At 43.5% G+C, this 72,089-nt stretch overlaps 1 protein-coding gene across 1 annotated transcript; it reads left to right on the top strand.

The window, feature by feature from the left end:
* Positions 1 to 29,580: 29,580 nt before the first annotated feature.
* Positions 29,581 to 52,028, top strand: LOC126199468 (uncharacterized). Its single transcript, XM_049936389.1, has 3 exons — positions 29,581 to 29,949; positions 30,277 to 31,066; positions 51,868 to 52,028. Exons 1-3 carry the CDS (start codon positions 29,581 to 29,583, stop codon positions 52,026 to 52,028), a joined length of 1,320 nt encoding a protein of 439 aa, XP_049792346.1.
* Positions 52,029 to 72,089: the final 20,061 nt, after the last annotated feature.

Raw genomic sequence — 72,089 nt, forward strand, 5'->3', positions numbered from 1 at the left:
TTCCCTTAAAAAATACTCTCCATTACAAGTAATACATTTGTCCCACCGGTGCTTCCGCTTTTCGAAACATTTTTTGTGGTCATCTTTAGAAATGGCTGACAGCACCTCCATCGTTTTTATCTTGACTTCTTCAATGTCGTCATATCGGTGTCCTTTCATGCCCCTTTTCAATCGTGGAAAAATGTCGCACGGAGTTAGGTGAAGCGAGTAAGACGCGTGGGGCAGCGGAAGCGTGCCATTTTAACCCAAAAACTCAATGTTCCTTTTGATTGTCAGTCAGAACCCGAGGAACGAACCTTGTAGCAACCCTTTTAGTTCCCAAATCTGGCGTTAGAAATCGCTTAACTGAGATCCAAGATAGCCCACTAACCTCTGACAGTTCATCAGTTGCCTGTAGACGGTCTATGAGCACAAGCTCTCGAATTTTTTTCAATATTTTCGTCGATTCTGTCAGTTGATCGACGTCCAGAACGAGGTTTCTCATCAATCGACATGTCACCATTTTTAAATTGAGCAAAACCACTCATACATTTTAGATTTTCAAAAAAAAAAAAAAAAGTTCTAATGTGTGTGAAATCTTATGGGACTTAACTGCTACGGTCATCAGTCCCTAAGCTTCCACACTACTTAACCTAAAGTATCCTAAAGACAAACACACACACCGATGCCTGAGGGAGGACTCGAACCTCCCGCCGGGACCAACCGTACAGTCCATGACTGCAGCGTCACAGACCGCTCGGCTAATCACGCGCGGCTTTTAGATTTTCCCATAGTGTCATCATGGTAAGATGTTTTCACCATCAAAACAGTCTCAGCAGCATTTTTACCGAGCAGAAAACAAAATTTCTCAGCTGCACGTTGTTTACTTAATCTTGCCATCGTAATGCCCCTGAGCACTATGGGACTTAACTTCTGAGGTCATCAGTCCCCTAGAACTTAGAACTACTTAAACCTAACTAACCTAAGGACATCACACACATCCATGCCCGAGACAGGATTCGAACTTGCGACCGTAGCGGTCTGGCGGTTCCAGACTGTAGCGCCTAGAACCGCTCGGCCACCTCGGCCGGCCTTGCCATCGTAAAAAACGAAACTAGAGCAAAACAGCGATAGCAAAAACAGCCACTTCAGTTGAACAGGAAATGCCAGGACGACAACACAGGTGGCACTGAACTGGCAATGAGTTCCACTAATGCGGCAGAAATGCGTACTACACAACCTTCGCCCACGACAATGTAATTCCGTTTTCTTTTTTCTTTTGGTACCCCCTCACATTATCAACACTGTGTAGCATCACCTACTTGTTGCTAAAGCGTAAGGGACCAGCCGCGCAGCCCTTCCCTCTTCCCAGTGACACACGAATCCACCAATGTCCGCCATTCACTCTCAAGCGAAGAAAAACCGGTCAGATGTCAGAAGACGCAGCAACAATCTTTGACAGAATTACAATTTCATCGGCAAACCTCAAAGTTTTTATTTCTTTTCCATGAAACTTAGTTCCTACTCCAAATTTTTCTTTGGTTTGCTTCACTGCTTGCTCAATGTGCAGATTTGTATCCAAGGTCCAGTCACCGGCGCCAGTTACCGTCGCTGCATCGAATAGTAGCCAGAAGTTTATCGACTGCGGCCAACGCAGCCTCCACCTGTTTGCTGACAACACCGAATTTCCCTTATGTTCGTTCACAACAAGCACAGTCCTTATCCATATTATTATCCTTATATATAAAATTCTCGTGTCACGGTGTTAGTTGCCATACTCCTTCGAAACAGCTAGATCGATTCTGATGAAATTTTACATGTATATTCGGTAGGTCTGAGAACAGGTCGTAATTTATTTTTCATACCCCTAAGTGGTAAGAGTGGTCCGCTCCAGATATTTTTTCTTATTTTTTGGATAGAAATTATTATTTTTATTTTTTATGATGTGGCATTAAAAACACACACACAACCCTAAATTTTCACCACTATTTTTAATAGCGATTTTAGTAATTTAATAATTTTCAACCTCGGTCGATAAGTAATCAATTATCACCTGATCAGTTATCACCGCCAGCTGTCTATCGGTGATAGTCTTTCACTATTCGATAGATAGGTAATTGAAGAAAACGTACCAAAACCAACGACTCGAATATCCCTCTATGAATCGACGTAACTAGACCGAGAAGTTTAACTAGGTAGCACGCGTCATTCGCCAAACCGACATTTAGGCCTATGCTCTCCTTTGTTCCTCTAAAAGAATTTAATCGTACAATATTTTTACGGACAAAAAAAATCGATGCGTGTGCGCTTGGCCTTATTCATAACGCTGGCGAACACGTTTCGACACGAAATTGCCGCTATGTTTGTATGCTCATGGACAAGCCGTGTATCGGCTGCAATTGTTAAATCTGCGCGATCTACCGTAGAAACACTAGAACTAATAGTGGCCGATGCTGCCGGACTTCCCCCTAATCCTTTTCGCACTCCCTGCACAGTTTTCGGCCATTATTATTGTTTGGGTCACGAGCTCCCGCCAGCAACGGCTATTGTGTTACACGTATACATCATGTTACACGTATATATTATTCTTATAGACTAGAGATAATTTATGTAGCAGAACAACGTTTGCCGGGTCAGCTATAACATAAAGATTTTCACAGGCGGAATGAAGTTCGACGGGTATAGCTAGTAATGTGATAAAATAGCGAATAGGATCTCAAAAGTATAGATAAAGCAGTGGGAAGGCACAAACAGACCATGCAAACGAGAAAATTACCCGTCTTTGGTGCTACTGAGATTGGAATGTAGGCAAAGTATAAAGGACGAGGATAAATCAAAACTAAAATCTGCGCAGCTACAACCTAAGAGCGAAAGATGCGCTAGCTCTTAAAACAGAAATAAATTACTCTATTGAGAGTGGGTGTATCAAAATTCAGTTTTTACTCGATACTCTGCTTACACGGACGCTACTGCAGGTAATAAAGACTCCAACACCAAGGCACCAATATTAACTACACCCGTTGTGCTGACACAATATTTAAATGAAGTCACGTGGTTCGGGTCCTCGTACGCCGTCTCTGTCAGGAAGTGTCAGGAACGGTGCATCGCTTAACCCCTATACGGTGCCAGCATTTTTTTTCTGCTTCTCATCGATTCCTTCATCTCTGGGAATGTGAGAAATGCCAAATCGTACCGTGGTTCTAAGTACACGTTTAATCTGATATCTGCCCATAATCGGACAGCTAAGCCACTTCAGAGAAGGAAGGCGAGAACATACCTACTACAACAGGTCGAAGCATAATAATGCAATGAGTTGCGCACACCGGGATCCTGGTTATCGACAGCTTTTACTATCTCTAGGTAAAAGAAAGTAGTGTTAACTAACTACTGCCCTCATTACATCCACTCAGGCTGATAGTTGAATTGTTATAACAGTTCCGCCATTGAAAATTCACAGCATTGTCAATAAATTTTGGCTGTGGATCATTTGCTGAATGTAATGTTGGTACGAAGCATAATCAAAGGTAATGCCAGCTCGTTCTGCAATTATCTGTAATTTGAAAGACGAAGATGACTTTTCGCTACATCTAAGAAACAAAAAAGGCGGGATTAATTGACAGTCACTGTTAAAAAGGAAAGAAAACCTTAGGGCGCCTTGTAGTAACCCCCAACAAATAAATATTCCTGTACAAAGTATGTATTTTTGTGTTATGATTTGACATTAATAATTTTACATAAAATATTGCAGCATGCAACACAAGGGTGTTTGTTGCACTGTAAATTTATGTGTTGCTAACAGAACACCGGAAGTCACATATTATGATTGTGGAAGTAGCCTTCCTATTGTTATTACATTACTACGTAAAGTTTTACTGTATGTAGAAGCAAGATCACAAGCACTCTGTAAATGATTTCCTCATTTGTTGTTCTTTTGTCACTTGTGAGATTTGTAACCTGTAAGTCATGAAGTTGGCTGACTGTACCTTTTAATTCATAAATTGTTCACGGGAATTTTTATTAGAGTTTATTGACATTCGCAGGGCAGAGAACTCGTTATCGAAAATGTAGAGCAATGAGCATAAATTTCTAATGACTGTCCTCCAGTATAAAACATTCTCGGACTTCTCGACGTGTCAGTTCAGGGTTGAACATCGAGCTTTCAACTATTATCTCCATCGTCTTCGGCAGGAACAACGATCAGAGAATACAAGGTATGGAAATTACTTTTTTCTCAGTTGTGTCTGTTTAAGCGGAAGCAAGCGCTATGGCTACATGGCAACGTTGGCGATCGAGAGAGATAAGAACTTCCCCATCTATCTTTTCAAGGCCAAGTCGGGCGTGCCTCACATGTGCATAGGCATTCAAAGGGAACAATAAACTAAAGTAAAATTAAACATTTAAGTAATGTTATAATACTTTATCAGATGCTGCAAAACCATAACAGTGCCACATAACTTAAGTTTCAGGATGATCCGCCGATTACTTTCTACAAAAATCTACTTTTTACGAAATGAAAGGTTCAGCTTTATATAAAAACATGCTGTAGATGTTTCTGAGGATTTACCTCCTTAAAGTTTCAAGTTGTTAAGTGAAAACTGAATTTCATAGAAAAATTGTTAAAATCATGATCGATTAACTATCCTTTAGAAATAAGTTAGACTGATGAAACTACAGAATTATGTGTGGTGTCACCGCCAGACACCACACTTGCTAGGTGGTAGCCTTTAAATCGGCCGCGGTCCGTTAGCATACGTCGGACCCGCGTGTCGCCACTATCAGTGATCGCAGACCGAGCGCCGCCACACGGCAGGTCTAGAGAGACTTCCTAGCACTCGCCCCAGTTGTACAGCCGACTTTGCTAGCGATGGTTCACTGGCAAATTACGCTCTCATTTGCCGAGACGATAGTTAGCATAGTCTTCAGCTACGTCATTTGCTACGACCTAGCAAGGCGCCATTACCAGTTACTATTGACGCTGTAAAACATGTACCGTCAAGAGCGATGTTCACCAATTATGGATTAAAGTTAAGTATTCCAGCAGCTACGTACGTTTTTTGCTAGTCTCATTTCCTTGACCTGTTCCAGACCTCACGCCAGCCTGCGTGATCTAAAACGCGTGCCTTTCGGCTTCCTCTCATAGTGGGTTGGCTGTCTTGCCAATCCACAACATTATGTTTCTACACTTGGGCCTAAATACTGGAAGTTGGAATTCAAGACTTATCTTACTAAAAGTCTTATAGTACATATATAGAGTACATTACTGCTCACAGAAAATTTGGGTTAGTTGTTAGTCTTCAACTAACAACGATATGAGAGATTTTGAAGTCAAAATGGGTGCCGTGTGAGCACTACTCTAGAGACTAAAGACTATTACAACACAGTATAGTAAGGAGCGGGAAATCAGAAATTTTTGTTAAATCTCATTCGCATTGCCCCAGACAGTATCAAATGAGCCAGAGACAGGTTGAAGCAGAAAGCATACAGGTATGTCACAAATGGGTTAGGCCTTCGACACATCACAACACTTTCTGCATAATGAGAAATACGCATTCAGCAGAAAGAAGACTGTGATGCAACATCAAGGGAAAATACTCAAGCATATTCGTTAGCCCGTAAGACACAGTGCAAACAACTGGCCATAAATTAAGAAAAATGTTGACTCCCCACGAAATACAGGGAGCCAACACTTTTCTTAATTTATAGTCAATTTTGAGCTTGATGTCTTGCAATATATGTTAATGACGTAAGTCAGTCACTTCCAACTGAAATAAACCTGGATTTCAATTAAATAAACAACAATGCACTCAAATGACGGTGTGTTCATTCAAAAATTATTGTATGATCGTTGCTCAGAAACATCAGGAAAGGAAATAGTTATCATGCATCTCGACATACAGAAGAAATACACTAAACGCTAAACGTCATTGTTTATCATCATTATGGAGAACATAATACAAACGTTTAAAAAGTGAGATTTACAGGAAGTACAAAATTGCTAAGCAGGAATGGCTAGAGGGCAAATGTAAGGCACGTTTCGCTAGGGGAAAGGTAGATACCACGGATATGAAAATTAAAGAGGCCTTTTGGGGGGGGGGGGGGGAAGCAGCTGTATGAACACAAAGAGCTCAGTTCATATACCACTCCTAAGCAAAGAAGGGAAAGCTGAAAGGTGGAAGGAGTATGTAGACGGTCTATAAAAGGGAGGTAAACTTGAAGGCAGTATTATAGAAAGACGAGTGGACGTAGAAGAAGACGAGTAGGGGTGTATGATACTGCGAGAAGTATTTGACAGAATTCTGAAAGATCTTAGTCGAAACAGGGCCCTGGGAGTAGACGATATTTTGTCAAAACTACTGATAGCCTTGGGAGAGCCAGCCATAACCAAACTCGGTGTGTAAGATGTATGAGACACGCAATAGACCCTTAGACTTCAAGAAGAATGTAGTAATTCTAAGAATTCAAAGAAAGCAGTGGCCTACAGATGTGAAACTTACCGAACTATCAGTTTAATAAGTGGTGGTGGTGGTTGTTGGGATGTTTAAGGGGGACTAAACAGCGAAGGTCATCAGTCCCCCGTTTAATAAGTCATGGCTGCAAAATACTAACACGAGTATTTACGGAATAATGGAAAAACTGGTAGAAGCTGACCTAGGGGAATATCTGGTGGGATTCCGGAGGAATGTAGGAGCACGTTAGGCAATACTGACCCTAAGGCATATCTTAGAAGCAGCTTAAGGAAAGGTAAACCTACATTTACAGCATTTGTAGATCTAGAGAAAGCTTTTGAAAATGTTGAGCGGAACCCCTCTTTGAAATTCTGAAGGTGGCAGCAGTAAAATAGAGAGAGTAAAAGGCTGTTTACAACTTATACAGAGAAGAAACGGCAGTTATAATAGCCGAGGGGCATGAAATGGAGACAGTGGTAAGAAAGGGAGCTAGACGGGGTTGTAGCCTATCCCTGATGTTATTCAGTACGTACACTGAACAAGCAGAAAAAGAAACAAAAGAAAAATCTGGAGTAGGAATTAAAGATCAAGGAGAAGAAGGTAAAAATTTTAGGCTAGCAGATCACACTGTAATTCTATCAGAGGCAGCTATGGACTTGAAAGAGCAACTGAACGGAATGGACAGTGTCTTGAAAGGAAGATATACGATGAACATCAACAAAGCAAAACCAGGATACTGGAATGTAGTTGAATTAAATCAGGTGATGCTAAGGGAATCAGATTAGTAAATGAGACACTTAAAGTAATAAATGAGTTTTGGTTTTTGGGCAAGAAAATGACTGATGATGATAGAAGTAGAGAGGATGCAAGATGTAGGCTGGTAAAGGCAAGAAAATCATTTCTGAAGAAGAGAAATTTGTTAACATCGAATATGGATTTAAGTGTTAGGAAGTGTTTTTTGAAGGTATTTGTCTGCATTGTGGCTACATACGGAAGTGAGACATGAATAGATAAAAATAGAATAGAAGCATTTGAAATTTGATGCCACAGAAGATTGGATGGGTCGATCATGTAACTAATGAGGAAGTACTAAAGAGAACTGGGGTGACAAGAAATTTGTAGCACAACTTTGAAAGATGGCGGTGCCTTCCGGGCAGACCGCTGCCGCGGTAATACCCATTAGGCGCTCCCCCTTTCTTTTTGTTTCTGTGATTATTACACAATTTCATTCGCCTTAGGGGCATCTAAATTTGCCCTCATTGAAAGTAATCTGATAGACTATTAGGGTTACGGTGGACCACTGACTGATCTCACATTACTTGCGTGATTTGAGTAGCAGTAGCAGAAGTAAACATGGCTATAGAGGCAGATTTTAGGACACTGGAGGTTACCATTTCATTAGGGGAAGCTTTAGAAGTTTCCCCGAGTAGCAAGCGAGTTCGCGGAGCCTTCTCATTGCTGGCATGGCTTTGTAGTCGCCGAAACTGGCCGTACGCTTTGCAGGGTAGTGGTTTTTTGGGCCGCCATTCTGGTGGCCGGTCTTGTTCCACTGGCGGCCAAGCTAGAGGGTGGGACACCGTGGCCAAATGCGAAATGACACTTCATTAGAAACTGGCCGCGCTGCGCATCCTGGCGCCAGCCGAACCACTTTATAAACGAGTGGATGAGGTGTGGGAGCCTGGTCTCCTTGTCCCGTGTTCAGGTCCAGGTAAAGTGGCGTTGGGCTGGCTCCCGGCTCAGGTGTTTGTTACAAGAATGGTGGACCTTGTGAGATGGGACGGCTTTCTCCGAATGCCGTATTTCTTAGATGCCGCCGCACCTCGCCAAAAAAACAGCGCCCACTAAATCGTTTTATGGACGAGAGGGAGCTTGTTTTCACAAGGAAGCTTCCCTCATCTTGTAAAATGCGCCAGGAGTTTGGCTGCAGGACCTCCAGGCACTGTGTGCTGCTGGTTTGCTGTTTTTTTTTTGGGGGGGGGGGTGACAAAATGTGTACTGCACTGCAGTGACTGGTTGAGGAAGATCGGGTCTCCTTCCTGGAAAACATGATTGGCACAGTAACCACTGCTGAGCTATGATAGGACTTGCTTGTCGACCATCGTGGAGTACAGTCACTGGAGCTCTTCCGTTTCTACGGAGAGAGCAGTTAGTTGTAAAGACATCCGGACACCCAGGCGAAACTTTATATTTTCGCGGACGTGAGACAATCACCGGCAGATGTAGATTCATCTCCCGCAGTACAACGCTTCGGCAGCGCCAGCACACAGACAACAGTTGCCCATCTTTCACCGGCTATATCGGTAATGTGCAGCTTCGGCAAATTTAGCAGCTTATCAATCGTTTTCACTGTCATATCTTTTTTATGGCACCCGTTTACTCGCGGTAGTCAATCCCAGTGTCCATTGCATGCTTAATTATAATTTGACACGAGAGACCGACCAGTGGGATGATACGGAAGAAAGTGCTTGACTAGATTGGCATTCTTTCACTTACAGTAGCCAGTCTCATCTACACATAAATTCCAGTTAGGTTCCGCAAGTCTATTGCCAACCAACTTGAGTTTGTGTTACTGAAATATTATACAGTTGAAGTTTCTGTTTATTCGTATGTTCTCTCTTGACCTTGATATTAGTTATAAACCTCTTTGTGATACCGTAGGTCCCATTTATTAATTTTTCAACGACACCCATTCTCATTCCCTACGATGTCATTTATTTTGTTGTGGGTTAGAAGTAATTAAATTAATTTTTTGTCAAGTTAGCCAACTCAGGGGTGATCTACACAGGTGCCACAATTTACGAAAGACAGATTTCCTTGCGCTATTGCTAAACGTGGCACCTCTTGGATGTGGTGGTAACGACTCTTTAGTCGTTTGGCAGATGGAGAACTGCCGCCACCATGGGATAGATTGCAACTTGACAAAAAGATGGGATCGGTTGATAGGACACTTTCTTAGACATCAAGGGATCACCGATTTATTATAGAAGGGACGTGTTGGGATACAAATTGTAGAGGGAGACAAAGAGATGATTACAGTAAGCAGATTCAGAAAGACGGACGTTGCAGTAGTTATTCGGAGATAAAGATTCTTGCTCAGGATAGAGTAGCACGGAGAGCAGCATCAAACCTGTCTTCTGACCGAAGATCACAAATATGGAGAGTCTGTAGCCACTGAACCCCGTATGTTTTGAATTACAGACGTCGCTGCAACACTTCAGAGGAAAGACCAACTCGCGGCTGACACAACGGCTCTACTTCTGTTGACTACGAGCAGAACTAAGTTGGAAGGAACCTACGTCGTGAACGAAAATACGGTGGTGATCTGTGAACCTCCCCATGCGTAGAAAAACAAGTGTCTTTAAACCACTTGTGCTATTGATCAATGGTTTGATCTGTAGTAAGTAGAGCCGGCCGGTGTGGCCGAGCGGTTCTAGGCGCTTCAGTCTGGAACCGCGCGGCCGCTACGGTCGCAGGTTCGAATCCTGCCTCGGGCATGGATGTGTGTGATGTACTTAGGTTGGTTAGGTTTAAGTAGCTCTAAGTTCTAGGGGACTGATGACCTCAGATGTTAAGTCCCATAGTGCTCAGAGCCATTTGAACCATTTTGTAGTAAGTAGAGAGCCGCGCTCGCGACTAAACCAAGCCGCAGAGTCGTAACTGAACTGCACTTACCGAAACTGATAACGCAAAACGCCCTGTGTTACTGTGATGATATCGAACCGTCGCACGTTGGGTAGTGGATGAAGAAGTTTGCTAGCTGCAGCAAGGAGGCCTCTATCGCCAAGCAAATAAACCAGCAATTTACAGCTGGCGCTAAGGTAAACCTTTCGTTTCGAAGGCTAAATTAAAATGTGCCTCAGGTTTCTGTCGCTATTTATACCGAAACCGTATTCTCGTGAAATATGATGAATTTTTTTGAAATGCCTTGTGTCTGGCTAACCTTTCACTATTTCTGTCGTTCGTCCGACGTGAACACCGCTTTAGGCAGTTTTAACGGTGATGTTCGTGCAGCTGTGAAGCCACTGTAATCTGTGCAGCGAGAGAAGAGATGTGACAGTTGAATCAGCCTTGACGCGAATGAATCGCCCGTCCACGACGGCCAGTGAGGTCATGAAACATTGTTTACGTTACCGCGGCAATGCCCCAGTGTTGCTGTAGTGGTAGGCGACTCCTGCTTTCAGTCAGTAGTGCCAGGTTTCTCGTCGTGTATGTGAAAGTGGCTTCCTGTCGTGCAGAGAAAAGGACTTTTGGAAAACGAGCTACAGTATGCGAGTTTATACACGATTGCGTGTTTATTATGAAAGGGAAAGGGACAATGGTGGGCCCTTGATACCAGTAAGTAAAGTGATTGACAGGGTGGCAGAAACATTGAACTTCTCTACAGCGATAATGAAGGAAGTCACAAATGATAAAGAGGCTGCCAGTTCAGCTGAGAATCCTGTTATTGTGATGTCTGGAGAGTCAAGGAAGAAATCGTGTCGTTTGAATTAAAAGGACGACTTGGACGACAGTGCTATGAGGGGACATATATACATGGTGGTCCATTGTTAGTGACCGGGCCAAATATCTCACGAAATAAGCATCAAACGAAAAAACTACAAAGAACGAAACTCGTCTAGCTTGAAGGGGGAAACCAGATGGCGCTATGTTCAGCCGCTAGATGGCGCTGCAATAGGTCAAACGGATATCAACTGCGTTTTTTAAAATAGGAACCCACACTTTTTATTACATATTCGTGTATTAAGTAAGGAAATATGAATGTTTTAGTTGGACCACTTTTTTCGCTTTGTGATAGATGGCGCTGTAATAGTCACAAACGTATAAGTACGTGGTATTACGTAATATTCCGACAGTGCGGACGGTATTTGCTTCGTGATACATTACCACTGTTAAAATGGACCGTTTACGAATTGCGGAAAAGGTCGATATCGTGTTGATATATGGCTATTGTGATCAAAATGCCCAACGGGCGTGTGCTATGTATGCTGCTTGGTATCCCGGACGACATCATCCAAGTGTCCGGACCGATCTCCGGATAGTTACGTTATTTAAGGAAACAGGAAGTGTTCAGCCACATTTGAAACGTCAACCACGACCTGCAACAATTGACGATGCCCAAGTAGGTGTTTTAGCTGCTGTCGCGGCTAATCCGAACATCAGTAGTAGACAAATTGCGCGAGAATCGGGAATCTCAAAAACGTTGGTGTTGAGAATGCTATATCGACATCGGTTGCACCAGTACCATATTTCAATGCACCAAGAATTGCATGGCGACGACTTTGAACGTCGTGTACATTTCTGCCACTGGGCACAAGAGAAATTAAGGGGCGATGACAGATTTTTTGCAAATGTTCCATTTAGCGACGAAGCGTCATACACCAACAGCGGTAACGTAAACCGGCGTAACATGCATTATTGGGCAGCCGAAAATCCACGATGGCTGCAAGAAGTGCAACATCAGCGACCTTGCTGGGTTAATTATGATGCGGCATTATGGGAGGAAGGATAATTGGCCCCAATTTTGTCGATGGCAATCTAAATGGTGGAGTGTTCGCTGATTTCATACGTAATGTTCTACCGATGTTACTACAAGATGTTTCACTGCATGACACAATGGTGATGTACTTCCAACATGATGGATGTCCGGCACATAGCTCGCGTGCGGTTCAAGCGGTATTGAATAGCATATTTCATGACAGGTGGATTGGTCGTCGAAGCACCATGCCATGGCCCGCACGTTCACCGGATCCGACGTCCCCTGATTTCTTTCTGTGGAGAAAGTTGAAGGATATTTGCTATCTTGATCCACCGACAACGCCTCATAACATGCGACAGCGCATTGTCAGTGCATGTGCGAACATAACGGAAGGCGAACTACTCGCTGTTGAGACGAATGTCGTTAAACGTATTGCCAAATGCATTGAGGTTGACGGACATCATTTTGAGCATTTATTGCATTAATGTGGTATTTACAGGTAATCACTCTGTAACAGCATGCGTTCTGAGAAATGATAAGTTCACAAAGGCACATATATCACATTGGAACAACCGAAATAAAATGCTCAAACGTACCTACGTTCTGTATTTTAATTTAAAAAAACCTACCTGTTACCAACTGTTCGTCTAAAATTGGGGGCCCTATGTTTGTGACTATTACAGCGCCATCTATCGCAAAGCGAAAAAAGTGGTGCAACTGAAACATTTATATTTCTTTACGTATTACACGAATATGTAATAAAAAATGGGGGTTCCTATTAAAAAAACGCAGTTGATATCCGCTTGATCTATGGCAGCGCCATCTAGCTGGCCAACCATAGCGCCATCTGGTTTCCCCCTTCAAGCTAGACAACTTTCGTTCTTTGTAGATTTTTCGTTTCACGCTTCGTGAGATATTTGGCCCGGTCGCGATCAATGGACCACCCTGAATGTGTCTTACAGCAGGAAGGAATACTCGACACTGAAAATGTTGACAGCACCGTCGTTGGAGAGTGGTTTCTTTACAGGCAGAACGACAAGTCTCTCCACTGTTTTCCTTCCATTACTCTCAAGATTTAACGAAATACCCGACTATGTTGGTGACGAAATAGCTCAATAAATAGAGACCAAGAAAGGTGATATGCCTGGAATAGTTCGCTCGGTATATATTGGTTTAGTAAACCTAATACGTACGATGAAATATGTTACTTTTGGACGTCCAAAGCGCATTTCGGCGTAACAGACGTAAAAATGCAGCTGGGCTCGAACAAACTCAAGGAGCTTGCCGTACTACGGCATCTCTGTCGGACAGCGTTGTACATTTAACTGAGTGGCCGAGGCGTTACAGGCGCTACAGTCTGGAACCGCACGACCGCTACGGTCGCAGGTTCGAATCCTGCCTCGGGCATTGATGTGTGTGATGTCCTTAGGTTAGTTAGGTTTAAGTAGTTCTAAGTTCTAGGGGACTTATGACCACAGCAGCTGAGTCCCATAGTGCTCAGAGCCATTTGAACCATTTGAACCATCCATTTAACTTCAAACAAGGTGCAGTACAGGCCTGCGTGTAGCACCTGGTAGCTCTGCGGTGATTTCAATTGCTGCTGGAGTCGACTGGAAACAGTTCCAAATGTTCCTCGATGTAGCACCACTCTATGGAGACCACTTCTCTGGGCGTTCTGTCCTCTCGAACGTTATTTTGTTATCCTAGCCGCTAGGGTACGCCACTCAGAATACTGTTTATGGTCAATCGTAATACTTTTGCTTCATTCACATATTTGTTTTAGGGTAAAAATACGGAGGAAATGTCTTGTCACCAGCATAACTTCATTTTATATTTTTGTCGGTCATGAGTAATGATCGTCGGGAACCCAGGCGCCAAGATACGGAGTTTCTTCTCTTGTAAGCGTCTGAAAAATAAAACCTTAAAACTTTGGTGGAACATCCAACGTCAAATGACACCAGTTGCCACTGTTCCAGTGCATTTCAGTAACCGTGCTTAAGAGCAAACAACAGACCGGTAGCAATGACAGCTGTGATAGAAGTGCTGCGCTAGTTTTAGTCCTAGTCGAAGGAAAGGGAAATTTTGTCAAAAGTCAATGAAGGCACGGTTGGGCGTGAAATCTGGGGCCGCTGGCAGAGTGGTAACAGTCAACTGCTAGTGGGCCAGGCAAGGTAAACATGGCACTCGCGGGCGCGGAGCTGCGACGGCAGTATTGCACGCACAATTTGTTTTGAGTGGAGCAACAACGAGGCAGAAAACTGCAGCGTTGCATTAAGTTGCGATGTATGAGGCAGGGCACTAGGCCAGAGCTAAGAGTGGTGATTTGTTCAAAAATGGTTGAAATGGCTCTGAGCACTATGGGACTTAACATCTGAGGTCCCCTAGAACTTAGAACTACTTAAACCAAACTAACATATGGATATTACACACATCCATGCCCGAGAAAGGATTCGAATTTGCGACCGTAGCGGTCGCGCAGTTCCAGATTGAAGCGCCTAGAACCGCTCAGCCACAACGGCCGGCGGCGATTTGTAAGTAGCTGATGTTTAGGAATTTATCAGTGCCTTAGTTTCTGTCTCTCTCTGACACTGTGTCACAAGCGGGTAAAAAACTGATATATTATAGGGGCCAGTGTGGCAGCAATGTTATAAGTATTCTGCATAAACTTGTATTCTGTTTTCTATGTACTTGTTCGGGCTATATTCCGTCTCTGGGGACACAACACCAGGGTGGGATGGAACAGGAGCCTGGAACTCGGAGATCGCGTGGTCTGCCTGAAAGAGGGCAGTGACAGCGGGCTGCAGCAGGTCCAGGAAGGGCTCAGTTCCACTCGAGTCTACAGGCCACATTCGCTTTACAGCTAGCGTACCGGGGTCTGGGCGAGGCGTACCCTGTGGAAGGCGCAGCAGCGCTGCAACAACGCCAGAGACGGCAGCGGTTGTTGCCATCTGGCAAGCATCACCAGCGGCACAGCATCCAGGAGGGCGTGGGTTCGAGTCCGGTCCTGTCCTGGGAGCAGCAAAGGCCCGAGGGCCCCAGGTGACCAGTACACGAACTTTCGTCCCATGGCCGGACAGAGCAGGCCAAATGGGGCAGAGGGCAGCGAGGACCAGGGACTGTAGCCGTCTCCGGAATTGCGGGCAGCAGCACGGTGCAGGTTGCAACGCATCGGCGTGCGGTGACTGGGAGAGCGCGGCCGACTTACAGCGGGGTGGCCTTGATGATGACAGCAGCGGCGTCGGCATACCAGGAGTCTGATGAGCTGGCTGGACTCGCAGGATAGCACGTGGGTGGCACGCAAACACCCATCGAGTACTGTAAATTATCTGAATAAACGAATATTACCGAATACCGCTGTATCACTCTGCACTGCCCCTTGACGCTCTTGAACTTGCTCAGCCTCCTGACAAAACATGGCGAGGTGGGTGCCGGCTTCAGTTCTGCCATCTGGAGTCCCGTGTTCAACACACCGATCCCGCAACAGTGGTGTCAGAAGTGGTGCCAGTTACAACGCTGGCAATGAATTTCCACTTCCACAACTTATGTAGAGCAAGTAGCGTTGAGGTGTGCCTGTGTAGAGGGATAGTTGAGGTGTTTGGTTGTGTTCGCAATGGATAGTTTTGCACATCTTGTTACATCTTTTGGAGGTGTTTGTCCATACCAGTATAGGGAGGAAAGCAGGACAGTCCACCTGCACATGAGCTCAATGTGGATGGCTGAGTGACGTTTGACTTATTGTTTATGAGTCATTCTTTTGCGTTTCTTTTGTAAGGCTGGAGGAGCCTGTAGATTTATCTGGATTCAGGGGAAATGAGAGACATGATAACATAGCGCTTAAGTGATGTAATTTTTGTAACCTTACAGATCACGGATTACCATGTACAAAGTGGGTGCCAAAGAGTTGTTTTATTTGTAAGAGATTTCGCCATTTGGCGCGCAATTGTTCAGAATGTAGATGGGTGATGATTCGCCACAAGAACTAAGTTTAAGGAGTAGTAGAGTGAAATTAATGGTAACAGTGGAGCTGTAAGCAAAAATGGTGGAAACAGTCAGCAGTGGAGGCTGCGGCAGTGACTAAGCTTTAGACGCTCTAACGGAGTAGATTCGGATTTTATCAGAGGCGAGGATAAAGGACAAGGAAAAATATGAAGAATTAGCAGGGAGATTAGAGGCATTACAGGTAGGGGAAGGGATGTCGGGTTAAAGTAAATTACAGGTCGTGGAGTGTCATAGACTGTTTGACCTGGCAATCACGGCATTGATTAACCCCTTTTCTGATAAAGCAACGGAGGATGTGTCGGTATTCCTTAATGACATTATCACAATGGCTGAGGCCAATGGGTGATCGGATGTTGTAATGTTGAGAGTGGCGAAGTTACGCTTGATAGGGGATGCCAAGTCGTAGATGTTGTACCATGAAACGTTGAACAATGTGGTGACGTTTTCAGAGCGTGAGGCTGGGTTACGCCAGAGGTACCAAAAACAGAATAGTACCAGGTTTTTTCTTGAAAAAGTAAGTGCATTAGTTATGAGGAGAAATGAGACTGTGGAGGTTTTCTCAGACAGGCTCAGATAACTGAATGCACAAACGTTCGAACTGTCACATAATGGGGAGACTAATAGAGTGCTGTTACAAGAGGCCAAGAACGGGTCGTTAGGTGTGTTTTGGGGGGAAGAACCGCCGGAGATATCACGTTGGGTGAGAATGGAGAATCCCAGTGATCTTTCAGCGGCTCTAAGGATAGCCATGAACTTAGTGGAGGTAGATTATGCGACGAAGCAAAGGGTGGAGCATAAGTTCTGGCAACGGAAATTAAGTGTTTTGGTTGTGGCCAGTTAGGGTATATTAGGAGGCAACGTCAGCATAAAATGCGGTGTTACTCATGTGGGAAAATGGGTCATTGGGCAGTGAACTGCAGGAGTAAAAGTAGGGGGGAAAGTCTGTGGCAGTAGCCGTTAAAAGGGAGCAGGATTGCTTCAATCATAGGAGAGCAGTCCCACTGACATTAGGTAATGCGCTTGTAGGTGCAAAGACGGAATGCTGCTTATTAGGCTTGGTGAATAGTAGGAAACAAAGGTTTCTGGTTGACACGGGAGCACATGTGACCTGGTTAGCAGGAGAAGGCTTTAGCCACCATGTTGCAGGCTACGTGGGGTGGGAGATAATAAAGTGGAGTCATTGGGTACGACAGTACTTCAATTCGTGATAGCAGGAACTAAGTTTAGTGCGCAGGTAGAGATGTTACCATGTGTAGGTGAGGGGTATTCGGTGATTCTCGGACTGGACTTCCTTGAGAAACACTGTGCAAGGATAGATCTTTGGTGACAAACAGCGGAACGCGGTGGAACAACGTTTCACATGGGGGAAATGGTTGGAAATGGACGCATATCGCAAGGCGCACTTAACATGAAGGAGACGCCAGCTGAAATGTGAACGGATTCATTAAAAGTCGACCAGCAGGATAACATACCGGCAGGTACAGGAAAGGTTGTTTGGGTATCGATAAATATGGACTTACCAAAGGATACACTGTACATGGTGGAGCCACTCTCGAGTAAGGAGGAGTTGGGTAATTTGCACTGTTTTGTGTGGAGGAGTTTAGCTCATGCAAGTTATGTGGAAGAAGATTGGGTTTCTGTAAGTATAGATAACTTCGGCAGAGCGGAATTGGCTTGTCGGAAGGGTTGTTATTGGCCACATTTTGGTTTTTTGATGACGATGACCTCGATAGGGAGGATTTGGAGGCGAGCCATAAGCAAAACTTCGATGCAGCGTAATTAAGGGCAAAATTACAGCATTTGCAGGGATTCTACAGAGTCGAGTTGGAGGAATTGTTATTGACATTTAGCGATTTATTCGGAATGGAGGGTAGATTACCGGTAACATCGATTACGACGCATCACATGCCAATGGAGGATAACACGCCAGTCTTTAGGAAACCATATAGGATAGCACATCATATACAACTGCTACTAGAGGAATTTATAGAACAACAACTACAGGATGGAATCACAGAGCATAGCGATGGTCCATATTCAAGCAATGTAGTTCTCGTACCTAAGAAACCGGTGGATGGCACAAGGAAATATAGTTTTTTTTTGTGATTATAGGTTTCTGAATGCGAAAACCTTTTCGGATGCATATGCCATTCCGAATATCACGGACACATTGGACAATCTGGGATAATGTAAGTATTTTACAACGATGGATTTATGGAGTGGATACCATTAGTTAGAAGTAGCGCCAGAGGATAGGACAATGACAGCTCTTACTGTTCGGGTTGAAGAATGCACCGCCAACTTTTCAGCGATTATTAGATGAGATTTTAAGGGGACTGAAACCAAAGACATGTATGGTCTACCTAGATGACATTATAGTATTTTGGAAGGATATACCAGAACACGTATTACGTGTAAGAGAAGTCTTTGGAAGATTGCGGTCGGCATGGTTAATATTAAGTTTAGAAAAATGTAATTTTGCGCAAACGCAGGTCAAACATTTAGGTCATGTAATCAGTGAATAAGGGGTTCAAACCAATCCTCGGTTAACAGAGGCAGTTCAAAATTTTCCGACACCACTTACTACTAAAAATGGTTCAAATGACTCTGAGCACTATGCGACTCAACGTCTGAGGTCAGCAGTCGCCTAGAACTTAGAACTAATTAAACCTAACTATCCCAACGACATCACACACATCCATGCCCGAGGCAGGATTCGAACCTGCGACCGTAGCTCGGTTCCAGTATATAGCGCCTAGAACCGAATGGCCACTCTGGCCAGCCCACTTACAACTAAGCAATTACAATCGTATATTAGTTTATGTTCATATTATCATAAACATATAAAAGATTTTGCTAAAATATCCGAGCCATTAACAAAGATTTTAAAGAAAGGGGTTAAAATTCTATGTATGGAGGAATGTCAGGAAGCTTTCGATAAATTAAAGATGAGATTAGTTTCTGGCCTGGTATTGGTGTTCCCGAATTTTGAAAAAGACTTCATCGTATCATGTGACGCTTCAAATGGCGCAGTAGGATGTGTTTTATGACAAATGGTGAATGAACAGGATCATCCAGTGGCGTATGCTTCTAGACAGTTAAGTAGGGCAGCGGAATTATTCCACAATGGAAAAGGAGACGTTGGCTGTAATATATGGAGTAACGTATTTTCGTTGTTACCTTTTTCAGAGCGGTCTGAGCTGGCGAGGCGAGCGCATCGCTGCCGTTGCGCGCTTCGCTTACTCGGCCGTTGAGAGCTCGTGAAGAGGTTTCTGTGCTGTGGGCGCCGCGAAGAGCAAATTGTCGTGCGTTGTTTTTAGAACGCGTGCAGATTGTCGTGTTCCGCGCCTCGCAGCATGGGAAAGAAGGGTGCGCAGAGGAAACCTGCCGCTACGAAGGGTCCTTCGGTTGTGCAACTCACTGAGTCTGCAGACCGTGCAAGGAACTCCCGAGAAGACGAGTCGCGGGCTGACCCCCCTTTGTACGTCAAGTGTAAAGGCGGGTGGACAGCGCTGTTCGACACCATGACGAATTGCGCTCGGAACGAGGTGGTCTACGAGTGTCGATACAGACTCGCTGATCTGCGTTCGAGCTGCAATCGTGGCCGACCACAGGGCGATCAAGGTCGCAGTGGCCGACCACATCGTCGACGCGCCGCCGGCGCGTGAGAAGACACCTTCCGTAGGAAGGATGAAGACGACCAAGGCCCTCCTCAGGGGGTTACTTTGGTGCTGTGATGAGGCAGCGGTCCGGGAAGGGCTGCTGCGAGCCGGGTTTGGAAATGCAGCCGCAAGGTTGCACAACCGGACCAACAGGAAGAGGGCGCCGCTCTATGCCGTGACCGTGCAAATGGTCGACGGCGGGAGCGACATCTTCGACTTGCGGAAGTTGCTGGGCTTCCTGGTTACGACATAGGCTCTCCCGACCGCCGTGGACCCTCAGCCCCAGTGCTTCAGGTGCCAGGGCGAGGGCCATGTTGCGAAGTATTGCCGCAACGCGGCGCGGTGCGTCAAGTGCTCAGGTGAGCACGACAGCCGCGCCTGCGACCGCGGCAGCAACGTTCTGCCGACATGTGTCCGGTGTGGCGGCCCGCACGTCGCCAGTTGGCGCGGTTGTGCGGCTTTCTCAAGCCGCAACCGTGCCGGGGGCGGCGAGGCGGCCGCGGCCGCACCGACGCAGCGGCAGAAGCGAAGACGACGCCGGAAACGGCGTAGGGCGCAGAACAGCCCGGTGCAGCTGAGGGACGGGGCAGCAGCAGATCCACCTGCCAGGGTAGGGACGGCCGCTCGGAAACGGGCAGCCAGGACGCAGCTCGCTTTCCCGCGAAGAAATGTGACCTCGAACTCGGCACCGCCGTGAAGGAGGCCACAGCAGCCCTCATAGCCGTCATGGCTGCGGAGACGGCTGCCTTCGCAGCCGCCCTGGCTGCAGAGAAGGAAGAGGCCTTGAGGCAACTGCGAGCAGTCTTCGCCCAAGGCCTCAGCGCAGTCGTACCTGCGAACACTCCTGCGACCTCGCAGAAGGTCGTTCGCGCGCCCATCCCAGCGGTTGCCCCAGCAGCACAGCAGGTGAAGGGTGCAAAGAAGAAAACCGCCGCCCCTGAGGAACCGGTGGCGACGCCGACCGCTGCGGGAGCCACCATCGCGCAAGCGCGGGCGAGCGGCCTGCATTTCTCCGACGCTGACGCGGCGCAGCTCACCAGCCTGATGAAGCTGCACCAAGACATTCTCGACAAGGCGCAGCAGAGGGCCTAACAGCAACGCATGCGTTGCCGCGCCGAACTCTTATGTTACTGGGAGGAAGCCACTGCGGCCAGCCCAGGAGACTACAAGCGAGCCCAGCCGCAGCACCCGGACTGACCCAGCTAAGGAACACGCAGCACATAGGTAACGATGCACGATACCTCACGCTAACCTCACCCCCCTTGCATGCTCTGTCGCAGCTAGCAAGCCGGTACTGCCCTTACTACCCGTCCTACCGTCGCAGAGGTTTTTTTCCCTTGGCGCTGGCCTTGGCACTTTTTTTCCTCTGCCCTTACAACCGCTACCCTTCAATCGTTTTCGACCACTTCTATCTCCTGATGGACCATGTTAATGAGTAATCTTACCCAGACACATGGATAACATCACAGCCTGCATCCTGTGACGCCTGATTCAAAAACTAACATGTTTACGGAGGTGACAGTAGAACTTTTGGTTTGGTCACCACGTTGGAGTGGGCGTGGAGGGGTCCCATCCTTTATTTATTTATTTATTTGTTGTTACCTTTATGGTAGGAAGTATAAGGTCGTGATGGATCATGCAGCGTTAAAATGGTTACTGGGACTCAAGGATCCTTCTAGTCAGTTGACATGGTGGGCTCTAAAATTAAGTGAATTTGACTTTGAAGTAATTCATAAGCCAGGGAAGAAACACAGCAATGCAGATGAATTCAGTCGAAAATTAGACGGATTAGAAGTAATGGATAAGAGTGGCATGGAATGGCAAAGGCCACAAGCAGAGGATGAGGAGGGCCAGGGTTTTAGAACTGAACCATATTTCATTGTGGAGGGAAATTTCTTGTGTAGAGTTACCAGGTGCGGACCAGGGGTAGTGGTATGAAAGAGTTAGAGAGAGGAAGTCTTAAAGCAGACCCATGATCATGCACTTTTGGGGCACGGTGGTCATCAAGTAACAGAAGACGAACAGCAGAGCGAGTTTGGTGGCGCACTCGGAGAAGGGATGTGAAACAATATGTAGCAAATTGTGTGTCATGTGAGCAGCGAGTTGATGTGGCATGTGCAAGAATTTCATTACAATGGTTACAGAGGCTTCGAAACCATTCGAGTTTATCGGCCTAGGTATTTGCGGGCCATTCAACAAAACACTGGCATTATATCGTTGTGTGTTAACTATACTGGATCACTTTTCGCGGTTTCTAGTTATGGTCGCAATATCAGACCAACAGGCAAGTACGGTAGTACGAGTTTTAGTCAATAACTCGTTATTGAAGTTTGGGGTGATTGATACCATAATTACATATCAGGGAATGTACTTCATGTCCGAATTAATGTCACAGTTGAGAATTAAAAAATTATGGACCAGTCCATTTCATCCGCTTGCGAATGGGAGAACCGAGCGAGTACATAGGACAATTTCGAAAACGCTAAGTTATTATGTGAATGGAAACCATGATAACTGTGACATTTATCTTCCATGCGTGGTATCGAGTTATAACACTAAAATACATTCGGGGGTCAGAATGTCACCATTCTAGGTGGCCTATGGAAGAAAGATGCCATCGCCATTTGACGTTCCATGGCCGAAATTGGGAGCTAAAGGAGACTCAGTGAGGCAATTCGCCCGGACAATACGGGAAGTTTGGAAGAGGGTACAGAAGGCCAATACGAAATTGTTAGAGAGGCAGGAAGAACCAAATAGGTGGTTGGGACCTTTACCACAGTACAGGGTAGGTCAATGGGTATTAATCACGAATCCATACACACCTAAGGGAAAAATGAAAAGAATCTTGACGAATTACCATGGACCATACCAGGTCATGGAGATGATTTCACCTGTGAATGTTAAAGTGCAGCTGCCAACACAAACATCCATTATCCATGTGAGTAGAGTAAAGCCTTTTGAAAGAATGGTGGACGGATTACCTCAATTACAAGGAAGTGACCCAATTGCAGAGGCTAGGCAAAGCAAGTGGAGGGAGAATGTCTCGGTGGAAGAACAACAGTGGATGCATAATGTTCCGTATGCGTACGGTCACGGAAGGAGTAAATTGTTGGATGTGTAACATTGTATGGCATGTTTACATTTTGTGTTTTTGCATCAAGGGAAAGTTTGCGTTTTGCTTTTTGTGTGTCTATGTGTTTTTTTCTCTCTCTTTGCCTTGCGTTTTGTTGGGAACGATAATAGTTGCGTTTGTCTTGTTTGTTGTTTTAGTTTTTTTGTCATTGTATGGGGGAAAATATTTTTTAGGAGCAGCGTGAACTATCGTGAATGTTTGAGGATGTCGTATGACAAACTGCCTATTGGCTTCTGTCTCGGGTTCTTCGGCCGACGTTCATCTAATGATTTTTCTGACGTTTCGCCAGCACGAGTGGCTGGCATTGTCAAAGCTTCACCCTCCATTGCCGGTGGTGAACTGGAGGCGAGCTCGCGGCCGCAGACTATATGTACCTGGCGCGCCAACGTCCGAGGGCTTCTCCGCGGTCATTTCCGGTGCGGTTCTCCTCTTGCTACCTGCGACGGTCGTTCGCTGCAGTACGGGAAGCCAGGATCCGTTTACCTTAAGGCTTTCCTCTTTCTTGTTGAAACTGTTCGCGTGTTTTTGGATTTCTACAGCTTCTCTGAACAAGCGCGTGTGATAGTGCTTCTCTACAGCCAGAACTTCCGTGTCGGCGAATTTTATTACGTGGTCGGTCTCATTCAGTGCGTGCTCTGCCACGGCCGATTTCTCCACCTGCCCCAACCTGCAATGTCGCTTATGCTCTTTGATCCTGGTGTTAATGGATCGTCCAGTCATTCCGACATAAACTTTTCCGCATGTGCAAGGTATACGGTATATTCCCGACTTTGCAAGTGGGTCTCTTTTCTCCTTCGCCGATCTAAGACACTCTTTGATCTTTCTTGTCGGTTTGAAAATCGTCTGTACGCCGTGTTTGCGCAATATACGGCCGATTCTGTCCGTCACTCTGGGAATGTATGGCAGAAAGGCCGTACCCGACGTTTCTTTTTCTGGTTCCTTACTTCGCCGAGTGTTTGGCTCTGTTACACTTCTAATGTAATTTGTGGAGTACCCATTGCTCCTCAGAACAGTTTCCAGGTGTTGCATTTCTCGTTTGAGGTGTTGAGGCTCACATATTCGTCTTGCTCTCGTTACGAGCGTACTAATCATGCCTCTTTTCTGGCTCGGGTGGTGGTTTGACAGTTTGTGCAGGTATCGGTCCATGTGTGTCGGTTTTCGATACACGCTGTGTCCCAGGTTTTCGCCGTCCCTTGTGACCAGCACATCTAGAAATGGCAGTTTCTTGTCCTTTTCTACTTCCATGGTAAATGTTATGTTGGCATGGAGGCTGTTCAAGTGTCTCAGGAATTCACCGAGCTGTTCTTCACCATGGCTCCACACCACGAAAGTATCATCGACGTACCTGTACCTGTACCGACGCCTTGACCAACGACGGAAGAAGAAAGCGCGACTGATGTCCTCTCTCGCCTTTCTGTCACGGTGCCGAGATGAATGTGCTACACCGACGTACCTGTACCTGTACCGACGCCTTGTCCAACGACGGAAGAAGAAAGCGCGACTGATGTCCTCTCTCGCCTTTCTGTCACGGTGCCGAGATGAATGTGCTACACCGAAGTTCTTGAGATGCAAGCGCCTATTCACCACCGCCCAAGCACATCGTATCTACGACAGAATGGAACGAGCTTTTCTTCGTGAGCGAATACATACAACACGGAGAGACTTGGCAAGAACGGATCAGGAACTTCTGGACATTTTCTATCAACTAAGTAGCAGAATGCATCGAGACGACTGGGACAAGATCGACAGCATCACTCATAGGAGCATGCAGAACGAACTCGAGCGCTGCACCGAGCGGCAAAAGAAAAAGTTTGAAAGATGCCGGAAGCAGACCGACAAGGCGATTCCCGACATGTCACACACAGTGGTCAACCTCACTGAACGACAATTGACCGAAGAAGAAGTGTCAGTTCTTCAAAAAGGAGGGAATTTCGCTATCATCCCGAGAACTATACCTATGGAGGACATCATTGCCAACACCGAAGCAGCCATTCGGACCCTTCCTTGTGAAAGGGCAGAGGAAATACGCACTGAAACAGCCAGGATACTGCGCCGAGCAAAACCACCAGCTTGCAACCTGAAGAAAGAAGAGGTACAAGCCATTAAGAATCTCAACGCCGACAAGAGTATATTGGTACTGCCTGCCGATAAGGGGAATGCGACCGTCGTAATGAAGACCGAAGATTATGAGCAAAAGATCCGAGACCTATTAGATCCGACGACGTACCGAAAACTAAGCGCAGATCCGACGCAGCGTATCACTCGGAATACGAATCGATTAATCAAGGCGTCTTCTTTGCCGGCGGACATACAGAGAAACCTGCGCAACACAGAAGCCCTACCACCTCGGCTGTATGGATTACCCAAGATCCATAAGAACAACGTTCCACTGAGACCGATCGTTAGCGCTCCTGGTTCACCAACGTATAAACTGGCGAAACACTTGGCCTCTCTGCTCCAGCCACACGTGGGAAAGACCGACACATACATTAAGCACTCAGGGCATTTCATTGATAAGCTGAAGAAACTGAAACTTGCGCCAAACGACATCCTGGTCAGTTTTGATGTTGTTTCGTTATTTACGAAAGTGCCACTCAGCGACGCTCTGGAGCACATCGGTTCCATGTTCCCGCAAGACATCAAAAAGCTCTTCCATGCATGTCTCACCACGAGCTACTTCACGTGGAATGGCGATTTCTACGAACAGCTGGAAGGCGTCGCCATGGGTAGTCCTCTCAGTCCAGTGGTGGCCAACTTCTTCATGGAACAATTCGAAGCACAGGCACTGGACTCGGCGACTTGCAAACCTAAGGTGTGGTACAGGTACGTCGATGATACTTTCGTGGTGTGGAGCCATGGTGGAGAACAGCTCGGTGAATTCCTGAGACACTTGAACAGCCTCCATGCCAACATAACATTTACCATGGAAGTAGAAAAGGACAAGAAACTGCCATTTCTAGATGTGCTGGTCACAAGGGACGGCGAAAACCTGGGACACAGCGTGTATCGAAAACCGACACACACGGACCGATACCTGCACAAACTGTCAAACCACCACCCGAGCCAGAAAAGAGGCATGATTAGTACGCTCGTAACGAGAGCAGGACGAATATGTGAGCCTCAACACCTCAAACGAGAAATGCAACACCTGGAAACTGTTCTGAGGAGCAATGGGTACTCCACAAATTACATTAGAAGTGTAACAGAGCCAAACACTCGGCGAAGTAAGGAACCAGAAAAAGAAATGTCGGGTACGGCCTTTCTGCCATACATTCCCAGAGTGACGGACAGAATCGGCCGTATATTGCGCAAACACGGCGTAAAGACGATTTTCAAACCGACAAGAAAGATCAAAGAGTGTCTTAGATCGGCGAAGGAGAAAAGAGACCCACTTGCAAAGTCAGGAATATACCGTATACCTTGCACATGCTGAAAAGTTTATGTCGGAATGACTGGACGATCCATTAACACCAGGATCAAAGAGCATAAGCGACATTGCAGGTTGGGGCAGGTGGAGAAATCGGCCGTGGCAGAGCACGCACTGAATGAGACCGACCACGTAATAAAATTCGCCGACACGGAAGTTCTGGCTGTAGAGAAGCACTACCACACGCGCTTGTTCAGAGAAGCTGTAGAAATCCAAAAACACGCGAACAGTTTCAACAAGAAAGAGGAAAGCCTTAAGGTAAACGGATCCTGGCTTCCCGTACTGCAGCGAACGACCGTCGCAGGTAGCAAGAGGAGAACCGCACCGGAAATGACCGCGGAGAAGCCCTCGGACGTTGGCGCGCCAGGTACATATAGTCTGCGGCCGCGAGCGCGCCTCCAGTTCACCACCGGCAATGGAGGGTGAAGCTTTGACAATGCCAGCCACTCGTGCTGGCGAAACGTCAGAAAAATCATTAGATGAACGTCGGCCGAAGAACCCGAGACAGAAGCCAATAGGCAGTTTGTCAACAAGTGGCCACGAAAGCCTTAACAATTTTGTATTACGCCTCTACGGGGAGGAGATTTGCAGATTGTACCGACGCCTTGACCAACGACGGAAGAAGAAAGCGCGACTGATGTCCTCTCTCGCCTTTCTGTCACGGTGCCGAGATGAATGTGCTACACCGAAGTTCTTGAGATGCAAGCGCCTATTCACCACCGCCCAAGCACATCGTATCTACGACAGAATGGAACGAGCTTTTCTTCGTGAGCGAATACATACAACACGGAGAGACTTGGCAAGAACGGATCAGGAACTTCTGGACATTTTCTATCAACTAAGTAGCAGAATGCATCGAGACGACTGGGACAAGATCGACAGCATCACTCATAGGAGCATGCAGAACGAACTCGAGCGCTGCACCGAGCGGCAAAAGAAAAAGTTTGAAAGATGCCGGAAGCAGACCGACAAGGCGATTCCCGACATGTCACACGCAGTGGTCAACCTCACTGAACGACAATTGACCGAAGAAGAAGTGTCAGTTCTTCAAAAAGGAGGGAATTTCGCTATCATCCCGAGAACTATACCTATGGAGGACATCATTGCCAACACCGAAGCAGCCATTCGGACCCTTCCTTGTGAAAGGGCAGAGGAAATACGCACTGAAACAGCCAGGATACTGCGCCGAGCAAAACCACCAGCTTGCAACCTGAAGAAAGAAGAGGTACAAGCCATTAAGAATCTCAACGCCGACAAGAGTATATTGGTACTGCCTGCCGATAAGGGGAATGCGACCGTCGTAATGAAGACCGAAGATTATGAGCAAAAGATCCGAGACCTATTAGATCCGACGACGTACCGAAAACTAAGCGCAGATCCGACGCAGCGTATCACTCGGAATACGAATCGATTAATCAAGGCGTCTTCTTTGCCGGCGGACATACAGAGAAACCTGCGCAACACAGAAGCCCTACCACCTCGGCTGTATGGATTACCCAAGATCCATAAGAACAACGTTCCACTGAGACCGATCGTTAGCGCTCCTGGTTCACCAACGTATAAACTGGCGAAACACTTGGCCTCTCTGCTCCAGCCACACGTGGGAAAGACCGACACATACATTAAGCACTCAGGGCATTTCATTGATAAGCTGAAGAAACTGAAACTTGCGCCAAACGACATCCTGGTCAGTTTTGATGTTGTTTCGTTATTTACGAAAGTGCCACTCAGCGACGCTCTGGAGCACATCGGTTCCATGTTCCCGCAAGACATCAAAAAGCTCTTCCATGCATGTCTCACCACGAGCTACTTCACGTGGAATGGCGATTTCTACGAACAGCTGGAAGGCGTCGCCATGGGTAGTCCTCTCAGTCCAGTGGTGGCCAACTTCTTCATGGAACAATTCGAAGCACAGGCACTGGACTCGGCGACTTGCAAACCTAAGGTGTGGTACAGGTACGTCGATGATACTTTCGTGGTGTGGAGCCATGGTGAAGAACAGCTCGGTGAATTCCTGAGACACTTGAACAGCCTCCATGCCAACATAACATTTACCATGGAAGTAGAAAAGGACAAGAAACTGCCATTTCTAGATGTGCTGGTCACAAGGGACGGCGAAAACCTGGGACACAGCGTGTATCGAAAACCGACACACACGGACCGATACCTGCACAAACTGTCAAACCACCACCCGAGCCAGAAAAGAGGCATGATTAGTACGCTCGTAACGAGAGCAGGACGAATATGTGAGCCTCAACACCTCAAACGAGAAATGCAACACCTGGAAACTGTTCTGAGGAGCAATGGGTACTCCACAAATTACATTAGAAGTGTAACAGAGCCAAACACTCGGCGAAGTAAGGAACCAGAAAAAGAAATGTCGGGTACGGCCTTTCTGCCATACATTCCCAGAGTGACGGACAGAATCGCCCGTATATTGCGCAAACACGGCGTAAAGACGATTTTCAAACCGACAAGAAAGATCAAAGAGTGTCTTAGATCGGCGAAGGAGAAAAGAGACCCACTTGCAAAGTCGGGAATATACCGTATACCTTGCACATGCTGAAAAGTTTATGTCGGAATGACTGGACGATCCATTAACACCAGGATCAAAGAGCATAAGCGACATTGCAGGTTGGGGCAGGTGGAGAAATCGGCCGTGGCAGAGCACGCACTGAATGAGACCGACCACGTAATAAAATTCGCCGACACGGAAGTTCTGGCTGTAGAGAAGCACTACCACACGCGCTTGTTCAGAGAAGCTGTAGAAATCCAAAAACACGCGAACAGTTTCAACAAGAAAGAGGAAAGCCTTAAGGTAAACGGATCCTGGCTTCCCGTACTGCAGCGAACGACCGTCGCAGGTAGCAAGAGGAGAACCGCACCGGAAATGACCGCGGAGAAGCCCTCGGACGTTGGCGCGCCAGGTACATATAGTCTGCGGCCGCGAGCGCGCCTCCAGTTCACCACCGGCAATGGAGGGTGAAGCTTTGACAATGCCAGCCACTCGTGCTGGCGAAACGTCAGAAAAATCATTAGATGAACGTCGGCCGAAGAACCCGAGACAGAAGCCAATAGGCAGTTTGTCAACAAGTGGCCACAAAAGCCTTAACAATTTTGTATTACGCCTCTACGGGGAGGAGATTTGCAGATTGTACCGACGCCTTGACCAACGACGGAAGAAGAAAGCGCGACTGATGTCCTCCCTCGCCTTTCTGTCACGGTGCCGAGATGAATGTGCTACACCGAAGTTCTTGAGATGCAAGCGCCTATTCACCACCGCCCAAGCACATCGTATCTACGACAGAATGGAACGAGCTTTTCTTCGTGAGCGAATACATACAACACGGAGAGACTTGGCAAGAACGGATCAGGAACTTCTGGACATTTTCTATCAACTAAGTAGCAGAATGCATCGGGACGACTGGGACAAGATCGACAGCATCACTCATAGGAGCATGCAGAACGAACTCGAGCGCTGCACCGAGCGGCAAAAGAAAAAGTTTGAAAGATGCCGGAAGCAGACCGACAAGGCGATTCCCGACATGTCACACACAGTGGTCAACCTCACTGAACGACAATTGACCGAAGAAGAAGTGTCAGTTCTTCAAAAAGGAGGGAATTTCGCTATCATCCCGAGAACTATACCTATGGAGGACATCATTGCCAACACCGAAGCAGCCATTCGGACCCTTCCTTGTGAAAGGGCAGAGGAAATACGCACTGAAACAGCCAGGATACTGCGCCGAGCAAAACCACCAGCTTGCAACCTGAAGAAAGAAGAGGTACAAGCCATTAAGAATCTCAACGCCGACAAGAGTATATTGGTACTGCCTGCCGATAAGGGGAATGCGACCGTCGTAATGAAGACCGAAGATTATGAGCAAAAGATCCGAGACCTATTAGATCCGACGACGTACCGAAAACTAAGCGCAGATCCGACGCAGCGTATCACTCGGAATACGAATCGATTAATCAAGGCGTCTTCTCTGCCGGCGGACATACAGAGAAACCTGCGCAACACAGAAGCCCTACCACCTCGGCTGTATGGATTACCCAAGATCCATAAGAACAACGTTCCACTGAGACCGATCGTTAGCGCTCCTGGTTCACCAACGTATAAACTGGCGAAACACTTGGCCTCTCTGCTCTAGCCACACGTGGGAAAGACCGACACATACATTAAGCGCTCAGGACATTTCATTGATAAGCTGAAGAAACTGAAACTTGCGCCAAACGACATCCTGGTCAGTTTTGATGTTGTTTCGTTATTTACGAAAGTGCCACTCAGCGACGCTCTGGAGCACATCGGTTCCATGTTCCCGCAAGACATCAAAAAGCTCTTCCATGCATGTCTCACCACGAGCTACTTCACGTGGAATGGCGATTTCTACGAACAGCTGGAAGGCGTCGCCATGGGTAGTCCTCTCAGTCCAGTGGTGGCCAACTTCTTCATGGAACAATTCGAAGCACAGGCACTGGACTCGGCGACTTGCAAACCTAAGGTGTGGTACAGGTACGTCGATGATACTTTCGTGGTGTGGAGCCATGGTGAAGAACAGCTCGGTGAATTCCTGAGACCCTTGAACAGCCTCCATGCCAACATAACATTTACCATGGAAGTAGAAAAGGACAAGAAACTGCCATTTCTAGATGTGCTGGTCACAAGGGACGGCGAAAACCTGGGACACAGCGTGTATCGAAAACCGACACACACGGACCGATACCTGCACAAACTGTCAAACCACCACCCGAGCCAGAAAAGAGGCATGATTAGTACGCTCGTAACGAGAGCAGGACGAATATGTGAGCCTCAACACCTCAAACGAGAAATGCAACACCTGGAAACTGTTCTGAGGAGCAATGGGTACTCCACAAATTACATTAGAAGTGTAACAGAGCCAAACACTCGGCGAAGTAAGGAACCAGAAAAAGAAATGTCGGGTACGGCCTTTCTGCCATACATTCCCAGAGTGACGGACAGAATCGGCCGTATATTGCGCAAACACGGCGTAAAGACGATTTTCAAACCGACAAGAAAGATCAAAGAGTGTCTTAGATCGGCGAAGGAGAAAAGAGACCCACTTGCAAAGTCGGGAATATACCGTATACCTTGCACATGCTGAAAAGTTTATGTCGGAATGACTGGACGATCCATTAACACCAGGATCAAAGAGCATAAGCGACATTGCAGGTTGGGGCAGGTGGAGAAATCGGCCGTGGCAGAGCACGCACTGAATGAGACCGACCACATAATAAAATTCGCCGACACGGAAGTTCTGGCTGTAGAGAAGCACTACCACACGCGCTTGTTCAGAGAAGCTGTAGAAATCCAAAAACACGCGAACAGTTTCAACAAGAAAGAGGAAAGCCTTAAGGTAAACGGATCCTGGCTTCCCGTACTGCAGCGAACGACCGTCGCAGGTAGCAAGAGGAGAACCGCACCGGAAATGACCGCGGAGAAGCCCTCGGACGTTGGCGCGCCAGGTACATATAGTCTGCGGCCGCGAGCTCGGCTCCAGTTCACCACCGGCAGTGGAGGGTGAAGCTTTGACAATGCCAGCCACTCGTGCTGGCGAAACGTCAGAAAAATCATTAGATGAACGTCGGCCGAAGAACCCGAGACAGAAGCCAATAGGCAGTTTGTCAACAAGTGGCCACGAAAGCCTTAACGATGTCGTAGACATTGTAGTAACTTGTAGTGGAAAAGGGGTGGTACAGGCATGTTTAGCAGCTTTTCTTCGCAGGGTCAGAACATAAGTGGCTGTGCTGGATGATAGCCATGGGGATGCTGATCTGTGGTCACAGCAGTGGAGCTGGAGATCAACGGATAATGATCCAGACCTTTCAGTCAGTGGCACTGTACTCACGGCAGCCAGTTATATTAGTAACAAGTCATAAGTGGTCGCTACGAACAACAATAGAGGTATGGAAGATAATGCCGAGAATAGTGGAAACAGAAACTGGTGCACACAACAGTGACGATTTAGATGACATTATAAAATAGTCGGGAAAAGGGATTGTATTATGTCCATACATTAGTATACTTATACCTGAAATACAGACACCTAACTCAGTCAGCTTAACCCGACAGGTTCAATAGAATGGCTACTGGGCTTAGTAAAAGGACAGGTTCTGAAGAAGGGCTGTAATAAATTGCACAAATCCGACCAATCAGTGGATATACTTGCTGTCAGAACAATTCATGTCGAGTGTAACACTGCAAAATACTCGTATCTCAACAATGGATTGATTTATATAATTTATGGAATGTCCCCTTCAGTTGGAAAAGGGTATAAGATTGTTGACACCCCTATCAACGATACTGATCTCCTAGTAACAGTTCAGACAATGGACTATTAGGAGCTGTATATTGTGGACCAGCATAACCAACTCACTGTCTTTCGAGGTGAGGAAATCATTGTATAGCTACATTTAAAGCAGTATCAGCAATGACCCTGAACATGCAGAGACCTGGAAGTGGCAGTGACCTTCAACCAGCCAGGACCTGCATTGGACCCATCCACCCTCTCAGCGAGAACGAAGACCCTGCCTTGCTGGGAGGCTGGAAGTGGTAGTGGTGACCTTCGACCAGCCAGGACTCAGAGCAGCTAGCAGCTTCCTGACGTCCTTGTATTGGCAACAAAGGCAGGATGGGCGTAAGGTATAAGACCACTATACATAACGCACAGCTTGGTACTTCTCAACAGAAAAGCAAGGTGATAACATGTGTGAACTACGTGTTTCTTAAATCAGTAGGTCTGAAACCTCACAATGACGTCGTTTGATATAACTAGCTAGGTGGAATATGATGAGTATATTATATACTATGAATACTTCTCACATAAGACTTATGTATCAACCACATTTAACAAGAACAATGAAATTCGGATTGTCATCCAATACCACACTACTTTAATCCTCTCATGCTAGAGTTTCATATATCTTGACAAATCGTTTACGAAAATGGATGTTACAGCTACAGCTGCATCGAACCGTACACGTAATGATCTAGCATTCTTTTTTCATGAGATATCATCTTAAAGTGATCGAGACTGACTGTACATGCAATATAGGCAAAGCATCAACACTCAAAGTAGATGTCTCTACTTCTCCCTAGGATTTGAACGATTTACAAAATACTGGATGGCTCATAGATGAACTAGTGGGTAAAACAGTGGAAGAGTGCAAGAGATTTACTGCATGTTTACATCTAAAACTGCTAGATAACAACTCATGTATTCAAGGATCTCTAGAAGAGATCGCTGTCAATAACGTAATGGGAAACATGCCACACATCATCCTATTGGATGAGCAATGTTTGAAGGTTTTAAAAGTTCTGAATGCTGATGTATTTCTAGCGTTATCTTTCCATTTATGAGAGCTTTTCGAGTACCCAGTGCTACCGATTGCAAACAGAAAAAAGTGGGCTATTAAAACCTTTGTCCATTTGTACATGCCCAGGTTCATCATACCTGCATTTCAGAGCAAGAGAAGAGGGAATGTAGCAAATCATTCCGCCATATTTGACGATTGCAAGGTAACTAACGCAAGAGTCTACCTTCACTCTGAATTCTACCAGTATGATAATCTGCACCAGCATTAGAATGACGTATATGCAGCGTTCCATGCTTCATACTGTGAAGAGAAAGGATGTACCCTCAGGCCAAGGATTTCAAGGAGCTGGCACCAATGATCGTGATAGATTGCTCAAAACAGAATGAGGTAATCTGAACCTATAGTTGCATGAATTGAATTTGTATCTTTGTCATATTTCCCACAACACACTGCCGCATTTGCTCTAGTTCTTTATGAACTAGAGCATTTCTGTGTGATTAACTATTGTCTACTCTTCAGTGTTGTGCAACGAGCTGTATAAATTTACAGGTGCTGAGCCGTATCCAGAGCATTTCACAATGGCATCTCAAGGTGTTGGCATCACTGGTGACGCTCAGGGATTCTATCATGATGATCATAGACATTTAGTATTGGAAGATACTGAATTCATTGGATACACATAAGATGCCAGTATAATTGAGACATTCTCATTAAACACATCATCACTGAGGTCTTTTGAATATGTGAAATGTGCTAAGACATTGAGGAGTGCACAGTGATTAACACGTTTTTATCATGGAATTCACTGGGATGATCATGGTATACCCTATAAAGATATGGTGACATCGCTTAGATTTTATGGCGACAGGAATACCATAATCTACACCAAAGGTGAAGAGGAGACCACATGGACGTGTCGAATTTTCAAGTTTTCTGCGATTCAAGACCTGGAATTCTATGGGTGTCCTGTTCTCCATCGACTCAAGAAGAGCATGTGTGAAAATAGTTACGTGTCTACTTATGAGAATGTAAAATTACTTTTAAATTGGATGAAAAATAAATAAATTTTTACCACACAGTCTATGTATACTATCTTTTCACCCTGCTCCCACCTTAATAGTATACAACTTCGTCCAGCTACTACATCTGTACTTATCCTGAATTAGTGGTGATACAATTTTAGACACGTTTGCTATATTACTTTGGAAGCAGACATGATCATGTGTCTCCTGCTGCCATACGCTAACTCATGTTGCATGATAGTCTTAATTCCATGCAAACAATCTACATATTTTGATATCTTCCATGTTAAACTTCACCTTCATGTTCAAAAGTAATGTCATTTGTGTCATTCACTTCTCTTATATATACAGTTGGGATGGGTGTTTTGTAAATAACAACAACAAAGGGGTATGGTAACAAATTTTTCGTTTATTTACTTCACACAAATACAATTTTATTCTTGAGATGCAGTTTGATTCTTGAGGTACAGTTTGGTTGTAGTTTTCAATAGAGAGATACTGTTTTGGGCAAAGTGAGCATATATATTTCTGATGTACAGTTATTTTTGTCAACCCATATGGTGTGCAGATATTTTGTAAGTACAGTTCTTGGGAATGAAGATGGTGCTCATATAATTATTTTGCAGGGCATGTAATTATGAGTCTGCACAATACACATCCCTCAGACTCCAAAAGAAATGCACACTATTTTTTTTAAATCCATCTTTTATTCTACATGTGTGAAAGTTTTACAGTGTGTAGATACATCCTTTAGGAATAATATTTTCATTTCTCCACATAATTTCCGTCCCTCTCAACTGCCTTACACCATATTGGAACCAGCGCCTGTATACCCGCACGCTAAAGTTCTGGACCAACCTGTTGGAGCCACTGTTTGGCAGTGTGCACAAGGGAGTCATCATCTTCAAACCTTGTTCCGTGAAGAGAATCTTTCAGTTTCCGAAAGACATGATAGTCACATGGAGCCAGGTCCGGACGGTAAGGCGGGTGTTTCAGTGTTGTCCATCTGAGTTTTGTGATCACTTCCATGGTTTTTTGACTGACATGTGGCCGTGCATTGTCGTGCAACAACAAAACATCCTGATTTAGCCGATGTGGTCGAACACAACTCAGTCGAGCTTGAAGTCTCTTCAGTGTCGTCACATATGCATCAGAATTTATGGTGGTTCCATTTGGCATGATGTTCACAAGCAACAGTTCTTCGGAATCGAAAAACACTGTAGCCATAACTTTTCCAGCAGAAGGTGTGGTTTTTAATTCTTTTTTATTGGGTGAAAATGCATGATGCCCCTCCATTGATTGCCTCTTCGTCTCTGGTGAAAAATGATGGAGCCATGTTTCATCACGTGTCACAATTCTTCCAAGAAATTCATCTTCACCATTCACGTACTGTTCCAAAGCATCGCTGTATACCGTTTTTCTTGTTTCTTTGTGAGTCACTGTCAACATCCTGGGAACCCACCTGGCACAAACCCTTTTTAACGCCAACACTTTCAGTATTCTGCAAGCACTTCCTTCCCCTATCCCAATGTAGCATGACAATTCGTTCACTGTGATGCGTCTGTAAGCAGTCACCAGTTCGTTAACTCTCTGCACATTGTCTGGAATGTGTGCAGTACGAGGCCTGCCGCTGCGAGGACAATCCTCAATATTTCCGTGCCCGCTTTTATCACGTAACCTGCTTGCTCACCGACTAACTGTACTGCGATCGACAGCAGCATCTCCATACACGTTTTTCGACCTCTTGTGGATGTTTCCCTCTGTCTCGTTTTCACAGCACAGGAGTTCTATGACAGCACGTTGTTTCTGACGAACGTCAAGTGTAGCAGCCATGTTGAATACATGCTGTGATGGCGCCACTCACGGGAACAGGTTGAACTAAGTTTGAAAACAAGCGGTAAGGATGTATCTACATTCTGTAAAACTTTCGCACATGCAGAATGAAAACTGTATTTTTTCAAAAATAATTTGCACTTCTTTTGGAGTGACCCTCATAAATAAATATTGACTCCACACACACACACACACACACACACACACACACACACACACACACACACACACATATATATATATATATATATATATATATATATATAGCCGGCCGAAGTGGCCGTGCGGTTAAAGGCGCTGCAGTCTGGAACCGCAAGACCGCTACGGTCGCAGGTTCGAATCCTGCCTCGGGCATGGATGTCTGTGATGTCCTTAGGTTTAACTAGTTCTAAGTTCTAGGGGACTAATAACCTCAGCAGTTGAGTCCCATAGTGCTCAGAGCCATTTGAACCATATATATATATTATGATAACAGGTCCAACTACTCTGTAACATTTACACCAAGTTGCATTCTCTCTCTCTGACTCAATAGGAATCCCACCCACCCTTTCTCTCTCAAGAAGTGAATACTGTGAGTATGGCATAGTTTCAGTCCCATAATCAGATACGACCCCTTTATCATCATAAGGCAACAGGCTGACTTTAGACTGCAGCACAGTGTACACCTTGTGTCCTATCGATCGAATACTAGTTTGCTGCACCATATGCTGTGGCTGTGGTGGAGCACCACAAACGCTGCTGTACTGGCACTACAAATAATTTTCAGTAGATAGTGCTCTCAATGTCACGTTAGACACATCATCAACCCTCCTGCGTATGGCGCCTTCGAATTTGTGGTATGCCCACAATTTTGCTCGGAAACCTACAAACTCCACGATTTCACTGTGGCTCCTCATTATTTCATATGGATTGTAGTTCTTCACTCAACAGATGAAGCCCTCTGTATCCATATAAAGTAACTTAGTATCAGCGAAATGAGGTTTTGCAAACTAATAATGGAATATGCACATGTGGAATTTGGATAGGTCTAGTATGCACATCGCCACATAGAAAGCTTTTGTGAACTCTACTGGAGTCTTTGTACTCTACACAGCAACAATGTTCTCACTGAATATTGTGATTCATTTACAATTTGGGCTGGAGATGAATTTTCTTATGCTCCAACGCCCATGCCATTCAGTTCCAACGAAAATTTCACTATGTTTTATCAAATTCTCCACATTTTTGCCAAAAATTTACTTATTCATAAATTTAAAAAATCCTTCTCAAAGTCACACATCGTGGACGTCCTCAGTGTTGCACTGAAATCAATATACTCCTTCAACAAGGAGGACTGCTTGAAGGTGAAAACCCAAGTGATTCTAATCAACTGCATCCCGAATCTGAGACAATGCTGGAGATTACAAGAGTGAATAGTGTATATTCGCTTATTCATCAGTGTTGTCATCAGTTATGGAGTGGAGCCTCCTTGGAGAACTAGCTGCTCTACACAGAGCAGCAAAAGGCTTGTGCATCATGAAAACTAATAGTTTATATGAGTTCTGCCACTGTGGATCCATTGATCAAGCTCCCCTACATCGCCTACAGCATATTGATCAAATAAAAAAAAATATTTACGCAAAAAGCACGAGGAACAAAAATTTTATTTATACAACACCTCTGATGTGGATGGCATCAGAACCTTTGTCCCTCCCTATTCTTGATCCTCTAAATCATCTACAGCAACAAAGAATGTGACTCAGATTCGCCCACAAAATAACAGAAACATTATGTGCACACAAAAATATGAAGAACAAAACGTTTTTTAGAATATTAACTTAAGTGATGGCTATGATGTGGATGTGATCACAACGTCTATCCCTCCCTGCTCCAGATCCTAGAAGTCATCTGCAACAACAAAGAATATGCCTCAGACTCGTTGGCCATGAAGTAACAAAACATAGTATGCACACACAACGCAAGATGAAATTTTAGAAAGAAATTTCTTTCAACGAAAGGGATATGTCTGAGACTCATTGACCACTAAATATCAGCAATACATTACATGTAAGCAGTGCTATAAAGAAGAAAAATATATACCCGTACAATGCTGATGCTGTTACTGTTGCTGTTGCTGCTGCTGCCTCTCAGATTCCAGCTAATCCACGATTTAGCGTAATTATGCTGAAAGAATAAGACGACGACATGTATTCAATACAACGATTTCTTAGTGAATGAACTGTACATAAAAAAAGAAAAAAATTAAATTATCGATTTGAATATCTACTTATCCAGTAATTCCCACTCCTCTGATTGTCTACTGTGTTTGCCACTGGCACTGCTGCTGTTTGCTGCTGCTGACCAGTTCATGGTAGCTGCACTATGTAAAAAAACACAAAATAGTCAGACAGACACACTAACAGGGACAACTGAAACAATTAAAATATCTCAAAAGAGGAAAGACCGCTGGACCTGATGTGATACCAGTTCGATTTTACACAGAGTACGCCAAGGAACTTGCCCCCCTTCTTGCAGCGATGTCCCGTAGGTCTCTAGAAGAGCATAGCGTTCTAAAGGATTGCAAAAGAGCACAGGTCATCCCCGTTTTAAAGAAAGGACGTCGAACAGATGTGCAGAACTATAGACCTATATCTCTAACGTCGATCAGTTGTAGAATTTTGGAACACGTATTATGTTCGAGTATAATGACTTGTCTGGAGACTAGAAATCTACTCTGTAGGAATCAGCATAGGTTTCGAAATACGATCGTGTGAAACCCAGCTCGTGCTATTCGTCCACGAGACTCAGAGGGCCATAGGCACGGGTTCCCAGGTAGGCGCCATGTTCCTTGAATTCCGCAAGGCGTTCGATACAGTTCCCCAGAGTAGTTTAATAAACAAAGTAAGAGCATATGGACTATCAAACCAATTGTGTGATTGCATTGAAGAGTTCCTAGATAACAGAACGCAGCATGTCATTCTCAATGGAGAGAAGTCTTCCGATGTAAGAGCGATTTCAGGTGTGCCGCAGGGGAGTGTCGTAGGACCGTTGCTATTCACAATATATGCGGATGATGCTGTGGTATATCGAGAGGTTACAACAATGGAAAATTGTACTGAAATGCAGGATCTGCAGCGAATTGACGCATGGTGCAGGGAATGGCAATTGAATCTCAATGTAGACAAGTGTGATGTACTGCGAGTGCATAGAAAGAAAGATCCTTCATCATTTAGCTACCATATAGCAGGTCAGCAACTGGAAGCAGTTAATTCCATAAATTATCTGGGGGTAGGCATAAGGAGTGATTTAAAATGGAATGATCATATAAAGTTGATCATCGGTAAAGCAGATGCCAGACTGAGATTCTTTGGAAGATTCCTAAGGAAATGCAATCCGAAAACAAAGGAAGTAGGTTACAGTACACTTGTTCGCCCACTGCTTGAATGCTGCTCACCAGTGTGGGATCCGTACCAGATAGGGTTGATAGAGGAGATAGAGAGGATCCAACGGAGAGCGGCGCGCTTCGTTACGGGATCATTTAGTAATGGCGAAAGTGTTACGGAGATGATACATAAACTCCAGTGGAAGACTTTGCAGGAGAGACGCTCAGTAGCTCGGTACAGGCATTTGTTGAAGTTTCGAGAACATACCTTCACCGAGGAGTCAAGCAGTATATTGCTACCTCCTACGTATATCTCACGAAGAGACCATGAGCATAAAATCAGAGAGATTAGATCCCACACAGAGGCATACCGACAATCCTTCTTTCTACGAACAATACGAGACTGGAATAGAAGGGAGAACCGACAGAGGTACTCAAGGTACCCTCCGCCACACACCGTCAGGTGGCTTGCGGAGTATGGATGTAGATGTAGATGTAGATGTAGACGTACCCAGACACTAGAGCTGATTGAGGACGACTAGGGGTAGGGTTGGCTTTATGTACCTGCATTAATTCAACATTAGCCAATAGGAATGCAGTATTCTCAGGAGGGATGAAACCGACCGTCTGTGTGTTTGGATATATTGGTTCATGCATGTGTTTGCACACAGGAAGTAACCACTTGAGAGAGAGAGAGAGAGAGGAGGACAGGAAACGAATCGCCACAAGATGCTTTGTTCATGGCAGTGAGGACAATGGCTGGTCCCTCACATGGTTAGGCACATACGTCCACTTGGATAGGTATTGGCACGATTTATGGCTGTCTATGTCGCTTCTGACTATGCTTTCTCTGTGGCTACGCATAGGGTGTCTCCACACAGCATGGAGAACGGTTGCCTTGTGCATGTGCAACCTCACGGTAGTTCTGCTGGCCCCCACGTGGCTACGCTAGGGATGCACAGTGATGCATGACATGTCATAGCCCACAGGCTTCCACAGTAAATAAAGCTCTCAGCGTTTGGTGCTTCACCTGGTGCCCGGAGGTGCCTAGAAAACAGACACACGTGTGGGTGACCCAGAATAGCAGCTCATATATTGCCCTTCATACCACTCTGTGGTGTTTACAATTATTATATGATGAGAAATGCGGGCTGGGGTGCAGATGTGAGCTCTACCCAAGTGGGGGAGCCCTGTCTCCTGCAAACTGATTAGATAGACAATATATAAATTGAATTGAACATTATATTTTTGACACTGATTTGGATTTGTGTTGTGAAACCCTTCTTCTCGTGCTGGAGAAGAAGAGTGAGTCTTTTCCCTCAATTTGTTGATGGGGGAGGCGATGGGAGAAGTAGGGGCATGGGAGCTGTGGGGAATTTCCCAGAGGGAAGGGGGTAATTAGTTGACAAATTTTAATAATTAATCAATTATTTTTATATTAAAAATGTGCCCATATTGGTGAAGGGGAGGGGTGATTTTATGACATCCCAGACGTTTGGAGGAAGGGTGGAGGTTTCTTAGAAGGACAGAGTATCCTCAGTGGCTCATAAATCAACCCCCAGAGGGTCATAAATCAATTACCATAACAATAGCTTAAGGGTATGGGGAGGGGAATTATTTGGCCCTAAATTTATGCTTGCCCCTGAATTTTGCTTGCCCCTGAATGTATGCCAGCCAAACAAGGCAAATGGCTCAGAATCGGCTTTATCTGAAATGCAGGGTTAAGAGAGAACGTCACTGGGGAACTGATGTATGTTGTTGTGCCAGTGTGGTTGAGCGTCGTCCTGTTGGAAAATGAAGTCATCAGAGTCTTCCTGAAGTTGCAGAAAAAGCCAATTCTGCAGCATCTGAAGATGGCGCATTTCAATCACTGTGTTTTCCTCAAAACTGAAGGGACCATACACTTTTTCACGAGAAACGATGTTCACTTTAGAGGAGTCACTTTAACGACCAGTAAATGTAATTTGGTTTCTGGAGTCCCCATATGCGTGCGTTTCGTTGGTTTACTTTAACACTAACGTGAAATGTTGCTTCACCATTGTTTTTTTTTTTTTTTTTTTTTTTTTTTTTTTTGTCATCAGTCTACTGACAGGTTTGATGCGGCCCGCCACGAATTCCTTTCCTGTGCTAACCTCTTCATCTCAGAGTAGCACTTGCAACCCACGTCCTCTATTATTTTATTGGCGTATTCCAATCTCTGTCTTCCTCTACAGTTTTTGCCCTCTACAGCTCCCTCTAGTACCATGTCTTAGCAGATGTCCTATCATCCTGTCCCTTCTCCTTATCAGTGTTTTCCACATATTCCTTTCCTCTCCGATTCTGCGTAGAACCTCCTCATTCCTTACCTTATCAGTCCACCTAATTTTCAACATTCGTCTATAGCACCACATCTCAAATTCTTCGATTCTCTTCTGTTCCGGTGTTCCCACAGTCCGTGTTTCACTACCATACAATGCTGTACTCCAGACGTACATCCTCAGAAATTTCTTTCTCAAATTAAGGCCGGTATTTGATATTAGTAGACTTCTCTTGGCCAGAAATGCCTTTTTTGCCATAGCGAGTCTGCTTTTGATGCCCTCCTTGCTCCGTCCGTCATTGGTTATTTTACTGCCTAGGTAGCAGAATTCCTTAACTTCATTGACTTCGTGACCATCAATCCTGATGTTAAGTTTCTCGCTCTTCTCATTTCTACTACTTCTCATTACCTTCGTCTTTCTCCGATTTACTCTCAAACCATACTGTGTACTCATTAGACTGTTCATTCCGTTCAGCAGATCATTTAATTCTTCTTCACCTTCACTCAGGATAGCAATGTCATCAGCGAATCGTATCATTGATATCCTTTCACCTTGTATTTTAATTCCACTCCTGAACCTTTCTTTTATTTCCATCATTGCTTCCTCGATGTACAGATTGAAGAGTAGGGGCGAAAGGCTACAGCCTTGTCTTACACCCTTCTTAATACGAGCACTTCGTTCTTGATCGTCCACTCTTGGTTGTTGTACGTATTGTGTATGACCCGTCTCTCCCTATAGCTTACCCCAACTTTTCTCAGAGTCTCGAACAGTTTGCACCATTTTATATTGTCGAACGCTTTTTACAGGTCGACAAATCCTATGACAGTGTCCTGATTTTTCTTTAGTCTTGCTTCCATTATTAGCCGTAACGTCAGAATTGCCTCTCTCGTCCCTTTACTTTTCCTAAAGCCAAACGGATCGTCACCTAACGCATACTCAATTTTCTTTTCCATTCTTCTTTATATTATTCTTGTAAGCAGCTTCGATGCATGTGCTGTTAAGCTGATTGTGCGATAATTCTCGCACTTGTCAGCTCTTGCCGTCTTCGGAATTGTGTGGATGATTCTTTTCCGAAAGTCAGGTGGTATGTCGCCAGACTCATATATTCTACACACCAACGTGAATAGTCGTTTTGTTGCCACTTCCCCCAATGATTTTAGAAATTCTGATGGAATGTTATCTATCCCTTCTGCCTTATTTGACCGTAAGTCCTCCAAAGCTCTTTTAAATTCCGATTCTAATACTGGATCCCCTATCTCTTCTAAATCGACTCCTGTTTCTTCTTCTATCACATCAGACAAACCTTCACCCTCATAGAGGCTTTCAATGTATTCTTTCCACCAATCTGCTCTCTCCTCTGCATTTAACAGTGGAATTCCCGTTGCACTCTTAATGTTACCACCGTTGCTTTTAATGTCACCAAAGGTTGTTTTGACTTTCCTGTATGCTGAGTCTGTCCTTCCAACAATCATATCTTTTTCGATGTCTTCACATTTCGTCTTTGCTTCCCTGCACTTCCTATTTATTTCATTCCTCAGCGACTTGTATTTCTGTATTCCTGATTTTCCCGGAACATGTTTGTACTTTCTCCTTTCATCAATCAACTGAAGTATTTCTTCTGTTACCCATGGTTTCTTCGCAGCTACCTTCTCTGTACCTATGTTTTCCTTCCCAACTTCTGTGATGGCCCTTTTTAGAGATGTCCATTCCTCTTCAACTGTACTGCCTACTGAGATATTCCTTATTGCTGTATCTATAGCGTTAGAGAACTTCAAACGCATCTCGTCATTCCTTAGTAATTCCGTATCCTACTTCTTTGCTTATTGATTGTTCCTAATGTCTTGACCTTCAGCCTACTCTTCATCACTACTATATTGTGATCTGAGTCTATATCTGCTCCTGGGTACGCCTTACAATCCAGTATCTGATTTCGGAATCTCTGTCTGACCATGATGTAATCTAATTGAAATCTTCCCGTATCTCCCGGCCTTTTCCAAGTATACCTCCTCCTCTTGTGATTCTTGAACAGGGTATTCGCTATTACTAGTTGAAACTTGTTACAGAACTCAATTAGTCTTTCTCCTCTTTCATTCCTTGTCCCAAGCCCATATTCTCCTGTAACCTTTTCTTCTTCTCCTTCCCCTACAACTGCATTCCAGTCGCCCATGACAATTAGATTTTCGTCCCCCTTTACATACTGCATTACCCTTTCAATATCCTCATACACTGTCTCTATCTGTTCATCTTCAGCTTGCGACGTCGGCATGTATACCTGAACTATCGTTGTCGGTGTTGGTCTGCTGTCGATTCTGATTAGAACTACCCGGTCACTGAATTGGTCACAGTAACACACCCTCTGCTCTACCTTCCTATTCATAACGAATCCTACACCTGTTATACCATTTTCTGCTGCTGTTGATATTACCCGATACTCATCTGACCAGAAATCCTTGTCTTCCTTCCACTTCACTTCACTGACCCCTACTATATCTAGATTGAGCCTTTCCATTTCCCTTTTCTGATATTCTAGTTTCCCTACCACGTTCAAGTTTCTGACATTCCACGCCCCGACTCGTAGAACGTTATCCTTTCGTTGATTATTCAATCTATTTCTCATGGTAACCTCCCCCTTGGCAGTCCCCTCCCGGAGATCCGAATGGGGGACTATTCCGGAATCTTTTGGCAATGGAGAGATCATCATGACACTTCTTCAATTACAGGCCACATGTTCTGTGGGTACACGTTACGTGTCTTTAATGCAGTGGTTTCCATTGCCCTCTGCATCCTCATGTCGTTGATCATTGCTGATTCTTCCGCCTTTTGGGGCAATTTCCCACCCCTAGGACAAGAGAGTGCCCTGAACCTCTATCCGCTCCTCCACCCTCTTTGAGAAGGCCGTTGGCGGAATGAGGCTGACTTCTTATGCAGGAAGTCTTCGGCCGCCAATGCTGAATATTTATCAAAACTTAGGCAGTGGCGGGGATCGAACCCGGGATCGAACACGTTTTGATTATGAATCAAAGACGCTACCCCTAGACCACGGGTACTATGTCCACTGAAAATTAACCATCGTAAAAATGCATCGTCTTCCATATTCTTTAGCAGAGTATTGCTGAGGTCAACTAGTTTCCTTTTATCGGCAACTCGAAGAGCTTGCACTTGTTGTAATATACAGACCAAAAGACGCCTAAATTACGAGGTCGATCTAAACTCTTATTTTTGCACAAATGTCAAGTACGCCGTGTGACGATGAATGTTTTTGTGTGCAGGTGGATCAGTACCAAAACGCATTGTTGAGAGGACGCCATTTTAATTCTGACTGCCTGAAATCTGGAAAGACACACAGACCGACAGCAAACGGCGATTTTATGAAAATGTAGGCCACCCCTCTTCAAACAACACACATTTCCTTGCCTGCACGTCCCATATTTCGTAATTATTACCGTCCATAATCAGATCATTCTTTTGAAACACCCTGTATTATGTCATGACACGTGTTTGGCAGTAAATATTTACCTTTCCGGAGTAGTTCGTATGTTGCAAACGTAATAGATGTCTGTGTGTGCGCGCGCGCTCGTGCGTGAGTGTATTAAAGGACTGTATGACTGATTACCTCAATTCAAATTAACTCCCTGTGTATAAAATTGCACACATATTTTTTTCCCTTTTTCATTCAGCAGCTGGTGTATGATTTACAGGTGCTTGCTGTGATAACGATTTGTGTCGAAAAAATGCTAACTCACAAATTTCATTCGGCGGACATTTATCAAGTACAGGCAAATGAAATGAAACATTTTTCGTTTCATTTCTCTCGTTTCCATTGCCATAAGCATCTACGCTTCTCGTGTCCCCTATTCATCTAATTTTGTGAATAATCGTATGATTTCCGATGCAGATTAGCATTTTATGAGGGTTTAATGTCGCATATAGCACTGTCGTTTCACTGTCATAGTGCGTTGAGTCTGAAAGCAGTACCGTGTTGAGTGGAGCATAAAACTGCTAATGATAAACGTGGTCGTTTACTAAATACAAACCTACTTTGGCACTATAATTAATAAGTGAAATTATTAATATATTATTTTGTGTCCGAGAAACATCGGAACATTCTTAGAATGAACAGAAAAGTGTGTTATGTTTTGCGTACAGCATCATTCGTATATCTCATTCATTTCTGGATCGAACCTGTGAATATAGTAATGAAGGAATTGCTAAACACAATCGCTGGAAATCACCCCGAGATTGTACACGATTTGTTCTGATATGAACGCTGTATGTATTGACTTCATTGCAAGTCTCCTAAGCTCTGGAAAGACACTTTCTTATCAACAGTAAGTTAAAATACACCGGAAATCCTAACGTACGACCATCGTTAGCATAAACGTTTTATTAATATGCAACGTGAAAAGTATACTTCACGATATTCAGTATCACTCAGTAATATTATAAATTTTCTCAAAAATAACACCACATTGAGAAGCCAACATGTTAGGTTCTTGATAAGCATTTATTTAATTTCTAATCTTATCTACAATTTCAATTAGGATTTAAACGATATCGTACTTCGTTTCAGAGGACTACTACCAAAGCGTAGACTCTAGAGACTGAAAGTCTCATGTACTACCATATGCGCTTAAGGTACAGGCAGTTACTTAGTCTGGTAGAACCAACAATTGAAACTTCCCCGTTGTGCTTGTGAATCTTCTGCTCGAGTCTCAGGTAACCCCACCATTACGGCGAATGCTTAAACATTATACTTGGACGACAAACGCCGCACATTCCCCTTCACGGTCTCTTCATCTCTTTAAAGACATCATTGTCCTACCCAACCTTACTGTGAACAAAAAAACGAAACAATCGAGGAATTTAAATTGCTTGGAGAATCAGTTTAGACAAACAGATCATCCTTTCAAGGATTAGGGTGTTGCCTGTTCCGAAATTAAAAAGAGAATCATTATTCTAAAGAGTAAACGCTTATAACTCTTACATGACCTCTTTAAATCTGAATTCGACTGCCATTATTTTTCCATTTATGTAGCTGTACTGACGAATATTTCATCTCCATTTATTATTGACTAAAATTGCTACTCCAGAACTAGCTCGTTTTCTTAACCCAAAGTAAGATAAAACTAAAATAAGAAAAAGATTTGACAGACTGCTTGATGGTTTACAGAGGCGTTATGTAGCTGTACTGACGAATATTTCATCTCCATTTATTATTGACTAAAATTGCTACTCCAGAACTAGCTCGTTTTCTTAACCCAAAGTAAGATAAAACTAAAATAAGAAAAAGATTTGACACACTGCTTGATGGTTTACAGAGGCGTTCCACAAAGGAAACAGTTTAACCTACACTTTAACCGATTCTGATAACAGAATGGTTGGATGGTGTAGCTACTCATGCACTTACAAAATCACAACCACTCTACCCGAGAGACAGGGAAAATGAATAAACATGTAAAAAAAAAATATAAACGTGGATCAAAAACAAGAATAAATTGCAGGTACACGATTTAAAACAACTAATAACTTTACAGGGAACGCTCAAATTCGTGATCTTGATGATGTAGTGTGCAATACACCAAGTTTTTTTCTTGGCCGGCTATGAAAGTGGTACTGTCATAATCTTCAACCTATGCATATGCAGTGTATGGTTGAAAAGTTCTGGTACTGCTGTATTTTACAATGCATTTTCGGATTTTATTTTGTTGGAAGTTTATGTGCGTTTATTTCATTATATGTCTTCTTCTGTCTGCGAAAACAGAGAAATGTGGCGCTCTCATTAGCACACTGGACTTGGGTTCTGGAGGTCGGCGGTTCAAAGTCTGCCCAGCCATTGAGATTTAGGTTTTTCTCGATTTCTCTAAAATCGCTACAAGCAAATGCCGTGATGATTCCTTTGAAAAGGGCAAGGCCGATTTCCTTTCCCATCGTTTGGTAATCCGACCTTGTGTGCGTCACTAATGACGGTATTGTCGACGGAACGTAAAGCTCTACCTTCCTTCTTTTCTTCCTGTTCGCGAAAGGAAGCCTAGACCTCAACTTCTCGTTAAAAGAGCTCAATTTGCAACATCAGCAGAGTATCGCAATAGCGCCCGAGCGCGACCGGCTTAATCACGAGGCTAATGAGTTTCACAACTTTGGTCATCCTTCGTCGATTTGTCCTGATTACGCGCAGCGTATATTGCTACCAGATTCAGACACGACATTATTACAGCTGCACAAAGGCAGATCATATCTTCACAGAAACAAGCTTAATCCTTAAATCATTATGTTGTTTTTCAATGAGATTTGATTTTGTGATTACTGCTCAACATACTTGTATTGGACATATTACTTGCAGTATCTAGGGTATTAGTCCCCAGTGCGTTAGAACTGCAGGAATTCATAGAAATATATATCTCATCTTTAACTGATAATCATACCGCGACGCCTCTCCCTAAGTTTGTTACAACAATGAGGAGCAATCAAGATACAGCTTCGTTTATGTCAACATTATGGTGGAATATCGGTGAAATAATCGATTCAGGACGACAGTTAGAATCACTCTCAAAAATCGCATGAAACCGGTGAACAATATTTAGAATCTGAGTTGGAGTTCTGTGCGCTTCAGCTAAACAATTTTGCTGTTTCTTTCGGCAAGCGACATGTAAAAGCAATTTAATGAAATGCTTGTTTACTTTTCTGAATACTTAATCGACAATAAAGTTTAACTTTAATGCAAACTGAATTGGGGAACCATATTCGACTGAAAATTGTTCATTCTACAAATGCTAACATGTCTCTGGTGAACAGTGGAACTTTCATGCTTCATAACTGTTTTTTGGCCAAACTGAATTAACCACAGATATCAGAACTGAACTACAAATAAGTTTCATACCTTTACTTTCTAGTAGTTACAGATTATGAAGTCTCATTTCATTGACCACACATTTCACTCTCTCCTTAATAGTGTTGTTACGTATCAAGAAACTTTCATTAGCTAATGGGAAACAAGTTAGCAGTAAAGGTATATAAAAAAGATTACCACAAAACACTCTAACTGTGAGCCATTGTTACCAATAAATTATTATGACTTCTATTCAAAAAATGTGATGAGATATGAAAACAGTGTAATTTCGACCAAAAAACAAACTTCAGTATCACTAACTTGGTAAACTGGAACTGTATCGGGAATGAGTATGAGGTTCCTAGCTAAGCTTCAGCAACGTTAGGGCAGGTTTTTTGACTACGTTGCGGAAGTTTCACTTCAAAGTTCTTACGTATCCTCTGTTAAGTCCTGACCTCTCCCGATGCGATTTGCATATCTTTGGTGCCCGGCAGAAAGATATTTGTAGTAATTGATTCGTTTCGGACGATGACGTGTTCGCCTGTATACATTATGCTGTCAAAGCTAACAGAAAACATTTCTTCATGTAGGTAATGACCCTCTTGTCCGTCAGTGAAATAAATAAATTAACAGTTATGGTGAAAAATTTTGAAATAATGAACAATTTATTTACTTTTTTCCATTTGTCATACTTTCATTTGACTATCCCTTATACCAGTGGTTCCCAACAGGTGGTCCGCGGACCCCCAGGGGTCCGTGAGCTATGCCAGAGGGGCCCGCAAGATGCTGTTAGAATAAAAAATATATTAAATATATTTCGTATGGTAACAGATTTTTTGTTTTGGCTGCTTCCTGCATTAGTGAACGCTAACTTCTGCGTCTTCAATAATGAATATGTCAATGCTTTTTGCTAAGTACCAAAAATAGAAAACGTCTAACAAGACTCTTAATTTGGCTTTTCTAGGTACCTGATACTGTGATATGACAAGGTACCAATCACGTTCTATGAGGGGGTCCTCGAGAAAATTTTATGGGAACCCCTGCCACATACAATCGCACCAACATGTATATGTGATGAGATACTAGGGATGGCCCAAGAGTCCGTCGTCGCAGGGCCTGCAGGCAGACAAATTGCAGGATGTGCTGCCATATGTGAAGAACTTTGTACCCTGCACATAAAGAGCAGATTATAGTCATCAAAGAGTACCACTGTAGAAATTATTGGAGAGTAGTGAACCATTGCCAATGATTGGTATCAATATTTTTGGATTTTTCATTCAAATACCACTGGGGAATCAATATATTTTAATCACATTGATCATTCTCATGCTGTATCTGATATGCACCCTGCCGCTGAAAGCGCAGTAAGAACACAGCCCAGGTAAACAATGTAGAACAAGTTATTAGTCAACACATAAACTCAAATCTTCTCCTTATAGTAAGTTCGTACACTGGAAGTGTGTGCGTGTTTAAGTCAGTGTAGCACTTGAATGGCACAGTACCTGTTTGTCAGGCTGACGACCCCAAGAAATATTAAAGGTTATTTCTGAGTTCACTTTGGACTGAAAACCTTCACTTTGGATTTACAATGAAAACGACCGTCTCTGGATGGACCCCCCAACTTTATTATCAACTCCATAGATGGCAGCTGAAATACGTGTGACAACAGCCTCTATGTGATCTTGTGAGTGAAAGAAGTGTAGTAAGGAGGGTTTGAAACAATCGTACTGAAGAGCACGCAGCTCGATCTCTTGGTTGAGCTGCTGCAGCAAATGGTACGTGTCGGGGCCTGCATAAACTGAAAAGTACGTGCACTACCAAACATTACCTGTAGCACTATCCACCAGGAAATATTGTTCAGGCTGAGTTATGAAGTATGCCACTGGCTCGACATGTCTGCCAAATAGGCGGAAAGGCCGAGGCAGCCGGCCGCTGTGGCCGAGAGTTTCTAGGCGCTACAGTCTGGAACCGCGCGACCGCTACGGTCGCAGGTTCGACTCCTACTTCGTTCATGGATGTGTGTGATGTCCTTAGGTTAGTTAGGTTTAAGTTGTTCTAAGTTCTAGGGGACTGATGACCTCAGAAGTTAAGTCCCCTAATGCTCGGAGCCATTTGAACCATTTGGCCAAGGCACTGTTCGATTTCCCATCACCAGCGAATTACTGACGAACTTTTTGTTCGATATTTCCGTTGGTATCGGTGTGCTGGCAGCTATCTTCTCTAGCAGCAGTTCTTGAGGTTGTTACATAGTGTGGAGAAGTATTAAAATTTGAGTTTTAACTTTCGTTGCCTCGACCATGCTATAAAGAGTAGCAAATAGTTCACTCGAAACTTGGAACTTACATGAAAGCAGATATCGTTTACCCATAACAATGCAAAGACACGAAAAATCGAGTGTAACGGAAAACACACTGTTGCCAACTGATATATACCGCGCCACTAGAAGTGCAATAAGAAACAGCAGCCCACGTAAACAAGCAGAACAAGTTTATTAGTAAACACATAAACTCAAACCTCTTCACAGGAGTAAGCTTTTACATTGAGTATTGAAAGACTACCTCACTTTGCTTTGCTTTATATTAGACTGTATTCGACAGATGAAAGCCTACGCTTTATTGACTTGCTTACTAGTCACAGTCTGACAGTCTGCACTGGTATGTCTATATTTGCTCGCAATTTCACATTTGATTTCGTGTTTACTAGTAATTAATAGGGCCTGAGTATTTATTTAATTAATTTGTTACTTTAATCTTGAATTAAATAAAGTTTCACAATGGGTAAAATTCAGTAGTTCTGACAACTAACAGAAGAATCGACCTTGAACATGATAATACTGTCTCTGTGTCAAGCATGCCTACAATGTCCTAGACAACTCTATCAGCGGAGTCACCACCCATACATTTTACTACTCAAACACGTGAGAAGTGCAACTACATGTCCACCACTCCATCTCATGGCTCAATAAACCAGAGTACATATGTTCTATAAAATAATCATGATACCATACCGTCCTGGACATGTGTTCTTGTTTGCTATCCATCTGGAGGTGTGAGCGCATAATCCTCCAGAATGCCAGCCATATATTGGTGGACGCACTCTTCACGTCAGCAAAGTGGTCAATCAGGGAACACCTTCTGGTGACCAGCTATGTGTGACGTCAGCGCCTGAGTGCACTGTCCCCGAGGACTGGCCCAACAGGAATCCCAAGGGTGAGCCCAAGTGGAGGTAGGTGTGTGAGCTGAGTTGCCCCCTAGCTAGAGGGCCTGGCCCTCAGCAGCCTGTTAGGTCTCTGCTGCCGTCTGCATTGGCAGAGCCAGGTACCCACCCAACAACCACCACTTGACTCTCTCACGAATGTTTGTGCCTCGTAACATTCATAAACCATCAAGTAAATAATTCCTCTCGTACACAGTAACACACTCCTCTGCCTTGAAAATTTGCTAGTCTCCGCATACTATACAATTATTCACAAATAATTGCTTATGCATTGCTCGTCCCCTACAAGCTGTACTACCGTATATTTAACTGTCAGGAGTGAAAAAGAGGGAGACAGCGTTCCCTTATTTAGACAAAGTGTCCAAATGGAATCTTAGTGACTAATCAAGAGACTCTTAGAGGTGTTTACACTTTACTTTAACTAACAAAATTACGTTACATTAAGTGCAGTACATCTGCAAAGCCTCCCTGGCGGTTAAATTGAAAATGGAGATCTTCTTAATCACTTACAATAAACATGAAGCAATAATAACCTAAAAGTACAGCACAGGTACACACATTCTCTGAAATAAAACATTTACAAAAAGAAGGTCCGTCCTTAAATCACCCATAACCTACTTAAATCTTACAGTGACAAGTGCATTAAGTATGTACAACTCATTTTGTTTGCTAGAACTTATTTACGAGTACAATGCAGACTCATTAAAATACCTATTCCAGAATCAACCTGAATAGCAAGCTACAGAAAAATATTGGATGATTTTTTCTTTTATGTTCTTTTGATATGAGAGTTAGGACAGGTAGCGATGCTAATTACTCAAGCACTATTGAATAATTTACCCAACGGCAGCTCGTAAGTAAATTGCTAGAGTTAACCACAAAATCTTCTCTATCGATTCATATAATTATTCACTGGTAAGCTCGAATTAATCTTCATAAATTGCCGTTACTTTTGCACCATAGTAATATCCAAGCATTTATCATTCAACTTGCGAGCAGTTTGCACATACGCTGGTCATAAAATCATTAACACAAGTGCCGTGAAGACTATTAAACAATACGACGAACTAGTCCAGAAGTATAGACGAACGAGTTTAACTACCTACTATGGGTATAGCCATTCAGAATTCCACGAGATCATCGGAAGCCACTATGATAAGACAAAACACTGTGGATCAGCACAATTATACTAACATTACTGAAAAGTAAATGTAGTGTTAGGTCCTTATTAATTACCATAACTAAGCTGAAATCTCACGTTTATACACCCTTCCTTTTGATGCTTGCTCTTCAAAATTCCTACTCATTCTTTTAAACAGCTGTTCAGTCGTCATCCCTTCTTCCTTTGGTCATCATTCGTTTGTTGCATCAACAGTGGTTGTGATACACTCTAGCTTCTTTGAAACATATCATCCTAAAGCATCCACTTATCTTGGGGTTCCCTCGAACCGACAAAAAAAAAAAATTAAAAAAAATTCAGATGTGTGTGAAATCTTATGGGACTTAACTGCTAAGGTCATCAGTCCCTAAGCTTACACACTACTTAACCTAAATTATCCTAACAACAAACACACACACCCATGCCCGAGGGAGGACTCGAACCTCCGCCGGGATCAGCCGCACAGTCCATGACCCAACTTTAAACCGCTTGTCAAGTATTCTCAAGCGCTTCACTACACAATATAGGCATATCCTAAATTCGACGAATGCAGTCTACTGTATTCCTTGATACGGAACCCACAGAATTCTACTAGGGTTGGTCACTTAATTGAATCTCAAACATTGTAAGGCTTGCAAAAATCTTGCCAAACTTCATCCCTTGATCTATTTCAAGTTCGAGATATAAGACTGTACTTCTGATTATTACCTCTAAGTGTTTCAGCTTCTACTGCATTTGCATGTACTACACTTCGTACACAGAAATGACCTACATAAAGGTTGAAAAATATGCTAGCCGAAAGTCGATGCTTCTTAGGTAAACGATGTCACTTGATCAAAATTTTGTCTCCCTCGACCAGGATCAGATTTAGTTCTCAACTCTTCTTTTTTTTCCTACTCATTGCTTCTCACTTAATTTACTTTATTGCAATACCGACTAGCCTAATTGTCGCTATTTACCACTCGGTGGAAAGGCTACTAATTTCCTCACTCCATCTGAATGTGCTCGATTCTTTGGCTCCACCTTCAGACATATGCTGGTGGTATTTCGTTAGTCACACCTTGTTAGACTTGTAGGAACAAATCCCAACTACAGCGATGACAATTGCAATAAATACGACACAATGAAATCCATTGAATTTTATGCATGCAGCTATGTAAATACTGCTTCCTCCACTGATATTTTGGCTGTATAATATCAAGCCATCCTCAGTGTGAGTAGCAAGACTGACGACAAGGTGCCGAGCACGACCTTACATACTCCAGCGCGGTGGCACTGCACATGCGTGTCACAGATACTGGTTGACAGCAAAGAGGTACACTTACACACGCACCACCTGTGGTAAAAGCGTTCAGATATTCGATTCGCTAATCGATGTATGTTTGATGGTGGTAACACCTTGACGACTTGTTTGCAATTTAACTACACCAAGAGCCGGATTCCATGCCTTATCCTAATTAAAAGCATTATCTTCATTTATTAAGTTGTTGGTTAATATAATTTATTTGGCTTCCTTGAAAATGTAGTCCCAAAAGGAAATCCTTAATTATGCATTTAGCCAGGTTCAAGACGGGGTGAAATTTCGAGGTAAACATTGTTTTAATTCAATTTGCTGCACTTCTACCTGTATTTCGGTCCATTGTCTGCAATACCCTTCTCAACAAGACTTCAGAAAAACAGATGATACTGTTCCTCCAGCGGAACAAAAGTCACATACCTTATCTCTACAACTGCAAACAGATACTGATAACCGTTCAACGTTCTGGGCAGGGGTCCAAACAAGTCAGCTGCTGCTAACTCTTCCAAATGTGGTGAAACGATTGAGGTCAAATGGGTACCTTAGATGTAGTTGTGAAGGAATTAGCCTACTGACAAACTTTGAATGTCCTGAGCACTAACTTCACTCACCTATCCATGATGATGAAGTATATAGATTCGGCTAGCTTCTGACACTTCCTACGTCCAAAAATTCCATAGTTCAGATGATAGTACGAAATCAGTTTATTCATTACTTCATTGCGTATAATATGGGTGTCGTATACACAACGGAATACACCTCTTACTAAACAGAACTGCCTTAATCTCACTTCCTCTTCGCTTTGCAACTTGTCTTTGATCATACTCAAGACTGGATCTCTCTTGCTCCCTACCAATGTTCGTAAGAGCTGTCTCAATAACATTTTCAAACGTAACACAGCTCATGTACATTAAACCATTGTGTTTTCATTCAAGTCTATATCAGTATTCTATGTGAGCCCAGCTGGACCACGGGAAAGTACATCTTTGAAAACATTTTGTGGACTTAGTATGTAAATGATTTTAAATTTCTGTTGGTACAATGTCTATCTCATTAAGTGATTATGATTTAGTTTTGCAGACATTAGGAAATGCAACGCTTTATCGTCGGCGTAAATATGTGTCCCACGTAGAGATAGTAATGAAACTTAGAAAAATTTCACACTTATCGCCAATGCCTAAATTCGGCGACATTGTAGTTTGTTCGCTTTATTGAGAAGACTACTTGTATTAATTATTGGCTTAACTGCAACCTCTCAATTCTCTTCAAACTCTCGAAACAGGGCAACACCAAAACCATTCCATGAACTGTCTGAAGATATACAGAACTCTTTACAAAGATTTGAGTGTACCAGTAGTGGAGTGGATACGAGTGTCTCTTGCAATACTTACATTCCTTTCGTGCATTATTGTACTAGTTGCACAATGTTCTCTTCCCTATCAAAGTGAACTGTTGGGGACCAGTTAGGCCTCCACCTTAGCGGACTTTTGTAAAAGTTTAAAAGTTTATAAGCCCAAGGCATGTACGTAAATGTATTTTTGTTTTGGGTACTTGACAATCTGTAACTACATCTAATTTTTCGAGATCTCGTCGAATTCTCTTCTTCTGAGTTCTAATTTGCTGAGCTTAATCGTAGCATCATGTCTCTCAAAAGCTTGCAAAACCTGGTCCTGCTCATCATTACTCTCCACACAGGATTTCTCAGCAGTAAGTATTTCATCAGCGTTAAGAGCGATTCTCTTATGTAGTGGCTCTGTTCATACGGTACTCAATACTCAAACGATTGCCACAGAGGAAATATTGAGCTCAAAAGGTAATTTCCTAAATACATAAAACCTTCCATTCCACAGAAACGCGGTGTACTTTTTACAAGATGGATCGAGCTCTACCTGCCAATAGCTCACTCGCCTGATTGATGAGGTAAGCACTTTAATGCCGTGAGATTCCTGTAATAGCTCATCTAACGTTCCAGGCCCGTCCGCCGAGAATCATATACATGCTTCACAGTACCATGTTTCTTCAACATACACCTTATCGGGCTTTTGTAACAACTTACTCCCAGTTCGATAACACATTGTTCTACCATTGACTCGATTGCCTTCGATACCTGCTCTTTGTTTACAAGTGACTACTGAGGGTCACATAAAAAATGGTCGGTGAGGTTTTACCTGAAACTTATGGGTAAAGTTACTGATAGTTATTGTGCAACCAGAAATACTAGCCTGTTCTACTGTAATAGAAACTTTAGTTCCCCTCGCGCTTCTTCTGATTCCTCAAGTTCGATTTTATGATCAGTTATTTCTTTTGTATTACTTCTCACCTTGTAAATCTCTTAAAGCGAATTGTTCTGTTCCTGGTTGTACTCGTCACAATACTCTCCCGAGTCTACACACAACTTGAGAAACAGTCTCTGCTTCTTCTGCATCTCATCAAAAGGCAGAGTTATCTCCTCATCATAGATGACTAACGTGGCAAACCCATTTCTCAAACTGAGATTAGCCTTATACTTGTGCAAGAAGTGTAGACCAGTATTACTTCTGTTGTTAGTTTGGACACAGTTAAGGATACCACAGCGAAAACATGCTGACACATAAAATCCACTTCATTTTGCTGCTTAACATAGACACTTTTATTGTGAACAGCTCCTCTAACTCTCGTCTTTTGTAAGGCCAATCTTGGCCATTTCTTTTCTGCACAACTGCAAGTAAAAACATTCTCACATATGACTGATGCCTGACTTACAAAGCCCAAAACACGGGGATAGTACACTATCAGATATTTAACGATTTCACTCCCTCATTTTCTTCAGTTAAAACGTGTCTCATTTCTCCATAACCTATGTACAGCACCTATCTTCTATCTACAGTGCACTCAAACTTCCATTAGTCACCTAGTGTCTGCCAGTTTCTCTTGATTTCTAACATTGTGGTGTGGATCAGCTGACCATACTTCAACTATTTGTGGCAGTGACTGATTGTCTGCCCATGGTTCGTTTCCGTAAATACCTCACCTATGATTGTTATGACGACAACATTCCCACCCTCCGTTGCCTATACTCCCATGCCATTGACTGAAATTATGGTTTGGTATAAAGCACGGCCCCCTCTCTCTCCGATCTCACCCTCTATTGTATGTACAAACATTATTCCCTTTTCTCACTTGATTTGATTGTGTCACCATTCAATTCTTGTAATGTTGGAAAAACACTGTGTACTGCATGTTCCTTCTTGCTGTCACTATTTCTCTCCGAAAGTTACACAGTAACATCGTCAAACGTATCCCAAGCTGTTCGGTTGACTCGTAAGGTGCATATGAACATTGATTCTTCTTCACCACAGCCTGAAAACATCTTCACAGCAACTATCCCATTACGGTTCTCTTTTATTAATCCGAAGTTAGTTCTTCTCTGAATGCTTTCAGACCAGAATTTGTTCAAGAATGATATACAAAAGTCATTATATGTGTCTCAGTCATGAATCAAAGTTTTCATCCTCGTACTCGTTCACACAAATGGCTACACCTGAACGTCACTTTTCATTAATTGTCCCCAGGATAAAGGAAGCGTATGTTTAAACTGTGACAGCCAAACCTTGGCATGTTGCTAGTTATTTGCTTCTGGAAAACACGAATAATGCAGAAATGGCATAAAACGTCAACTGCATCTTTCCTCATCCATATCTATGTAACTACCACATCTTGCCAGTGCAGCCTCCTCAAGAGGTCTCTGTATATTACACAACAGTTCATCCAGTTCTCTAATTTCTTCCACGTGCATACAACACCTTTTACTCACATCACCATTATTACTTTCATCATTCGAATTAGCTGTGCTACTGTTAGTTACATTACGATTGCTGTGATGGAAATCTGCCAAGGTATCAGATTTCTACTACGTATTTCTACTTCGCACTTACTTAAACCGTAGCAAAGACCACACTTCTTCAATGTCGCCTGCTGCTACTGGCGGTGTTCTAGCTGATTCTGTCTTAATACATAACGTAATTTCCACATCTACTTCGGAAAACTCCTCAAGTCTGTACACTACTTTGTCAGCATGGCTGGTTTGTATTTGTAGTACAGCTTCCTGATATGCTATTTGTCAAGAAACTCGCTTGAGTCTTTCGTGTTGTTCGGAACAGTGCTCCGACACTACTTATTTGACCAAAGCCTTCGCCGGTACAACACTATCACGAACTGACAAATCATGCTCAGTGACAGCAAAAGATTTTCGACACGCTCGCTCATATTCCTTACGTCTTGCATAACTTCTTCCATGTCACTCTGCATAGTTCATTTGCTTATAAGATTTTCTGCAATTATGGTATCTACCCGAGTATTAATCTCACTAATCTTTTCATTCGATTGTCAGATTTCTCATTAAGAACATTCGTCTGAGCGTAATATTTTTTATCTAAAATCTTCTCCTAACCATCAAATTGCTCATTAACCCTTTCGCTGCACACACGTGCTCTCTTCACACCGAGTTAGGCGGCATGTTATCGCTGTACTGCTCGCCAAATGGTTGTGCCTGTGCTGAGGGACTGCATTCTGGACCTTTTGAAGTACTTGTCATTAGATATTCGAGAACTATTAATTGCCAAAATCTCATTTTTTTCTACATCGTAAAGTCTAATATCTTTACTCAATAAAGGAGTGTAACATTTTTCGCTATCCTTCATGCGTGTTGTGCTGCATAAAATTAAGTAAAGCACTGCCTCTGCTGGAAGACGGCGTTCCCGCCGGTCTGAAATACTTATCAACCGATTTTTTGAAAACTACTAGCGAAAAAGTTTGATTTTTGCAAATCTTACATACTGATATCTTCACTCGATAAAGAACTGAATTTCTTTTTGTTACCCATAATATTTACTGCTCTGCAACAGATTAAGTAAAACACCGCGAGAGATTTTAAAGCTCCTGCGGAGGTATAAACGCATTGCGTAAAATCTGCGTGTTGTTGATTCTGGCTCATACATTGCAGTGAATGAAATATAGATAATCTCTCAAAATTTTATTTCGAAACTGGGAGAAGGACGATATCTCGTTTCCTTCCCGAGTTATTGGGTTTTATATCTGAAGGAAGTCCTTGCGCGTCGCGAATCATATACGATCATAAAAATCGTCATATCTCATAAACGATTCAGGATATCGAAACGAGGTTATATGTATGTGATAACACGCAATAATCACATATAGACATCATAGCACTGTAGGAAAATTGAAGCGGAGCGTGTATACACGTCAGCAACACCTGGGGAACGGCGTAGCAGGACGTTTACTCACGCCCACAGCAGGAATAGAATTGAATGCCTTATTCTTATCATCAAATCATTTCTTAATCTCCTGTTGACTCTTATCCTTATCATCAAGTCTTTCATTAATCTTCTGCAATCCCATTTGGGTCTCTTTCCTTCTATCACTCTTTTCTAGTAGGAGCTACTTTAAATACTCTGACACTGACTGTTCTGGAAAAGCATTCGGCATCTCTTTGCCTCTGCTTCCCCCAGCACAGCACGTGTAGTTTTTCGCACAGAGCTGATCGATTACAGTATTGTTTCAGGTTTAGATGAGACTAACTCACTGTCTCTGGTGCTGGTTTCAATACCCGCTAACTCCTCTTCAGTAAAGCTACCCTCATCCGAAGCTACAAGGTAGCATGCACATTCCTCTCTCTCATCACTTGGCCTCTACACAGCTAGCGCCACCCTTCTTTGCCAAACTTTTCGCGCGTGACCTAGCGACAATGGTTGCGACAGAAATCGATAAGAGCTAACCTTAATATTCCACACGGTGTATAAAACAATAAAATCTATTTTTTCTACCGTTACTGCAAAAGTTTCGCATGCATATAGTTTCTCGAAAAATAGTAGTACAACAGTTTCACTTAGACACATTTAAGTATTCTCCAAAAATTTAAAAAGGCATCAACGCTGAAACCAACCACTGAACAGCGCAGTTACTCTTCAGGTAAAAAATGAGTGAATCCTCAATATTATTAATTGGTACGTTAGCATATTAATGTTTGCTTCATCAGGTAGATCGTAACATTCTGTACTAAATCATGACAGGACCCGTCATATATTATACTGAAATGGGTTCGACAGATGAAAACCCTGAATATGCGTATTAGTTCTTGTTAGTCGTTGCCTGACGGTCTCTATTGGAGACACTATATTTACTCACAATCTCGTTCATTTCTTTGGTTTAGTGGTTGCTGACAATTAACAGGGGGATGGCCCAAGTACTTATTTAATTAATTAGTTATTTTGAACTCGAATTAAACAATCTAACACAATGGATAATGCAAAAGGGAGGAAACAAGCAACGAAAGGAGATTACTGAATGAGACCGCTTGCAGCACAGTCTGACACGATAAATATCCACAAGGAATTCTAGTTTACTGGCACAGGAGATAACTCTGTTAAGGATTGTATTATGAGATGGTGTCAGACGACTGAAATTAATTGCCTAAATAATCTGAGGGTAATATTTGTTTAAAGATGAAATTTATTACGAGACTCTCTCCAGTTCTGAAAGGTGAATGAAACATCTGAAACATACTTCATGTGGTGAGGGCGCTCAATAGCTGTACGTAATCAGCCTCGTAATTTATTATGCACGGGATTGGGAAGAGAATATTCTGCTACTGGGATTAAGGTGTTTCTTATGCGTACCTTTCATACTCATGCTGCTCATACATTGGTTAATGTCTACTATCATAGTTAGGCACACAACTTGGCTATGGGTTACTGGATAGATTGAGCGGAAATAGTAAGTACATAATCTCAGTATATCTTTTGATGACATGTGGTGATGCAACAGACAGAAATCTATGACGTAAAAAACATTTAAATCTATATTACATCCTACCATATTCTTCAGATGAACACACGCTTACGCTGACATGAAACCTTCAGGATCGATTAGTGCTCATTGACTGAGAAGCCATCATGTGAGTGATTGGAAGTCAATGGCAGAATTACGTACTAACCATGTTCGACTGTTCTTGGTATATTAGCAAAACTCCATGAGCAACACATGCAAAACCTATTATGAAATTCCTCAAGAAAGATAATCGCTTATCGACTGTGCAGCCAACACAAAGTGGGTGATTGGTAGTCAATGTGCTCCTTGCTCCAGAAATGGCTTAGCGCCGGTAACTGTCGCACCATTCATCCCTGATGGGTAGGGGAGGAGACTTAGACCAACCCTGAATATTCTACCGTCACATTTGCATCTTTGACTACTCACTCCGAAACGTGGCAATGTGCTATGTGTGAATGACCACGCTTCAGATAAGCAATAGTCTTATGAACCTCATTCGACAGCTAAGGACATGAGGTGGTTTCAGGAAGAAACCAGGCTGTTGTATGGGCAATGAAACTAAAGTTATGGCCTTTTTAATTAAGCGAGCGCCGATTAGACTGCAGCGGGATAGCAGACAGGTGGACGGCCAGAGCGGAGGTAGCGTATCGAAGGGTTACGATAAGAGCCGAGTCGGGTGCGGTAGGCGTGAAGGCGGGAGGATACGGAAAAGCCAGGGGTAGCTTAGAACTACTACGCAGTATACACAGGCGGACACCGCTTGGTGATGGAGAAAGTGGACTGGTCCGACCAGAGGCTACCGAAGGCTAAAAACGCAGTTCGTTCGTAAAAAGTTAAATTAGAGCACAGAACAGAGTAAAATTGGCAGAAGAGCGTAAATCAAAAGTGTATATGCGCAGAAAGCAACAGGGAAAGTATAAGGTAAAATGTGATTATTTTAACGGAAAAGATGGTGGCTGACGCCACAACTGGTTTAGTGGGGAGAAGGGCGCACAGCACACCAGTGTTGAGGACTACCTGTTCGACCAGGGAGCAGTACGGATGGTCGGCGGTTGCACTCCGGCAAGTTTACAAACTAAGCTTTGTGTTTTGGTTAAATCTGGACAAGTTCGTGACAAAGTAACGTTCGAGTAGATGGTGAATTTATTTCGACTGTGAATGAATGTTTATCTTAATATGTGACAATTACTGAGGCATAGAGGCAAATAGGTAATTGAGCAAAGCTTATTGAATGCAGCAATACGACAGTCATTGAAAACGGTAAGTCACCTGCTGTGCTCGCTCCTGCCGTGGCAATTCTGTTTTTGTTTTCTCCCAATGATCATTACGACCAGTTGGCTATGATCATGCATATTTATTATGTGGGGTATCAAGTGCAAGTAAAGATTGAGTTCTGTGGCATCTGGTAATACAAGATCCTGGCTTTGTGCATTAGAAGACCTGTGTGGTAACTGAGTGAATTATATTAATACGATCACAACTGGGATTAGCCTGATTGAGACTACAACCAAATGCATTTGGTATCTGAGAGTGGTCTTGAATCCACTTAGAGGGGCATATCTGTCTGACCACTATCTGGCTGCATTCTGGCATGTAAACTATGATTTGGCAATGTTTTTTGTAGTAAACTGTATCAAAGGATTTTGAGGGCAACGTGTCTCTAGATTATAATTGCTTCTATTAGAGCTGCGTTGCATTATTTAGTAGCATAGAAATTCCTCTCCAAACCTTAGGTCTATGTATTTGCTAAGCCCAGAACCCATACGGTGCTGAATAACATAAGAGTGGCTGAGCTGCAGGTAAGGGCTGGTAAGATTACAGGTCGAGAAAGTGCGGAGACTGATTACACCGCTTACCATACCAGGCAGTCCAAGGGGTCCAGTACCTTATAAGTTAGGATTTGTCATTTGCCCGGGGGGATGTTACAAAGTGGTACAACGGCCTAGGTAATTTATTTGACAGGCACAAAAGCTCATGTATGAGATGTATCTCTGCACTACAGCTGTTCTAATCATGAAAACACAGCCAAGACACTCACTCGTTCTGTAGATGATAGCAACACAATAAGGATGTGCGTCATAGAATAAATAAATAAACACAATGATGTACATCTCTTTGGCAGAAGCTCTTGGTACCTGAACGAAAATATGAAGATGACCAATATGTCATTTATTACAAAGAACAAAGAGTACCCTGGGACAAAGTAATAGGGCAGAACAACCTGTTCTGTCTCACGTACGTTTTTAAGTCATAGTGGCACTTTGAATAGCACAACAACTCTTTGTTGGGCTAACAGTCCCAAGAAACATCAAAGCTAATTTCTGAGTTTACTTTGGAACGAAAAAAATAATAACACGAAGCGCAATGAGGACAGATACCAATGTCCGCACATGTACCTGGTGCAGAAGTCACGTCTCGACGTCGAAGATCATGATGGACCCTTAGCGAGATTCTGGTGAACCGCTACCGTAGTTGGCGCCTGGCCCAGACAGCTCATTAGCAATGGAACTGGCTTGGTATTGTACAGGCGCTGGACTAAATAACTACACCCATGTGTCCTGCGGAGGCAGCAGGTATGTCCGTGGGGAATGGAGCATTTATAGCAATCATGCTGCCAACTCTGGCCGCTGGGCACACGAAACATTATTCTGACATCTACTGAAATAGCCTTTGCAGCATAGTTGTGTAATCATCTACCTGGCGCTGATTTATGACTGGTTGCTATGTGAGGGTGAAAGGCGCTGGCACAGCAATATCTCAACAATTAATGTACCACTCTGCAAGCAGCGGCAATAGCTCAGGTGATAGTTAACAACCGTATTTAGAAGTCTGAGACAGCAGAAAGCATATTAATTGATGATACACCTAATTTTACGTCTCAATTGGTGAAGCAGTTACGCTGGAGCCAGCGAAATCAGAAGTTACAAAGGCTCCACAAAGGGTTTCATTGAACCTCTGACAGTCTGGGCTACAGATTTCTGGGGCTGCATAATCGGGTGAGGAGCTGTAGGACTCCCCTTGATAGGTTAGCAGCGCATTACGCAAGGGAAGCAGCTACTCTAATGGCACATTACTTGGGCTTGCAGATGGCGGTTTTTAGGCTTGGCGGTAGGTTGAGGTTCTCCGATAAACGCTCGCCAAACGACTCGCAGACAGTGAAATCAGACTGCGTTTAGAGTAAGGATACTTCGATTGCCGAAATTTTATTTGTAAATTGCCGAAGTATTCGTAATAATGTTAACAAATGTACGGCACTCCTGGAAAATTCTCACTTTCAAATTATTTCCGATACCAAGAGTTGGCTGAAACACGCAGTAGAAAACTCTGAGATATTTCGCGATTCGTGGAACGTATATCGAAAAGACAGATTAAACGCCATAGGAGGGGCTGTGTTTATTGCCGCTGACAATAATATTGACTCTACTGAGGTCGAATTTGAGTGTGACAGTGAAGTTACCTAGTCGCGTGTAACAGATCTAGGTGAAATCGAATCAGTTGGTGGCTCCTTTTACCGACCACCCCATTGCGCCGTGACGGTTTTAGACTCGCTAGAAGAAAGTCTACTGTCAGTATCGCGGAAATACCCAGATCATGCAATATTACTTGGAGGCGACTTTAACATACCGAGTATAGACTGAGACGTCTATGGATTCATTGCAGGGGGTACAGGCAGATAGTTTGCGAAGTTCTTTTGAACACTTCTTCCGACAGCAGTCTTGAGCAGCAAGTTCGGCAGCGAACACGCAATTGAAATATTATAGACCTTGCCGCTACGGACAAGCCTTACCTAATCGGACGCGTCAATATAGAGACAGGGGTTAGTGATCATGATGTCAACCTAAAGGCTTAATAAATCAACGAATTAATAAATCAATGCAGAAGGCTAGGAAAGTACTTCTGCTACAAAGAACGGATAGAAAGCTGTTCGCATCCCACTTACACAGTGAAAATTGACGTCATTTAGTTCCAGTACGACGGACATAGGGGAATTATGGGCATAGTTTAAACGGATTGTAAATCATATTTTGGAGAAGTATGTGCCGTGTTAAGTGGATGAAAGCAGAGGAAGCAAAGGGTGTTGCACTCTCGGTTCAAAGGAGAAGGCGCAAATGACGCCGGGCAAAAGTGAATATCATTTCGCGTTTCTGGAAAAAGGTCGATGTGCGAAGCTTACAACTACCCCCGTCGTACCTTGGTAAAAGGTCTTGCCGAGAACCCGAGAAAATTTTGATGCTACGCAGTATCCCCCAGTGAGTCTAAGGCCTCTATCCAGTCACTTGTTTACCAGACTGGTGTGACACTAGAGGATAGCAAAAGTAAAGTCAGTGTATTAAATTTCGCATTTAAGAAATCGTATACGCAAGACGGTCGTAGAAACATACCTTTGTTTGACCATCGCACAGACTCCCGTATGGAGGACATAGTAATAAGCATACCTGGCGTAGAGATACAACTGAAATTGTTAAAAGTAAATAAATGACCAGATCCTATTGGAATCCTATTTTGGTTTTAAAAAGAGTACTTGAATTTATCGCGAATCGTCAGAAACGACAGTGAAGAATCTCAGGTACCTCCTATATGTAAGGAGAGTAACGTATTGGACCCGCAAAATTACAGACCAGATCCTTAACATGGCGTTACTGCAGAATCCTTGAACGTATTCTCATTTCGAATTTCATAAATTTAATTGAGAGTGAAAAGATTCTGTATACAAATCAGCATGGTTTTAAAAATAATCTTTGCAGTATTTCCTACAGTGTAATTTACTGTTAATTCAATTTCGATTATTGAAGAGCGAGTGTTACGGTTTACTAACAACCCGAGTTGGCTTCACAAATGTAGCACTAATTGTGAGTACCTATAACCAGACGACCTCTTTCTAATACGTACTGATGCACACAAATGTTCCTAGTGGATCAGTCTGTAAGTGAAATCTGCGTCAAAATCTCTACTGTAGTTAGATTAGTCTTCAGAAACGGACAAAAACTATGGCAACACCTTTTCTTAGCTCTATAGAAGGCTATTGTTTTCGCCCACAGACGTTTGCGCTTCGTAGTTGAAGGCTGTCAAAACTTCTCCCAGGTGTCAGGGATTTCCTTAAGTTGACTCGACTGTAGTAATAAAGAATAAATGTATTAAAACTTCATGCATAATGCGGCATTCTTTCACGTATCTCAGTGTTTATGACGTCATACAATGATGTATTTCTGTAGGTACATTCAGTGACATGTGGATACTGCCTGGTAAATACGTTACGAATAGAGTTAGTAGCAAATAAGGCACAAATTTAATCGTCATGCATGATGCGGCAGTTTTTCAACCATCTCAGTGTTTACGACGTCATTTCTCTTGATCTAACTGCCATACAATGACATAATTTTGTAGGTACATTGAGCGGAATATATGTGAATGCTGACTGCAAAATGAGTCGCGAATAGAGTTAATAGCAAAGAAGAAATAAATGTAAGTGCTATGCACAATCCGACTGTCTTCCACGCATCTCAATGCGTATGACGTCATTTCTACTGAACTATTGGTGGTACGATGATATAATTTTGTGGGTGCGTTTCGCGTCCTACATATGGGGACACTGTTTGCGATATTTATTGCGAATTGAGTTAGAAGCGCGTAAGTAATAAATTTAAGCAACATGCACCATATGGCAGCTTTTAACGTATCTCATACTTCATGGCGCCGTACACTATGTGAACAAAAGTATCCGGACACCTGCCGGCCGCTGTGGCCGAGCAGTTCTAGGCGCTTCAGTTCGGAACCGCGCTGCTGCTACGGTCGCAGGTTCGAATCCTGCCTCGGGCATGGATGTGTGTGATGTTCTTAGGTTAGTTATGTTTAAGTAGTTCTAAGTCTAGGGGACTGATGACCTCGATGTTTAGTCCCATAGTGCTTAAAGCAATTTGACCCGTTTGAACCGGGCACCTGGCTGAAAATGACTTGCAAGTTCATGGCGCCCTGCATAGGTAATGCTGGAATTCAGTATGCCGTTGGCCCACACTTAGCCCTGATGACAGCTTCCACTCTCGCGGGCATACATTCAATGAGGTGCTGGAAGGTTTCTTGGGGAATGGCAGCCCATTTTTTACGGAGTGCTGCACAGAGAATAGGTATCGATGTCGATCGGTGAGGCCTGGCGTTCCAAAACATCTCAAAGCTGTTCTATAGGACTCTGTGCAGGCCGGCCTATTACAGGGATGTTATTGTCGTGTAACCATTCTGCCACAGGCCATGCATTATGAACAGGTGCTCGATCGTGATGAAAGACGCAATCGCCATCCCCGAATTGCTCTTCAACAGTGGGTAGCAAGAAGATGCTTAAAACATCAGTGCAGGCCTGTGCTGTGATAGTGAAATGCAAAACAATAAGGGGTGCAAGCCTCTCCACGAAAAACACGACCACACTATAACACCACTGCCTCCGAACTTTACTGTTGGTACTACACAGGCTGTCAGATGACGTTCACCGGGCATTCGCCATACCCACACCCTGTCATCGGATCGCCACATGCGTACTGTGAGTCGTCCCTCCACACAACGTTTTCCCTCTGTTCAGTCGTCCAATGTTTACGCTCCTTACACCAAGCGAGGCGTCGTTTGGCATTACCACCACGATGTGTCGCTTATGAGCAGCCGCTCGAGCACGAAATCCAAGTTTTCTAACATCCCGCCTAACTGTCGTAGTACTTGCTGTGGATCCTGATGCAGTTTGGAATTCCTGTGTGATTGTCTGGATAGATTTCTGCCTATTACACATTACGACCCTCTTCAACTGTCGGCGGTCTCTGTCAGTCAACAGACGAGGTCGGCCTGTACGCTTTTGTGCTGTACGTGTCCCTGATATATCAACATTGTTTTGTTTGTAACTTCAAAAATACATTTCAAGATGGCGAGTCTGCTTGAAACGTCCACATTAGTTGAACAACGTTCTGTTATTCGTTTTTTACTTGCTGAAGGCGAGAAATCAGTGAATATACACTGTAGAATGTCTAAAGTTTATGGTGAAGATTGTATGAGTCGTGCAAATTTTTGCAATTGGGTAGAGAAATTCAAAAATGGTCACGACTCAGTGACTGGCCACCGCCGTTCTGGCCGACCAGTTGCAGTGTCAACTCCCTCACTTGAAAGTGAAATTGATGACATTATTCGTTCCGACCGCCGTGTGACTGTAGAAATGATAGTTGATAAGGTTCAATTTAGTATTGCTTCAGTTCATAACATTATCTGTAACAAGCAGAAGTACCGCAAAACATGTGCAAGATGGGCCCCAAAGGAGTTGACGCGGCTATACAAGGAAACAAGGTTGAGAGTGTGCACAGGGCTAAAGGAACGTTATGACTGAGAAGGTGAGCACTTCCTCAATACGATTTTAACTTGTAATGAAACTTAGGTTGACTATTATGAGCCAGAATCAAAAAGACAAAGCACGGTGTGGAAGCACACCAACTCACCTTTCAAGAAGAAATTCAAAACCTAAGCATTAGCAGGAAAAGTCATGTTGACGGTGTTTTGGGATGCTGAAGGTCCAGTTTTTTGTGATTATCTCGAAGAGCAGCGTAAAATGAACAGCCAATACTACTCCGATTTGCTTTTGAACAAGGTAAATCCAGCCATGAGAGAGAGACGTCGTGGATCTCAGAGGAGAGGTGTGATATTCCATCAAGACAACGCACGTCCTCATATTGCTCAACTAACCTTTGAAACCATCGATAAAATTTCCTGGGAAGTACTGCCTCATCCCCCTTACAGTCCTGATTTAGCACCCAGTGATTTATATTTGTTTGGCGCACTGAAGAATGCATTACGCGTGAAGAGGTTACAGGACGACGAGGTGTTGGGGATTTTCTCTTCCCGGGGCTGAGTATTTGTGTTTTCCTCATCATTTCATCATCAACATCATAGTTCGTGACAGCGGCTAGATTGGATTGTGCAAAAATTGGATTGTGTCAAGACTGGGACTTTGTAAGGGCGCTGATGACCGCGCAGTTGAGCGCCCCACAAACCAAACATCATCATCATCATCATCATCATCATCATCATCATCAGAACAACGAGGGTGTGTAAAAGTTATGAGAAATTCATTCAAATATTAACATAAAGAGTTCTTTGCAGCCAGGATGAAAAAGCTTGTAACCCGTTGGGGGAAGTGCATAAATGTTCAAGGGATTTATGTTGACAAGTAGAAAAGGTATTGTCATGTAAAAATAAACGCTTTTTTCTACAGACCAATTTGTCTCTTTAATTACTGAAAGACCCTCGTAGTTATCCTAGGCTAGAAAAATGGAGACAAATATGTATCTACACTAAATATATAGTCACTATTCTAATACTTGTAAAATAGGATCGAATAAGTTTTGTGGCAAACGACGGAAAGAATGCTGCCACTTCTCTGGTGTTCAACAATCGATCTTAGTATAATTTTGTGTAACGTATTCCTCAAATAGGATGACTGAAGTCACATGTGCATATCACTTATCTGTACATAAGACTTCTTTCGACACTTCCAACTTCAGTCCACTTTATTGCCTTCGCCCGTCGTCGGCCGGAAAGATGTTACCTGACAAATGAACACAAACAATAGCAGCCCTTTATGGCATAAATAGTGTTTGATGTACAAGTATGACTGCAATAAAAATTAAAATTTGCTCTGCCCTTTGTCAGCCATGACTGGTATCAATTATCTCGAAAATTAGTCTCGCATTTCACCTAGAGTCCCAGTTCTTTAGTTCTAAGCTTAATGCTCACTGAAGCTGATCTTAATGCCAAAAAAAAATAAAAGTAAGTATACCTAGTTAACAGTTGTTCGCCGAAAGTTGCACAGTACCGCGATGAAATTTACGCCTGGCTGCACCAGCACCTGCTGCGGTACACCACAAGGAAACTTGTGCAACTTCAGAATCGGGTAAAAGTCCGAGGGTGGAAGAGGCGTCTTCGCAGCAGTTCTGCGGCTCTGCTCTTTTCACTTTACCGGTACGAGAGGAAAAAGTTTATTCGCTGTTATTCACAGGCTCTGAAATCTTTTGGAAATTATTTATTACAAACAATATGAAACTAAATGGTTCGAGAGACCTTTCCAAGTCTCAAACATCTATGATCAATCGGTCAATTGCAGTTCATGTGTGCTGGGAGTCAGATGTTACGTACAACGGCTCGGCGCTTTGTATAGTTTCGGGTGTTGCTACCGTCTTTGTAATTTGTGTCACACTAATCATAAGAGATCAATGGTCTTCCAGTACTACTTCCAGTTGTCAAAAATTGGTGGACTGCACTGGAATCCTGATCTTCAATATTTGCCTGGTGAATTACAGACAAGTGGAGACGTGTGACCCCTGATCAGAGGATATGTGCCAGTTTCCTTGGTGAAATCGGAAGTGTCTGCAGAAGATCTCATGGAGGGATGACACCAGAAACTGCTGATGTGACCCATACTTTGGATAGCGACCGAAGGCGACCTAGTTTTAAATTGTTCAGCACATCACCCTCTATTAAGCTCTAGTGGCCAGTGAGACGGAGGTTTCCTCTGGAAGTGTTGCTGTGAAAAGCGGAGCATAGCGTTAAAAGATCTTCTTCATATTATGAAGTGGGCTACTTTAATGGCTCAATAATTTTATTCTTTTTTTTATCGTCAGCATTTCTTACCCCGTCCCCTCTCCTCTATTGCTCTCTTTATCTGTATACACGGAGGGGCCTACCGATGTGGTGAGCATATTATGATCACAATCCGCCCCCCTCCCCCCCCCACCCACCTTTTTTGTCATCAGTCTTATAACTGGTCTGATGCGGCCTACTACGAGTTGGTCTCCTGTGCCAACCGTTTCAACTTGCAACCGGTGTCTTCACTTATCTGCTGGATTTATCCCAATCTGTGTCTTCCTCTACAGTTTTTACCCTCTACAGCTCCCTATAGTACCATGAAAGGTATTCCCACATGTCCTAATAGATGTACTATCGTTCTGTCCCTTCTTCTCGTCAACATTTTCCATACATTCCTATTCTACAGTGAACCTCCTCTTTACTTACCTTATCAGTCCACCTAATTTTCAACATTCGTCTGCAGTGCCACATCTCGGATGAATCTGTTCTCTTCTGTTCCGGTTTTCCCACAGTCCATGTTTCACTACCATACAATGATGTGCTCTAAACATACATTCTCATAAATTGCTTCCTCAAATTAAGACCAATGTTGATACTAGCAGACATTTCTCGACCATGAATGCCCTTTTTGCCAGTGATAGTGTGTTTTTTATGTCCTCCCTTCTCCGTCCGTCGTGACTTATTTTGCTGCCTAGGTAAGAGAATTCCTTAACTTCACCTACTTCACGATCACTAATTGTGATGCTAAATTTCTTGCTTTTCTCATTTTTGCTACTTCTCATTACTTTCGTCTTTCTTCGATTTACTCTCAATGCATATCCTGTACTCATTAGATATTCATTCCATTCAACAGTTCCTATAATTCTTCTCCAGTTCCACTGAGGATAGCAATGTGATCAACGAATCTTAACACTGATATCATTTCACTTTTAATTTTAATCTCACTTTTGACCCTTTGTTTTATTTCTGTTATTGCTTCTTCGGTGTATAGTTTGAACAGTAGGGGCGAAAGACTACATCGCTGTCTTATGCCCTTCTTCATGTGTGCACTTCGTTCTTGGTATTCCACTCTTATTATTCTCTATTGTTTCTTGTACATATTGTATATTACCCATCTTAAATTTAGCTTATTCCTGTTTTTATATCTTGCACCGTTTTACGTCGTCAATTTTTCTATGTCGCAAATC

Source organism: Schistocerca nitens, chromosome 8 (genome assembly GCF_023898315.1).
Source record: "Schistocerca nitens isolate TAMUIC-IGC-003100 chromosome 8, iqSchNite1.1, whole genome shotgun sequence".
NCBI classification, from domain to species: Eukaryota; Metazoa; Arthropoda; class Insecta; order Orthoptera; family Acrididae; genus Schistocerca; species Schistocerca nitens.

Coding starts and splice junctions, on each gene's coding strand:
- LOC126199468 (XM_049936389.1), top strand. CDS start 29,581: ATGCAGAACGAACTCGAGCGCTGCACCGAGCGGCAAAAGAAAAAGTTT. Junction 29,950..30,276: donor ACGCCGACAAGAGTATATTG/GTACTGCCTGCC, acceptor TCTCTGCTCTAG/CCACACGTGGGAAAGACCGA. Junction 31,067..51,867: donor ACCAGAAAAAGAAATGTCGG/GTACGGCCTTTC, acceptor ATAATCCTCCAG/AATGCCAGCCATATATTGGT.